This window comes from Capsicum annuum, chromosome 12 (genome assembly GCF_002878395.1).
Source record: "Capsicum annuum cultivar UCD-10X-F1 chromosome 12, UCD10Xv1.1, whole genome shotgun sequence".
In the NCBI taxonomy this organism is placed as follows: domain Eukaryota; kingdom Viridiplantae; phylum Streptophyta; class Magnoliopsida; order Solanales; family Solanaceae; genus Capsicum; species Capsicum annuum.
Window position 1 is genome coordinate 154,543,407 of NC_061122.1, and position 72,089 is coordinate 154,615,495.

Sequence of the window (72,089 nt, forward strand, 5' to 3'; positions counted from 1 at the left end):
GATGCCCTTAGTAGGTTGTCTATGGGTAGTTCTTCCCATGTAGAGGATGATAAAAAGAAGCTAATTTAGGAGGTTCATCAGCTTGCTAGATTAGGTGTTTGGTTAGTTGATTTTTGCCGAAGGTAGTATATGGGTTAAGGATGGTTTTGTAACACACCGCATTTTGGGTTAGAATAAAAACTGTCATTTATATGTGTAGATGATCCAAAAGCCATAAATCCTATGCAAATCTGGCATGTTAATCAGTTTTTTAGTGTGGGAATCTATTTGAGCATGAATTGAGATCATAGAGGCCCCAAAAATCAAGGACGAGTTGAAAGCTTTCCTATCGTTCTAGTTTGAGTGAGTGTCGAAACTTAGGTCAACTTCAATTGACCATAACTCTTTGATATAACGAATTAGAGGTCCTACTATATATCAAATGAAAGCTCTTAGAATTATCTTTCCAACGATACTAATTTTGCCAAACTGATACCCGAGCAAAACGTTTTGCCATTTCTGTGACTAGGGAAAATGTGGTATTTTTCACCCCCTATTCAACCATAACACGGGATTAAATCTCCCAAACACCAAAATAATATTATTTTCTCTCAAAATCACTAAGAACACTCCTTAGGGTTTCAACCCAAAAATCAACATATCTTAAGATTTAACCTTAGATTTTCCTTAACTCTTCAAGAATTTGAATCCCCATTATGAGGTCTATAAGAAGCACCCATCAATCGTACGTATAGCATCCCTAACGCGAGAGTTCATTCCAAAGCTTCTAATTTAAGGTACGTGGGGTTTATCCTAAAACTACATGGGCTTGTTGAAAATACTCAATCATGATTTAAAAATCATCAAGCATGAATTTGTTAAAGAGGTTTTGAAATTCATGATTTTATTATGCTTTATTCATGTTTAATGATATTGTTGTTTTGGCCTTTAGGCCTTATCCCCTTAAATTGAATTACACATATAAGTATATGTATGAAACTTGAAATTGAAAATTTATTTGAGAGCACAAATAATGAAAATCTCTCTCTTGTGATAACCTTATGTTTATAATCTTATGGCAATTGATTGAAATGCATGATTTATGACTTGAAAATAGTTTACTCAAATACCATAGTATTTTGAGCATAATTTAGAGATTTAAGAGAGGGAGTTTCTTGATGTAAACATATTTGTTAAAAGAGAAAGATTTGCGTGAAATTAAGAGTTTTGACATGGCCAGCTTGCATCATTAAAAGTTTGACAAAGAGAGTTGTATATATATGTTTACATGAGTTTTAAAGAAAGAGTTCTTTGAAATGATTTATTGAATGGTAGTCCCAAATGTTACATTTTTAAAGAAGAGATTATTATATGCTAATAATGGCTTAGAGATGTGACTTGCAAGTCAATGGTATGACGATACCATATGTATGTATGCCATAACAAAGTATGTTTTTAGAGAATGCTTGTTTTAAAGAGTTAAAATTGGGCTTAAATAAGGTTATGTGGTTACCCAAAGAAGGCTTGAGTTCAAGTAACTCTTAGCCTAAAATCGTGAGTTGTCGATCTGGGTATATTTTTTTTATGCTGGCGACGACCGTGTGGCATAGTAGAGTCAGAGACCCCAACCCTTACGGCACACTTGGCTTGGGGGTTTTCCTACTGAGTCAATGGAGGATTCCATATAGCCCATGGAATTTTAGAGTTGTAGCGTATACCACCTAACGCAGAAGTAAAACAAAGAGTGTCACAAAGTTCAGATGATTTTCAGAGTCTTTCAAAAATGTCCATGTGATTTCTTACTATATGATATGCTTATGAACTGTTTTATATTGCTTTCATATATGTTGAATATAAATTATTATTTTGGATTTGCTTTGCGTATAAGTATTTTTGTATTGACCCCTCTACCTCCTAGGGTCTAAAGCTCAGTTCAGAGGTTCTGTTAAACTGTAGAGTTTTTAGAAAATAATGAAGTATGCAGTTGGTGACCCTTGTTTGTTCCAAAAGTCCTATGTCTTTCAGATTATGTTATTTATTTTGGTTTAGGTCCACTGGGGGCCTTGTCCCAGTTTTAGACAGTTGTTGTTTTCAGATGAGGTAGAGATTTTATGGACTGAATCAGATGTGGTCTAGATATTGTTGGATCTCTTTCCTTATTGTTAAATTAAAATCAGAGTATGACCATGTTTTTGGAATGATTTATAATTCCGTATCTTCTTTTATTGTATGAATATTGTGCATGATTACCAGATGTTGAAGGGTGTTTGGGCCTTCATAGTTTGGGATGCTCATTATGGGTAGGGCCTTATTTTGGGTCGTGACAGGTTTAGAATCTTCATTAGTTTTTGAAGTAAAAGAAAAAAAAGATAGAGATCCTAATTTGGTTAAGTTGAAGAAGGCAGTTAGAGATAAGAAGGTAGAAGTTTTCTCCCAAGGGGGAGATGGTGTGCTTTATTGTCAAGGTAGATTATGTGTTCCGTATGTTGATGGTTTGAGACAATGAATACTTGCAGAAGCGCATGGTGCCCGATATTCTATTCCTCTGCCAGTAAGATATACCGTGATTTATGGGAAATCTATTGATGGAGTGGTATGAAGAAAGACATTGCAAACTTTGTGGCTAAGTGTTCGAACTTTCAGTAGGTTAAGTTCGAGTACCAGAGGCCCAGTGGTATGACTTAGGAGTTTATCATCCCCACTTGGAAATGTGAAGTGGTGAACATAGATTTCGTGATAGGGTTGCCTTGTATACATCATTAGCATGATTCGATATGGGTCATTGTTGATAGAATGGCCAAATCATCTCATTTCTTGCTAGTTCATACTTCGTACTCAGCTGAGGATTATGCCAAACTTAATCTTAGGAAGATGGTTAAGTTGCATTAGTTTCCATTGTCTATCATTTCAGATAGAGGTACTAGTTCACCTATCACTTTTGGAAGGATTTTTAGAAGGGTCTCGGTACCCAAGTTTATCTCAGTACAACTTTTAACCCTCAGACAGATGGTCAGGAAGAAAAGACCATTCAGAATTTAGAGGACATGTTGAGAGCTTGTGCTATTGATTTTAAAGGTAGTTGGGATGACCACTTACCTTTGATTGAGTTTGCCTATACCAATAGTTACCACTCTAGTATTCAAATGGCTCCGTTTGAGGCTTTTTATGAAAGAAGATATAGATCTCCTATTGGCTGGTTTGAGGTAGGTGAAGCTGCTTTGATAGGGTCAGATCCAGTGTTTGAGGCAATGGAGAAAGTTTAGTTGATATAGGATAGGCTGATGATTGACCAAAGCCATCTTATATAGATGTGAGGAGAAAGGATCTTGAGTTTGAGGTTGGTGATTTGGTCTATTTAAAATTTCTCCTATGAAGGGGGTAAAGATATTTGGAAAAAAAGGGAAACTCAGTCCCCATTATATCGGCCTATATAGAATTTTAAACAGTTTTGGGAAGGTAGCTTACAAGCTAGAATTGCTTGCATATTTGGCATCAGTACTTCCTGTATTTTATGTTTCCTTGTTAAAGAAATGTATTGGTGATTCAGCTGTAGTAGTTTCTTTAAAAGATATGGATTTGAAGGATACCCTTTCTTATAGAAAAGTCTTAGTTGAGATCCTTGATCGTCAGATTCGTAGGACAAGGAATAGAAAAGTTCTCTTGCTTAAAGTTCTTTGGTGGAATCAGTCTATTAAGAGAGCCACTTGGGAAGCAGAAATAGATATGTGAATGAAGTACCCTCATCTTTTCTCTGCAAACTCAGATTCAGCTTAAGGTAATGATTTCCTCAGATTAACTCTCTTTTGTTCTCAGTTTCAGTTATGTAATCAATCTTATGTCATTGCATGCATTCACAAAATCAGTTTTGTTCATGTATTATGTTTCATATTCAGTTATGTAATCATGTTTTCAATCATGCATGTTCAGTATGTAATCTTAGTTGCCTTAGTGTTTCCAGTCTAACTAGTCTTATTCAAGGACAAATGTTCCTAAGGGCAAGATAATGTAATACCCAGTAAGATCCCAAGCCTAATTCAGCTCATAGTTGCATGTTTAAGGGGTCCAAGACTTGGAATTTCCACTAAAGTTTTAAGGACTTAGCCTTTTTCAAGACCCATAAACTTTGATGGTTTTATTTTAAGCTCCCCAACCTCGGGACATTAATTTTTTGGGTTGATTCATAATCTGGGATGTTCAAAGTATGTCCCGGGTCATTTTGGATTTTTTGGATGAGCATAGGGGCGTGTTTGGAAACCAAAAAAGTTGCAGCAATGAGATAAGCGGGCGCTTCCCCCTTTAGTCCACTAGGGTAATATGGGCACCACCTGGTCCAGTCCACCGCTCTAAGGTGGGCGCCGCCTAGCCTAGTCCACCACTCCAAAGCCCGCACCGCCCCTTCCTTGTTTCATTCAGCTTTTGTTTATGGCATTTTAAAGGTATTTGGGTTATTTCCTTTCACCTAATTCATCCATATCATGAATTTGGGGCTTCCAAATAGCATTATTTGCCCTTTTATTCACAAATTACCCTCAAGAAACCCTCCCTTTCCCCAAGAACAAATCCAAACTCTTTTGCAAGAAATCAAGAAATTCAAGCTTCAAGTTTAAGAAATTCTCAAGGAATCTATAAGATTTCATGTAGTGAGGTATGTGGGATGTTCATCCATGGGTCCCTATCACCCATGGAGTTCAAAAATCCTCTTTTGTTTAAATGAAGTGTTTTTACATATTCAAGATGAACTAGCTCCATAAATCTCTTGTTTATTTAAGTACAAGATATGTTAACAAGTATTTTAAAGTGGAGTAAGCCATTTCAAATGTTGAGTGTTGATATTTCTAAGTTAAATCCCAGTTTAAGAAATTGTCCATGTCGCCATGTTGTTTCCCATATTTAGAGCATTCCCATGTTCAGTGTTCATGTTTCTCTCATAATTGTGAAAGTGCCCATGCCTTGAGTTTTGAAATATGATTTCCGTATTACAATTGCAAGCTTTGATATCGTATTATTAATGTTTCATTTAGTACTGGTAGGTTATGAACATCATATCTAAATATTGTACATGATTTAATCTTTCCAAATACTCAAAAAGTTAAGTCATGAATTTTATTAGTATACTTACAGATTTATGATCATTATGAGCACCATTTAAACTCAGATAAGTATAGTATCAATGTCAGTTCAGTTACGAGTAGGATTTAGCACTGAGCGAATGCTAGGATGAGGGCTCACCTGCCAGTAGAGGGTGTAACCTTTAGTTGTAGTCCATGCATTTTAGAACTATGTACCCAACATTGGTTTGAGATATTTACCTGCCAATTGAGGGATGACACATATCTCATGAGGGTACCTTCCAGTAGAAGGTGACTCCTTAGTCTACCAAGACACCAGTTTAGTGGATCCACACAACCAGTGTTAGTACCCATGGCATGATACTAAAACTCTTTAAACTGAGGTTACAGGTTGGACCCCAAGCTCAGATTGGGGCATGTTGATTAGATGATACCTCCTACAGTCTCAGTACTATATTTAATGTGTTTCAGCTCAGGTTTGCTTGACCAAGTGTATAGATTTTTAGTTATTCAGTTATACAACTTTTAGTCTTTCAGATTACATATTTATCTCAATAACATATTTATGCTTGGTCTTGCATTCTTAGATATTATATGTTTATACATTCATGCTCAGTTATCCCATGTATTCTAGTTGGTACCCACATCATATATTAGTACATTTAAAGTACTGATTGCATACTCTTTTTTGTGCTATATTGTCTTATAATATATGTTCAGATACTTAGTTTCCCAACCGTACATAGCTAGCTCAGCGTTACTCAGCAGTAGTAGTGGTGTGTCTTTATCCACCGAAGGAATATTATCTGTTATGCAATTACTTCGATATTTCATTTTTCTCAGTCAGTCAGAGTTAATTGGGGGCTTGTTCCATCAGCTCCTCAGTCAGTTAGAGGCTTTCAGATAATCAGATAGTCAGTTAGACAGTTAGTCAATTTTAATAGTCTTGTCAGTTGCTACAGATAGACAGTTTAGTTTTTAGTATTTTATCAGATGCATCAGATTTGGGATTTAATCGTGCTTATAGTATTTTGATTTTTATGGCCTTATCAGTTTATCTTCCACACATGTTCACTGTTATTATTTAACTCAGCGCTCACTACAGAACTAACTTATGGGTTATCTTGTAGTCACTTGTGACCGTGAGCACTATTGTCGTGACTAGGAGTAGCTTTGGGTTGTGATATTTATTCTCAGCTTAAGCTATATTTTCTTGAGTTTCTAGAGCTTTTGCCATTTTTGGTATAGTTTACAACCCTGGGAGGTTTTGAGCATGTTTGGATAGTTCATGCCCTCAAATGGATATGGAGCGGGTTATATGTATTGTTAGCTACTGGTTCATCCTTTTGTAAGATTGTATTTTGCAAATATATTTTGTTATCTCCAACTGATATAGGGTTAGTTACTTGTGTTTCAGTCAAAGGTTATCCCTATGGTGGTTTTCATTTTTCAGATATATCTCAATTGTGGCTTAGTATAATTTATCTCGGATATGTCAAATTTTGATACGTGAGTCAATTTTGAAATAGTTGACATTGATATAGCCATATTGGCTCAAGTTTTGGATTTGACTCCTTAGATTGGTAATTTGGAAGTATGATAGATTTAAAGTATTAATGCCTACCTATTTTTAGTTTTAGTTTGGATATTTGAGACTACGTGATCCAACTTTGGTACTGAGATTTCAGTAAGGTGTTGTAGAGCTTACGTACAACTTTTGTTTTAGACTTATCCTTGTTTACATTTCATTTATAGGATGGTTGAGCCTACTCTGTGGTTGCCTAGTCAGTCTTCTAGATTTTGTTGGAGCATAGTTGATGAGTGATCAGATGATAGCCCATGCGCCCCGTATTGGTTACTTCAGTTTTGAAATTGAGTTTCAATTTTCTTTGGGAATTTTGGATAATTTACTTAGTGGGAGTAATATTGTCGAGTTGGATTCAGTATGGCTTCATTCAGACTGGTTGCAATATTGGCATGGATTGAATTCCTTGATTATCTCCATTTGTATGCCTAGGTAGTGCCTTATGAGCTTATTCTCATGTTTGCTTATGGACTTTCATCGGGCCATCTTTAGTTTTTTGAGTTCTCCGTGATGAGACTGCATGGACGAGGCTTAAGTGATTTTTCTCCTGGATTGAAGTAGATAGCATGTGCAAAATGGTAAAGGAAGGTTATTTTTGGATTTGTAGTTGATTTTATGAATCATGTCTTGGTTTGTTTTTGGCTTGAATAAGCCCTCATTGATTCATATAGATATAGAGATAGTATCAACGTATTATGATTAAGATGTACATGCATCGACCTTATTGGTTCTGTTTGAGGCCAGTTAGTGGTTAAGTTGAGTTTTGGCTATTTCGTAAGTAGAATGAAAGTTCTGGTTTAAAAGGGATACTTGTGGCGAAATTTCTTAGAAGTGTTTTCTATCATTTGAGGTTACCTGGGAAGTTATGCTTGGAGCATGGGAGCCTAGTACCTTATCCTTTTGAGCTTTTGGGATTTTTTTTATCCGTTGACTTTTGGGGATGAAAGTCCTTTTAGTAGTTGATATTGTAATTACCCTTTAGGTCATTTTCTATATTTATTCTTACCTTTATCATTTGAGTTTCTTCTTAGCTCCCTAGGTCATTTATGACTTGTTTGGACCGACGGTTATGTTATTGGGTTAGAAGTCTTCGCTAGTTCCAAATGGCCAACGAGAAAAAAATAAGTGAAATGATCTCTAATGTAAATTCCAACTATGCCAGTGGATCCAAAATTGTGATTTTAGGCTAGGTAGAACTTTGGTTTAGATCCCAATGCACTCGAGCTCATTTCAACCTATCAATCAAAAAGTTAAAAATGTGAAAGTTTAGGTATGGGACCCTTATTTGGTCGAAATGACCTTGAATTGAAAATTTGAGTTCCCCAATGCGTTCAGAACGTTGAATATAGGGTGGTTACAAATTTTGTTTACGAAAATTAGATCCCGAATACATCCCGAGGAATTGATCGAAACTTGGAATCAAATTCCAAGCTTCAGCTATCATCTGGTGTAGTCAAGACTGTGATTGTAGAGGCCTTAGTACAACCGCGATTTCCACGAATGCAGCTTGCATGTGTGCGATCAAAAGGACCGAGGGCCTGGGCTGGGTCTTTAAATAGCCATTTTGGCTGAGAATTGTCCATTTTCTTCCTTCCCTGAGATCTTAAAACCCTAATATGGTGTACTAATCACAAATTGATCATGGTGGATGACTTGGGAGCTTAATTATCATCTTTTATTGGAATTGTCTTCAAATTTAAGGTAAGAACCCCTTCAATTCATACTTGAATTTCCTAGTTTGGACCTTAAATCCCAATTTAGCTTAACACTTTATTTTAGCCCAAAGAATGCTTAATTTTAACCTATTTTTAAGGGTTATGATTCCTTCTTAATGTGTGGACATTGGATTGGCCTCGAAAGCTCATTTCTTGTATTTGGACTCACTTGCAGTTTTGGTGTCATTTTTGGACCCGAAGCATAATAATGCAATATGAGTATTGTTAGATTCGTATTGATGAGTAGATTATGATTTGTATAGTCTTATGGCATTTTAGGGATTGTAAAGTGAAGACGAGCATGCAGTGTATGAAGTGAGGTTTTGCAGTTGAGGTAGGCTTCTGTCTATTTTTCTCTATAGATGATGTCTGATATATGTTGGCTATGGATATGGATGTTAGGATTGATTATTAATAGGATGACTTGGACTCGATTATTGATGTCTTGAGTTTAGATGAGGGCTTGGGACCCGTAAAATGGTATGTTTATACCCCTTTTGAATTCTATTGCTTTCTCTATCTAATTTGTATTAGTTATAGCATGGTTATAATGTAAACCTATGTTTAGGATGTGGTTGTAGCATTTGAAGCATGATTTAGATATTTGACCTTATTGGTCTAGTGTGGTAGTCTTGAAATTATAAGTTGGGTAGAGTTAACTTGAGTACCCTTATTTCTAGTCAACGTTGCAATCTTACGCTTGAATGTGGCTTATTTGACATCTAGAAGTTGGACTAGATACCTTATCTTAGTTTGGGGTATGATGTTCCTAATTATGGAAATTGAGGATTAAAAGTGGGATCATCCGACCTACTTAGGCCTAAATTTGTGTTAAGCCCTGTGGGCTTAGTTGCAGATGATAGCCATAGCTAAGGCTAGTAAATCTTAGAATAGGGTTACTTTATAACTTAGCAACTTGTATTGATGCTCCCGAACTTTAGCTTTTGAGTTATAACTATGATATTTCTTGTTGAAGTGATATTTGGCATTTAGAGATGATATTCCTCTTAGATACGTTATGTGGCCTATAAAGATGTTATTTTCTCTTAGAGTTGATGATTGGCCTATAGAGTTGCTATTTCCTCTTAGCCTAGATGATTAACCTATAGAGGTGCTATTTCCTCTTAGACTTGATGATTGTCCTATAGGGATGCTTTTTTCTCTTAGACTTGATAATTAGCCTATAAAGATGCTATTTACTCTGAGACTTGATGATTGGCCTATAGAGTTACCCTTTCATTTAGTTATGATTGTTGGACCTATAAATATGAGCTTCCTTTTAGATAAGGTAGTTGACCTAGAGAGGTAATATTCCTCATAGTCATGATGTTTGACCTTTTGATATAAGATATCTTATAGATGATTACATGTCTATCTATATTATGCCTCCTAGATGTCAGATACCTCTTGTGTAAGACGATCATTAAATTTTTATTGATATTATCCCTCCTATATATGAGATGCAACCTATGTGTGAGATGGTTAGAGATATGCTACAACTTATAAATATGATTATCTATTTATAAGTTGTAGCATATCTATAACTTGTGGAAGTGATATTTGGCATTTAGAGATGATATTCCTCTTAGATACATTATGTGGCCTATAAAGGTGTTATTTCCTCTTTGACTTGATGATTGGCCTATAGAGTTGCTATTTCCTCTTAGCCTAGATAATTAACCTATAGAGGTGCTATTTCCTCTTAGACTTGATGATTGTCCTATAGAGATGCTATTTTCTCTTAGACTTGATAATTAGCCTATAAAGATGCTATTTACTCTGATACTTGAAGATTGGTCTATAGAGTTACCCTTTCATTTAGTCATGATTGCTGGACCTATAAAGATGAGGTTCCTTTTAGATAAGGTAGTTGACCTAAAGAGGTGATATTCCTCATAGTCATGATGTTTGGCCTTTTGATATAAGATATCTTATAGATGATTACATGTCTATCTATATTATGCCTCTTAAATGTCAGATACCTCTTGTGTGAGAGAATGCTTAAATTTTTATTGATATTATCCCTCCTATATGTGAGATGCAACCTATATGGGAGATGGTTAGAGATATGCCACAACTTATAAATATGATTATCTATATGAGTTATATATATATATATATATATATATATATATATTGGCCTAAGGCCATGACTATGATATTGCGATTATTCTGAATATGTCCTTGGGCCAAAGGTTATGTCATGGCAATGATTGGATATCCGAGAAGTTCTTGTCGTTGTAAAGGATATGATTACAGTTTATGGATTTGTATATATGATTGTATACACGTCTCTCCAATATGGGATGGTGGAAGATAAAGTATATTGCTTACGACTTTATTGATTGGATACTGGTGATGGCATGCATAGATTTGGTAAATTCATGATTATTATATAAAAATTGATGTGATTGTAGTTGAAATACTATCTTATGACTATTCTGCCTAATTAACGGTTCAACTAAGTGGTAGCTAGTTGTCTATCAGGTGACTATGGTACTTGATGGCTAGGAATCTATTGTTTTAGTTAATGAATCTTACATAGTTAAAATACGGTAGTTAGAGATGGTTGATATATGGCTTATGATGATATCAGGTTTAGCATAGGCGAAGATTAGTGATATTGATGCCTAAGTTTATATCTTCGATTAGTCATTAAATGAGGAGTTGTGTATCAATAAGGCTAGATAATAAGTGATGTTGGTAATAAGAAGTGGCTAGCTAATAACAATGAATAGTTGCTAAATGGTTGACTAATGAATAGTTAAACGAGGATTAGTCGGTGAATGATGGTTTATTTATGAATAGTGTCAGTTATTAAAAGACGGTTAGCTGATAAATGGTTCTATGTTGTCTAATAATAATGATCGAATATAGAATGATTACTTGATAATAATGAATAGTAAATAATTAGCGATTTAGTATAGTGATGAACCATGACTAGATGTTAGATGTTGTCTATTAAACAAATAGTGGCTAGTTGCTATACCGTGGATAAGGATTATGTAAAGGATAATGTTTAGGCTAATAACTAGAGGTTACATGATGACTAGTGGACTAGTGGTCTTATTATAATAAGCGTTCATTAACAAATATTAAGTAGTTGGGAAGTGTTGACTAGATAGATTTTCTATGGTGATGTGACTATATTTATGAGTATTTTAGTGTACAATATTTGGTAATGTCTTTATTGTGATGATGTTAACACCTGGCAAAGCTAGAGGATATTATTTTGATGATGTTGATACCCGACAAGGCCGGGGGGTACTATTGTGATGATGTTGATACCCGACAAGGCCAAAGGATACTATTGTGATGATGTTGATACTCGACAGGGCTAGAGGATACTATCAAGATAATGTTAATACCTGATAAGGGAAGAGGATACTATTGTGATGATGTTGATACCCAGCAAGGCCGAGGGATACTACTGTGATAATGTTTATACTCGAAAAGGCCAGAGTATACTATTGTGATGATGTTGATACCCAGGAAGACCGAAGGATACTCTTGTGATGATGTTGATACCCGATAGAGCCAGAGGATATATTAAGGATATGTTGATCCTCGACAAGGCCGGAGGTTAATAACTATGATGATGGTCCTAATAAGGACAATTATGATGAGTTTTAATATTGATTGTGCACTTAGCATTTATTCCTGTATGCATATTGCCTATCACCAATATGCATCTATATTTATCAGTCGGTATAGGACAATTGTGTAGATATGGGTAAGGAATATGCCTTGTGTTATTGAATGCTGATTGAACCTTCTAATTCTAGGGCGGTGGGGGTACGCATAGTCTCGGCTATGTATTTGGTTTTTTGAAGTAGCTGGTTATTTATAATGTTATTGATATTGTCATGATTATTATTATGACTAGCCTATGACAGATTGATCATTGATCCCTTATTGGGATTAAGGTATGTCTTCAGTCTCTTCTATCTTATGATCGCATTACTCTGCACGATTATTCATGTCTAGCTGTGTGGACGAGAAACCCTGAGTATGATAGTATATAAATCCTGATAGTATTTTAATGGGGTCTTAGAATGAAGATATGATGATATAGGTTATGATTTAAGATGACCTTATGTTTATATGTATATGTATATATATAGCTATACGAAGCTATGAAACTATCGTGTATCCATCCCTTCATTAATCATATTGTATATTCATTCCTTGGCATTGTTTATTATTACATATTCTTTTTCTGCTCTTTATTCGTATATTGGCTAAGGCTATATGGTATAGTATTGAGATTCCTAAGTGTGGTTTAAATAAGATAGTTCACCTTGATACTTCCTAAGTCTTGTTATGTTAGACTTTTGGCCATGAATAGGATAGTTGTCCCTTATTTTTCTCAATGACTTGTTATATGATTTATGGACACTTGGCTGTGGATTTGATTCGGTTAATATGATGTGTATATCTGCTTTATCTTTGGAGCTCAGTTGGCAGATGCTACTAAGTACCATTAGTTTGGTACTCATACTATACTTTTGCAACCTGCAGATCATAGTATGAGTTATCGTTGTTGATGTGTGCATCGTGTAGATCCGCCTTAGTTTGGAGACTTAGAGTGAGCTCCTAATGTTTGGAGTATTACTTATCTCTCTCCTATGTATTAGACTAGTCTCTAAGTTGTATTTGGAGGTAAGTATTATCAGTGTATTTCTCCTTGGTATATCATTTTTGTACTCTCATTATGCTTAGAAGCTCATGTACCGATACCACAAGGTTTTGGGATTCTCCTATGTACTAATCTTTATTTCATATATTCCGCATTATTTTCCTTATATTATTGAGTAGTCAGTTACTAGCCGTTCTGGATTATGGGTTGGCTTGCCTACTTGTGGGTTATGGTAGGCGCCATCATGACCTGAGAAGTTGGGTCGTGACACCAAGCTCATCGTATAGGAGTGTCTCACATTCTAGAGCAATATAGCTAAAAATGCAATTGGGGTCTTTGATATTTTGGAGAAATACTTCAGGGAAACATCAATTGACAAATGATAAGGAAGTTATTTTGGTGTTATGTCATTCCTGGATAGTAAGGTTGGGACTACTTTTTGATGAAAGGGAGATCTATTTACTGAAGGTATTAACTTAAAATTAAGAGCAACACAAAATTAAGAGAAATATGGTACATAAATTGTAATTCATCTATAACAAGTTTATGTTATTAAGGTATTGTTTTTACACTTTTATTTGATGATTTTTTGGAAGTTAATATTATATATTGGGTATGAGATTGAATTATTGAGTTGGTTGATGATATTAGGATATGTATTTACCTTACAATTTATGATATGAGATGTAAAATATTGCGACTTAGTTATATGCTTGAAATTGGAAAAAATTGAAATTTGATCCATCTATTAGCATCACGATTAAAACTTGGTTGTATATTTGGACTTTACTACTTAGGGATGACTCTTTCTTGCAATCACTTTTGAATTTTGGAGCATTGACTCGAGGGGTAGATTTGAGTTGATTATTTTTTTTAAAAATATTAGAGGTCTTAAATTGAATAAACACATCTCTTTGTGAAAGAGAATTGTTCTTAAAAGTCATCTTTCAAGTTCTGTAAATACAAATACTGTCTTGAAGTAGAGGAACGAAATTTGTAGTATACTTGGTATTTATTGAAGTAGAGGAACTAAAGATGTGTATATCTACTTTATCTTTGGAGCTCAGTTGGCAGATGCTACTAAATACCATTAGTTTGGTACTCACACTACACTTTTGCATCCTGCAGATCATAGTATGAGTTATCGTTGTTGATGTGTACATCGTGTAGAGCCGCCCTGGTTCGGAGACTTAGAGTGAGCTCCTAATGTTTGGAGTATTACTTATCTCTCTCCTATGTATTGGACTAGTCTCTAAGTTGTATTTGGAGATAAGTATTATCAGTGTATTTCTCCTTGGTATATCATTTTTGTACTCTCATTATGTTTAGAAGATCTTGTACCGATACCCCTAGGTTTTGGGATTCTCTTATGTACTAATCTTTATTTCATATATTCCGCATTATTTTCCTTATATTATTGAGTAGTTAGTTACTAGCCATTCTAGATTATGGGTTGGCTTGCCTACTGGTGGATTATGGTAGGCGCCATCATGACTTGAAAAGTTGGGTAGTGACACCAAGCTCATCGTATAGGAGTGTCTCACATTCTAGAGCAATATAGCTAAAAATGAAATTGGTGTCTTTGATATTTTGGAGAAATACTTTAGGGAAACATCAATTGACAAATGATAAGGAAGTTATCTTGGTGTTATGTCATTCCTGGATAGTAAGGTTGGGACTGCTTTTTGATGAAAGGGAGATCTATTTACTGAAGGTATTAACATAAAATTAAGAGCAACACAAAATTAAGAGAAATATGGTACATAAATTGTAATTCATCTATAACAAGTTTATGTTATTAAGGTATTGTTTTTACATTTTTATTTGAGGATTTTTTTGGGAGTTAATATTATATATTGGGTATGAGATTGAATTATTGAGTTGGTTGATGATATTAGGATGTGTATTTACCTTACAATTTATGATATGAGATGTAAAATATTGAGACTTAGTTATATGCCTGAAATTGGTAAAAATTGAAATTTGATCCGTCTATTAGCATCACGATTAAAACTTGATTGTATATTTGGACTCGACTACTTAGGGATGACTCCTTCATGCAATCACTTTTGAATTTTTGACCATTGACTCGAGGAGTAGATTTGAGTTGATTATTTTTTAAAAAATTATTGGAGGTCTTAAATTTAATAAACACATCTCTTTTGTGAAAGAGAATTATTCTTAAAAATCATCTTTCAAGTTCTGTAAATACAAATACTCTCTTGAAGTAGAGGAACGAAATTTGTAGTATACTTGGTATTTATTGAAACATGAAGAAAACTGCTTAGTAGATTAATAAGTAGCCAATGCTTATAGCCGTGAGTTGATTTGAGTTGACTAAGATTCTGAAGTGTCCTAAAATTAAGGAATTAGTTTTCCTAGACTAATGCATGCCCATTATTTATATTTTTCTAAATAGATTTAGGTTATTGGATATTTTTTGAAGATATATTAGCAATTCAAAAGATGTTTGTGTATCGTTGATAAGGAAAGTGAGACTTAACTCTTATATTGCTTACTTTTCATAAAAGAATATATGGTTTGTATTGTAGGTATACATTTAAACCAGTTAGTTCATGTGGGTGAATATGAGGGTTCTTACATTATTCACCATTAAAAAAGATACTCATCCTCAAAGGTAAGAGTAAGGAAGATACCTAAATTATCAAAAAACTAAGGATATCTACTCTACTTGCCTGGTTGTGTCTCCAATATAGCCTCTTCAATCAGATGATGTTTCGACTGAACCTTCACTGGAGTTATATTCTTAGACCTCAACTTATGAGTCTACGTATCCAAAATGGCTATGTGCTCCTCAAATGCCTGATTCTGGTCTTGATTTGCTAAACCCATTGAATCATATGAGAACTATCAGAATGATGTTTCTTTAAAATTAAGACATGAAAAATGGATGCACAGTTGAAAGACTCAGAGGTAAAGCCAGCTTATAGGCCACCTCCCAATACATCGAAGAATCTCAAAAGATCCCATAATCCTCTGTCTAAGCTTTCCCTTCTTCCCAAACTTCATCACAACCTTTATGGGTGATTTTCAACAAAACCCACTCATCACTATGACTCTCTAATCTTTATAAAACTTTTATCTACTCTGGGATGTCAATACAATCTTATAATAGCTTCACTCTATCTATGGAATCTTTTAACAGGTCTGTGCCCCATAGCCTAACTTTAAAGGAATCAGACCACCTTTTACAAAATGAGCTTATTTGGTCAATTTATCTATAATCAGCAAAATGGAATTAAAATTTTCCAAAGTCTGAGAAAATCCAACCATAAAGTTCATAATGATATGCTCCCACTTTCATTTAAGTAGAGGCATCCTTTTAGTTATACTATTCAATCTCTAGTTCTCATACTCCACCTATTGATAGTTCAAAAATATAGCCACAAACTCCACAATGTCTATTTTTATCCACACCACTGATCGTGTTGATTTAGGTCATGATACATCTTAGTTGCATAAGGATGGATAGAATACCTCAAACTATGAGCTCCTCCATGATGAATCTAGTAAAGTCACCAACCCTAGGGACACAAATCTGACCCTTAATCCTCAAAATTTCCACCTAGTAAAGAATTACTTCCTTAACTTCACATCTCAATACTTTATATTGAGTGATTAACAACTTTACATCCTTAAACTATCTATCCTTAAATATTCTCCATCTATAGGGACTATGGATCAACACAAGCTAGAACTCTACTAGGCTCAGAAATATCAAGTCTCATGAAGTTATTATCCAAACCCTGAACATTAATATCTAAAGGTTTCCTCCACCACCAATAAAGCAAGACTATTTATACTCATTACCTTCCAAAACAAAGCACCCTCTACTACATGTGCCTTGCCTAGATGATAGAGGACAATTATGTCATAGTCCTTCAAAAACTCTAACAACCTACATTGTCTAAAATTCAAATATTTATGGTTGAATTATGTTGAAGGTTATGATGATTGGTGAATGCCTCATAATGAACTCCCTATAAGTAATATCACCATAATTTTAAAACAAATATTACCACTACTAACTCAAATCATAAGTGGGGTAGTACTTCACATGAGTCTACAACTTCCTCAAAACATAGGCTACGATATTTAACTTATGTATCAAAACATCACCAAAACCAACTCATGAAGCATCATAATATATGATAAAACATTAACCTTCCACATGTAAGGTCAAGATAGATGTTGAAGTATAATGACTTAAATTGGTGAATATTTTATTTTTATATGTTTTGACCATTTTTCCCTTCTCCATAGTTTCTACATGTTAATTTTGAGGTTTGAGAATAGTTGACATGATATCTGATACGATCATAATGAGTTGTGTGAGTATGTGGTTTTTAAAGACTTAAGAAGCCATATAGTTGACTTTGGTCAATATTTGTCATTTTGAGTGTTGGATGGCCAATGAACTTCACCAATAGATCTAAAATATTAAATTTGGATAAGTAGCAGGGTTGTTTCAATTTTGGGACTTTTATATCTCATTTTTATCCTTTAATTAGAAAATAATGAAATAGGACTTTGGGGTTAGTTTAGTGATAAAGAACATTTTTAAAAATGCTAACATCATCATTGAGTCTGAAATGTCAAAATTAGTTTAGAATAATATATGGTTTACTTCTATTGGGTCCCAGACGTATCCATAGAGTCCATTCGGAACATTCAAAATCTTGCAAAATCAGCTGTGCACACTGTTTTTTGTGCATGGATCCTTCTTCATTAATGCGTTCTCTAACTATAAATACAGAGGAGAAAATCACCTTTCATCATGATTTGTGAGGTGGTGGCCACGATTATGAAGTGCAATGGAGTCCTTCACCGCAAACACGTCGAGGTTATCGCAAAAGCAAAGACATTATTCATTAGAATTGGGCATAAATACGAAGTCTAATTTAATGACCTAGTCATTGTTGACCCTCGTTATGCAAAGGGTTGACCGCATTCGTGAGGTACTATTCACTGAACAAAAAAAATACTTTATTTCAATGATTTTACTCTATTTTTAGACCTCCAAGCTTTGGAAAAGGCAATTTTTGAGGGTTTAAATGTTGATTTTCATGTGGGTAACTTCTAAACACATAATTCAACTATTTCTCATTGATTTTATCTTTAAAAACACCTTTAAATTATAATTTCAAAGTGGAAAGTTGGGGGTTTTTATTGATAAAATTTAAATAGAGTTATTCCTTTTGAACCTCAATTTAACCTATTTTCAGATGGTTTTTCTCCTATAGACTCTTATAACCTTGGGGAATGTTTTTCAAAAATAAAATTCCACTTTTATGCCTTTTATTTTTGAACCTATTTTTTGAACTTGTTTTAGACTCTGGCTGAATATGGGTATCATTAGCTCTCTTTTTATATTTGAATTTTTAGTTGGATTTGAGGTTGTTCATGAAGGAAAGGCTCTATGCTAAAGCAAATTAGATCAAAATTTTGTCATTTTGAAGTAGGGAAATAATTATATTTTGTTTTGAGAATATGGGGTTTATGTTTTGAGATTATTTTACTGTTGTGTGCTCATATGAGCACTTATATTCTATTGTGGTTAATTTGTGATATGTGATATTGCGTGTTGCCTAAGTGGGGTCTTTATTTGACACCATTGGCCTTATCTATGCATTTAAATGCCTTTATTCTAGATATAATGCCCATGTGGGGGATTATTTTGCTAATTTAGGCCTTAATTGAGAAATTATTGCTTTTATCTTGATAAAATACCCGAGTTAGGAGTTGATATGATATTAATGATGTTTTCATATATTTATTTTGATGGTGCCGAATTAGAGTTGATAATAATAAATTATGGACATATTGAGTTACTTTTTATGATCACTTCTATATATTTATTCCATGTTGGATAGATTGGATATCATCATATGATTTAATTGTGAGCATTATATCCTCATTTCACACTTCTACATTCATGAGATACTATTTCCATTGAGAAATACTATTTTTGAAAGAAAATAAGACACTTTTATGAAAATCCTCACCGTGAATATAAACTAAAGAGGTGAGTTGAGATTGAGATTGGTATTGAGATATGACATAGAGTATACAAGTTTCAAAACCACCTGGGTCCTTTTGTAGTAGCTGCGATCTCGGTGGATGAATACAATAAGTCATGCGATAGATTTCACCATTCATTCCATCCCCATTGCATTTTATACATATCTTGCTTATGTTTCTTAGTTTTCTTGACTTATGTTTGCTTTGCGTTTCTTTTTTATATCTATGTTACCATTTTGTATATTTAAATATATATATATATATATATATATATATATATGTATGTATTCTAAAATAGTTAGTGGAGATGGTATGAGCTACTTTTTGGGACTTTTCTACTTGTAAGTAACATACTCATTGTATATGTTACTTATCTTATTTTTATCTTTGCTCAGTCAGCCTATAATACCTACTAAGTACAAGTGGACCATACTTATTTCTACTATGCCCCTTGGATACAAATCCTAGTATGAGCACTCCTTGTGGCAGTTGATTTATGCTTTTAGAGATTCAGATTGAGGTACTAGGTTACTCTGTGGATTAGAGTCACTATACCAAACCTTCTCTTACCTTATTATATCTTTACTTATTTGTAGAGATAGACCTTTAATTTATTTATATTTAGATAATGTATTAGATAATCTATACTTTAAGACCATTTCTTGGGGTTTTATGCTATGTTATTCAAATTTGCGTATCATTTATATCTTTTGTTGGTCTAACTTTATTCTAGAATTCTCTCATTTGTTATCTTTGTGTTTCTTGTACCACTTTGAGTGATCAACTTACTTGTCAAGGATGGACCACAATAAGTGTCATCGTAACCCATCTTTGGGTCATGACAAATTGGTATCACAGTCGCAAGGTTCACCACTCTCATTAGTGTAAGAGTAGGATGTCTAGTAGAGTCTTATAGATTTGTACATAGATATCTATATGTATCTTTAAGAGGCTATAACAAGTCTTTAGGAAAATTTTCTGTATTTTGAATCCTTATTGTGTGGTTAATCATAGCAATGTTCTAAGTTGTGTTCTACTATTTTATATATAGATGGTGAGGAATACATCTCAAGAGGTATGGTATGCTGAGCCAACACTTTAGGATGAAGCCTCAACTATACGGTGAGGTAGGGGTTATGGGCGGGCCATTAGTGGAGGATGGGCTTGGGGAGCTACCCCTGTCAGAGGTAGTACGAGGAGGAACTCCCATAAACCCGAGGTTGAGCATGTATAACATGCATGGCTATCTAAGGCCCTATAATATTTAGTTTTTATCCAGTTCTAAAGATTTCATTAATTAGTTATTGAATCATTTTGACAATGTTCCCTATAGGATTCAGTTGCTACCTAGTTCTAAAGAGTCTGTTGATTTAGTTATCGAATCATTTGGATAATGTTTCCTTTAGTACACCTGGTGTTCTTCTAGTTTTGAATATGTTTTCACTGTTAGTATCAGCATCTACTTATGGTATTTCTCAAACTTCGAATATGGTTCTTCTATTTGTACCAGTATCTAGTTATGATATCCCTAAGACTTTGAGTGGAATTACATCCTCTATATGAGTATTCGATTATGGTATTCCTAGTTTAGGGGTACAACTTTCATCTATGGTACTCCCCATATATGGATTCTCATCCTGCTAGACTTACTATTCCTTTAGTTGCTTAAGATTTTGTTATGTCTTCTAATGATTGGAAGGTTTGGGAGGTTTATTAACTTGAGTCCGCCCAAGTTCAATGGTGCTATTGGCGAGGATGCCTATGAGATTATGGTTGTTGGCAAGAGAAGTTACATAATATTAGATCCCTTAAGTCTTATAAAGTTGCTTATACTACCTACCAGTTGATAGATGTGGCTAGGGATTTATAGAGGTCGTTCTCTGGTTGTAAAACTTTGGGTTTTTCTACTATGCCCTGGATTTAGTTTTCTGGAGTTTTCTTGGAGATAATTGTGCCATATAGTTTAAGGAAACAAATGGATGATAGGTCTGATTATTTGGAGTAGGGCTCTATGACTATTGTTGAATATTAGCCTCATTTTCACACTTTATCTAGATATTCAGTTGGTACCATCTCCACAGAGACTAAGCAAATTCAAAAGTATGGGAAGGAATTAGATGGTACTTACCAGTTGGTTAGAACTCAGATTATAGTCTTAGGGGATTCATTTCATAGTATTATTGAGCATGCCAAAATGACCGAGTTGATTAACTAAGCCACTCAAGAAGAAACCAATAAGGTGCACCATCATGGCAAGTTTAGTAGACATGTCACTTGAGGTAGATACTTTTTTGTTAGAGGTTCCTATGGTTATCGTGGTCAGCCAGTTCAAGCCAATTTGTATAGATTAGGTAGAAGGTCTTCAGGTTCAGCAAGTTTTGGTAGTCAGACATCTAGTAAGGGTGGTCATTCTAGTTCATCCATACAATCTCAAAATGAGTCAAGCTGTAGAAGGTTTTTTGTATATGATGAGTTCGTCCATGTGCCAACAATTATCCTGGATATATTTTCTGACCTACTCATATATCACCCAGTGAGGTGGTTCACAAAGTGGTAGGGGTGCATTTAAGGGTGTTTGAAGTATAGAAAGAAGTGCTCATGTTGGTGGTTAAAGAATTACTTAGTTAGAGAACGTGGCCTGTGCTATGCTATTTATGCTAAGCCTGAGACAAAGGCCTCTAATGCTGTTATTATAGGAATCGTTATAATTTACTTCAAATCTCCTTCATTATTAATTAACCATGGTTGAATTTTTTGTATGTGTCTACATATTTTGCTTCTAGTTTTGATGTTGCCTATGAGCCTCTTCCTATGCCTCTTCATATTTCTATCCCTGTAGTATTTTATTTAGTGTGGTTACCTTTGCGGGCCATGAGACTTGGGTAGACTTAATTGTCTTAGATTGGATTTTGATGTTATCATAGGTATGATTGGTTAGCTCCTTCTCATGCTATTTTGGACTGTATGCCAAGACCGTGACTGTAGTTATGTCAGGTGTGTTAAGGTTAGCTTGGAAGGGTATGCTTAATTTGGGTTCGAAGGGTGTTATGTTTTTTTTGTGTGCTCATCGCATAATAGATAAAGGTGCCTATCTTATTTAGCTTATATTCATGATACTAGTTCTGTCTCACCACCTTTATGGATTCTATTCGAGTTATTCATGAGTTCATGGATGTGTTTCCTATGTATTTTCCTTGTACGAATTTGGACCATGATATCATTTTGTTGTTGATGTGGAGCCAAACACTAAGCCTATTTCTATTCCCCCTATAGGATGACCTTGTGGAGTTGAAGAAGTAAAATGAGTAGTTATAGGATCTTTTGGGTAAGGAATTTATTAAACCTAGTATATCTCCTTGTGGTGCGCCCATCTTGTTTATGAAAGAAAAAGAATGGTTTTATATGTATATGTATTGATTATAGGCAGTTGAACTAGGTGATGATTAAAAAGAAGTTTCCTGTTCCTCACATTGATGATCTATTTGACTAGCTTTAAGGTGCTTTGGTGTTATCCAAGATTGGTTTGAGGTTCGGATATTATCAATTGAAGATTAGAGCTTTGGATGTTCAAAAGACAACTTTTCAAACTTGATACGGTCATCATGAGTTCATGGTCTTGTCATTTGGTATAACTAATGACCTTGCAACATTTTTTGCGCTGATAAAGCATGTATTTTGATCATATCTTAACTCCTTTCAAATTGTATTTATAGATGACATATTGGATAATTCCAAGAGTGAGGTCGAAGATGTGAAACATTTGAGGATTGTTCTTCAGAGGTTGCGTTATGAGAAGTTATATGCTAAGTTTTCTAAGTGTGAATTTTTGTTGGATTCTATCTCTTTCTTAGGTCATATCATGACTAAGAATGGTATTATGGTTGAATGAACAAGCTGGTATTATGATTTATCTGCCAATATGTCATTGATTTGTGATTGGGCTAGACCTATTTTTCTTACCGAGATTCATAGTCTCATTGGTTTAGAGGGCTATTATCGGTGTTTTATATAGGTTTTATCATCTATTGTGGCTCTGTTGACCAAGTTAATTGAGAACAAGGTTGCTTTTAGTGGTCAGATATATATGAGAAGAGATTGAGTCCTCCGTCGTGATAGTGATGTGGTGGTTACGATCGCGAAAGGCCATAGAGTCCTTCATGACAAGCGCAATGAGGCTGTTGTGTATGCAAAGACTTGATTGATTAGCCTTTTAAAATATGAATACTTGGCCATGAACGCGAAAGCCAATAAATGGCCTAGTACGCATAGACCCTCACGAACACGAAGGGCTAATCGCGTTCGTGAGGTACTATTTACTAAATAGTATAAATACTCTATTTTCATGATTTTGCTCTATTTTTTGATTTTCATGATTTTGCTCTATTTTTGGACCTCAAAACTTTGAGAAAGACAATTTTTGTGGGTTTTCAAAGTTGATTTTTGTGTGGGTAACTTCTAACTCATAATCCCACTATTTTTCATTAATTTTATCTTTAAAAACACCTTTAATCATAATTTCAAAGTAGAAAATTGGGGTTTTTACCTGTATTATTTAAAAATGGTTTTTCTTCGTTTTAGACGTTGATTTTAAACTATTTTTCCATATGTTTTCTCTTGTAGACTCTTACAACCTTGGGGAATGCATTTTAAAAAATAAAATTCTAGTTTTACCGCTTTTATTTTCGAACTCATTTTGGACATGACTCGAATATATGAAATATGAGTGTCATTATCTTTTTTTTGACACATAGATGTTATGTATGTATATTGTAGTTGGTTTTGAGGCCATTTTTGAGTGGAATGATTTGTTCTGAAGCACTTTAGAATGGGATTTTATCGTTTTGAGATAAGTTATGGCTTAACTTCTTCTAGATTGAGCTGGATAGTTAATGAATAAGTAAAGCATGCTATGGGCTGGGGAAAATAATTGTGGGGTTTATGGTTTGAGATTATTTTACTATTGTGTGCTCGTGTGTGGGTGCCTATCCTATTATGGTTGATTTATGATATTTGATATTGCGTGTTTCCCGTGTGGGGGCTTTATTTGATATCATTAACCTTATCTGTGTATCTAAATGCCCTTATTCTAGATATGATACCTTTGCAGGGGCTTATTTTGCTAATTTTAGGCTTAATTGTCATTGGTTACTTTTTATCATGATAAATTACCCGAGTAGAGGTTGATATGATATTAGTGATGTCTTATATGCATAATTATTTTGATGGTGTCTAATTGGAGATGATAATCATGAATTACAGATATACTGGGTTGATTTCTTGGTTCACTTGTATGTATATTCCGTGTTGGATGGATTGGATATCATCTTTTAAGTAGATTGTGAGCATTACATCCACTTCCATACATATATATTCATGAGATACTGGTATCACTGGAAAACATCATTCTTGAAAGAAAATAATAAACCTTTATGAAGGCTCTTGTTATGAACACAAGCCGGAGAGAAAAGTTGAGATTGAGATTAAGACAGAGATATAAGATAGTATATGGGTTGCAAACCCCTGTGATCCCTCCTGGTATCTTCAAGATCAGTGGGTGTATACAAAAGTCATTCCATGCATTCCATCCCCATTGCATTGCATACGTATCTTGATTGTTTTTCTTAGTTTCCTTGACTTGTGTTTAGTTTCTGTGCATTTCTCTTGTATATCTGTGTTTTTACTGTTTCTATATACTTATATACAAAAATATTAACAACACAAATATAAAATAGAAATGCACAACAACCAAACACAAGTCAAGCAAACCAAGAAAAACAAACAAGATACGTATGCAATGCAATTGGGACTATTAGTGCATACTATGTGAGCTACTCTTTGGGACTTTCTTCTTATAGGTGACGTGCTCATAGTATATTTTACGTATCTTATTTTACGCTTTGCATAGTAGGAAAATTATGCCTACTAACTACAATTGGACCATACTCACTCCTACTATGCCTTTTAGTGCAATCCTATTAAGAGCACTCCCCGTGGTGGATGATTTGTGCTTTCGAAGATTGAGATTGAGGTGCTGGGCTACTCTATGGATCAAGTGACATATCGGATCTCCTTTTACCTTATTATGTATTTACTTATTTTCAAAAACAGATTCTGTATCTATGTATGCTTAGATGATGTATTAGATGCTCTACATTTTAACATCATTTCTTGGGGTTCTTATGTTTTGTTATTCAGATTTTCTTTCCATTTATATCTTGTCTTGGTCTGACTTTGTTCTAGAAGTATCACCTTTTTTATCTTTATATTTCCTTTATTAGTTTGAGTAATTGGCTTATCAAGGTTGGTCCACGATAACTTATACTCTAATAACTTAGCATACAACTTCTTATCTCTAAGTATCTAAAGAAAAATCGTCAAATATTGTATATGCTCAGCCTCACACTTATAATACACAAAGATATAATCAATGAACATAATAACAAATGAGTTAAGACAAATATCATCGGGGAATTTTTCAACCCAAATGACTTAGAAAGAACTCATAATGACTATATTAGGTCCTAAAATCAATTTTAGGGATATCTATAAAGCCCTAATCCTCAGTTGATGGTATCCCAATCTCAAGTCAATCTTAAAAAACACTCAAAAACCATAAAGCTGATCAAATAGATGATCAATGCACGAAGGAAGATACTTGTTCTTAATGGTCACCTTGTTCAATAGCTGATAGTCAATACACATATGCATAGACCCATCCTTCTTCTTCACAAACAATACTGGTGAATCTTAGGAGGAAACATGGGGTCTAATGAACCACCCCTTACTTAATAAATCCTATAACTGGTCCTTAGTCTTCATCTTAGTCGAAGCCGTACTATAAGGAGAAATAAAAATGGGCTTTTGTCCATCTCTAAATCAATTCCAAAATTGATGTCTCTATCAAAAGGAATGCCCAAATTATCCATAGAAAAAACTTTCAAAAACTCACTCACCAACTTCACTACTCTAGATGTGGTGTGTCGATGCTAGTATCCTAAGCATAAGCCAAACAAGAAAAATATGCCTTATCAACCATCCATTGAGCCCAAAGAAAAGAAATTATACTTTTAGGATATGAACCCTGGGCACCCATCCAGTTTAAAATCAACACATTGTTATAACTAAGGTAAGTGTGTTAGCATGACAATCTAAGATAACATAATATGGAGAGAGACAATCCATACCCAAAATCACATCAAAATCTACCATATATAGAATGATCAAGCCTACCCATATATCACACCATAAGAGTCATACTACAGGAATGGTACACTCGATCCAACACTAAAGAATTACCTAATAGGGTAGCAATCTGAATAGGCAAAGTAAAGGTCTCACACATCATATCAAGATTTAATATGAAATATACAAACACAAAAAAGAAATTAGAAACAATACCAGTTGATACTAAAGTAGGTTGATGTAAAACTAGGATAATACCTATAATAATGACGTCAAAGGCCTCTTCTTTGGGTATACACAAAAGGCACAATACTAGCCACGCATACCTTGGGACTGAGTAGCTTTATGACCACCATTATGAACTATTTGATCTCCACCCTTAGCAGCCTGGGAACTACCTATGCCACTCTATGAACCTCTTTTACCCCATGGTGTTGGTGCTCGATAAGTCTATATTTGAGAACCCTACTGTGAGCGACCATATCTACGATTGGGACATTCCCTAGTAGAATAAGAAAACTCTCCATAATCAAAAAATCCATCACCTGAAATAGGCTGATAAAATGGTATAGATGAACTAGAATGTCCATCATGACCTAAAAATATAGAATGAGAACCTTTAGACATCAGACTCAAAATCTAGCCACTCAGAATGTTAGCTAGAATAACTTCCCTTGGAATCCTGTTGTTTTCTATGAATTGGTTTGTTAGGATGATAATATTGACCCATCATAAGAATTCTCTACCCTAAGATAATAAACTACTTAACCCACCATATTTTTAAACCCTTTTATCATTTCCTTACAAAATATTGATGGATGTCCTCTACTTCTAGAACGGTCCACTATCTACTAGAAGATACCCTTAATTTTCACTAATCTTTTAATAGCCAAATAAGTGGAGTGTTCAAACCCTTCACAAACTTCTGAATCTACACCTTTCTAATATTATACTCATTAATACATTCCTAGTTAGAGTATAAAACATAGTCTCATACTTAGTGACTATCATGGTACCCGACATAAGATTATCAAACTAATCCCTTAAACTCTCCCTCATGCTGTAAGGCATATACTTTCTAAGAAATATATTAGATAACTATATCCATATCATATAGAGTGACCCACTAGTCTACAATTAACATAAGTTATTCATTATTACTATGTTGTCCCCACTATCCAGAAAGTAGTGTATTCCATTTCATTAAACTCAACGAAACCAAAATTATGCAACCTTTAGTGATAACTAATGCAAAAACTCATTGTAATACACAGATCATGGCTCTAGAAAATTCCTAAGTTTTTGAAATCACTACCCTAACTATGACTTACCTTATGAGTAATAAGGTCACCATACGGGTCATAGGAACTTAATTATAGGGTGACCAGTGAGGTTTACCAAGGTTTTTGTTCTAAGTACGACTAGAATCTATGAGTCATCAAGACACTAAACGAGTCATATAGTTCTTCTCATATCCAAACCAGTAAAGGTGACTGATGTTCCTGCCTTGAACATAACTAGGACCCTACGTGTCATAGTGATACCTCACGAGTCATAGTGTGTGACTTTAAGATCAATATTGAGGAGTACTTCAGCTACTACTTAAGCTAAGAGTAACGAAGATGACTTGTAGCCATAAGTCATGAGTCGTAAGGTGACTCGTGATGACTAGGAAACTTTTTCTGCACTTTTAAGCAGGGCATTCTTGCATTTACCTCCTTCTCCACTTAGGAACCACATCCATAAAACACCCAAAGGGTGTTATTTCTATCACTTTAACAATCAAATACATTCTCTTTTCTCTCTAAAATCCCTAAGTCAAGAACACCTAGGGTTTCAGGAGAGTGGAAATTAGAGTGTCCAAGGGTTGATTCCTCTATGTAAATTCATTATATCTCTAGCATTTTACTCTTCCCAAAGCTTATTTTATTGAAAATATGTGTATAAATTGTTACTCACGTGATTTAATTGTGGTTTATGAATGGTTTTGAGGATTTTGGAATAAATGCTACTTGAATTGAATTCCCATGATTTAATATGCATCATTTTATGGTTTATCAAAATTTTTAAAACTAATTGGGTTCATGGGTATGGGATTTGAAAATGAGGGTCGAGGCATTCCCCCAAATTGATGATATTGGATTCCAAATTTGTTATGGCAATTTTGTTCCCTCAACCCACTTGTGTAATTGGGTTTGAAAGTTATCTCTTCACAAGATTTGACTTACTTAGCTATACAATTGCATTGCATAAATTGTTAAAGTGATAAACATAGATTTTGAAGGCCTTTTTATCTATGCATTGATTTTAAAAATTGGAAGCTTGGGGATCAAAACATTCCCCCGAGTTGATTTGATCCCCAAATTTGATTTATTGAACAAAGAGGGTCACGGCATTCCCCCACATTGATCTAATAGATAAAGGGGATCAAGGAATTTACTCAAAGTAAATGAAATGAGATGGCATAATTATAAACTTTCATGCATAAGGGTATGATGATACCTATGGTATGCCTTAATGGATAATTCCTTGGTTGAATGGAAGGGTTATATGAAATTTTTTTTGGTAAGGGATTAAAGAAGGTTGTGTAGCTAAGCCATGAAGGAGCTAATATTGGAAACTTACATTGACGGTGCTCAGGTTGGTCTTAATAAATGTATGCATATGACACAATTTATACATAAAATTGTATCCTAGATAGACGTAGGGTCGGGGAACTCCATGGTCTTCTTTGATACCCCTGGTTTGTGTAGCTAACACATACTAGGGCCCTTTCAGTAGAGAGAGCTGGACCATATAGCCCGTAGGTGTTTTTATGATGGTTGAGCTACACAGTCTAGGCTAATATTTTACTTTTATGCTAAATCTTATTCCCTATCCCATCATCTTATATATATATATATTTATGTATGCATGTATGTGAACATGTACATTAAATTCGACTGGATTTTGAATCGGTATTATTTTATCCTTATCTTGAGTTACATACTAGTGCTCAATCCACTAATTGTCTCCGAAAACTGTATCTCCACATGATCCAAGAATCAAAGGAACTTCTATTTTTCTTGCACAGTGATAAGTGATCTTTTATTATTGGTTAGTTATCTTGAAGTGGTGAGCCTCATTTTTCTAGAAGGCTGTTACTTCTCGATTTATTTTACGTCATAGACTATTTCTCATATTTCCTTTTGGATATCATCGGAGGCATATCTAGACTAAGATTATTTTTGAATAGTAGAGGCTTTGTAGATTACTGTGAATTAGGATGTTGTTAAAATTCTAAAATTTCTTTTCTGAGTTGCCTATCTTATTATTTGTTTAGAACTCAGCTTATCATGTTATATGTTTGGAATTCATCCTCTTTAAGCTAAATTATGTTCTATTTGTATAGGTAAAGGGATTAGTGTCTAATCCTCGATATACTTGAGCTACTCATCAAGTCTAGGCCCTATTCGGGTTGTGACAAGTTAGAATCAGATCCCTAAGTTCATAATCTATTGGGCCTCCACAAAGCCATATTAATTAGAATTTTCTATGGGTGTGTAGCATGCCAGACTTATAAGGAAGAGGCTATGAGGGATTTAGGAATTCTTACCTTTCTTGTGTTCTACTTTTGGGCTGTAGAGTCTAGAATGTTGAAATCTCCTCTAATTCTATTTGTTTGTATTTCAGATTATGCCTCCCCAAAGATATGATGCTCTTGGAATCTTCTCTATCCCACTCGAGGATAGTGTAAATGGAACTCATCATACTTATAGGGTGCAGACCCAGTCTATAATCCTTACTTCTGGTTTCCCCCATTGAGTTCCTTTGGTCCTTACTAGTTCTTCTTGGGATGATGGTACTTCTACCCTAATTCCTTAGGGTGATGTGTCTAACACCGAGTTTTGATAATTGATTCATTTTCTTACTTAATTAGTGGCCTCTCACTTGCGCTAGTATGAGAGTTTTGCTCTTATAACTCCTTTTGTGCTTCTCACTTGTGCTAGTCCTCCGACTTTCATTAGTTTTAAGGTTGAAGAGGTTTCTTAAGGGTTCATACATTAGATGGAAAAGATTGTTTAAGTGATGCTTGCTTCTAACTCTAAGGGTGTAGAGCTCACCACATATCAATTTTAGGATTTAGCATATCAGTGGTATGAGAAGTGGGAACAGTTGAGAGGAGATAATGTGGAGCTAGTTAAGTAGGATGACTTCTTGATTGCCTTTCTTGATATCTTTATTCCTCATGAGTTGAGAGAAGCAAGGGCTGAGGTATTTGTGAATTTGAAGTAAGGTAGAATGATTTTGAAAGAGTATTCCTTGAAATTCCATAAGTTTTCTCGCTATGTCTTGGAGTTGGTGACTTCTATGAGGGCTAAGATAAAGAAGTTTGCTTCGAGCTTATCTTGGGACTTGGTGTTAGAGTGCAAGTCTACCTTGCTAAATAATGACATGGATATCTTTAGGATTGTGGTATATATGCAGTAGGTTGAGGACGATAAGAAGAAACAAGACAAAATAGAGTAAAGTCAAAGTAAGAAATATAGGTATTTTGAGCAGGGTGAAGGCCACCAAAATAGTGGTAAAAATGGCAGGCAGTGGTCTAAAAAAAGTGGGGAAAATTTATTCTTATTTTATGGCTAGTGCTCCAAATCCTAGGCTATTTGGTGATTATTATTTGTAGAGAAATAGTGATTTTAAGGCACAAGGTGTCCAATCTTAGGCCAGCAGGCCCCAGTCATTTCCACCTTGTGTTGTGGTATATCTACATTTTGCAACTGTTATAGGAGCTATTCAAGGTTACTTCTGGTCACAGCTTGTTTGGTATTGTTAACGGCAAGTGCGTCAATGACCCTAGATCAATGGCCTCGGACATCAATAGCAATTCACTATTGGAGCTTGAGATTGCAACAAACCAAGATATTATCGAAATTGCTTTGGCTAATCTCATGGTGAGTTTTATTCGGCCTAAAAGGTAGAGTCTGTTGGATGTTTTAAGCGTATCTTTATACATCTCATGGTGTTATTTACGAGTATTAGTGTCTCCATTGATAGATTTGGCAATACAATTGATAAATAAACAAAATTCTTTTTCCAAAACTAAACTAAATAAAGCGGAAGTTTGCCAAAATAGTGTACTTGTACTATTACTATAAAGAAAAGAAGAACGGGATGAATTGGATAATATACAGAACCCCTTCTATTATATATATAATCCTTTCTCGACATAATTGGAGGTTCCTATACTTAAAGGATTCACTGGAAGCGTGCGTCAAGAGCAAATCATGGTTTGATGCTGACTTCTCCACTTAGGTCTGTGGATAAGTCTGACAAGAAGTTTAACAAGTTCGATGCTTCACGTGTACCTTTGCTGTGGAAAGTTGTACCATGGTTTTTGCGATAAGGGGAGAAATAAGTGCTTCAGATGAAAGCCTAGCTATATTCAAAAAAACTATCCTATAGGCGATGTCGCTACTGGAGCTAATAAGGTTCTAGTTACTATATCTTCAGCTCTAGCACCAAAGGGTGCTACTTTTTGGGTCGACACTAGTCCGAATCATGTATATTCCCTTGCCACCTACTAGGAATTTAAGGCTTTTCATGATATTGTCACTAGTATATTACAACTCTTTTCTCATGACAAGTATTGCTTACTTGATTTGGGGTCAACTCTTTCTTATGTGATCCTATATGTAGTTGTTCATTTTGTTTTTGGTCCCGAATGTATTTCCAATCCCTTTTCTATGTCTACCCACTAGGTGACTCAAAAATGGCTATAAAGGTTTATAGAGGTTATGTGATATCTATCTATGGTAAGGATACGTTGGTAGATCTAATAGAATAGGCTATGTTAGATTTTGATATGATATTAGGGATAGATTGGCTCTATTCATTCTATGTGTCTCTTGATTGTAGAGAACCCAAAGGGTCACTTTCCAATTTCAAAAAGAACCGATAATTGAGTGGTAAGGAAGTTCCCTAGTGCCTAAGGAAAGGTTTATTTCTTATGTTAGATCTTGGAAATTGATTTACAAAGGGTGTTTATATCATCTAGTTTGGGTTAAGGATTCTAATTCTGAGGTCCCTTCTTAGCAATCCATCCCTATTGTCAATACATTTCCTAAAGTGTTTCCTGATAATCTTCCTAGTATTCCGTTCTATAGGGAAATAAACTTTGGGATTGACCTTCTTTTGGATACCCATCCTATCTCTATCCCTCTTTATATAAAGGCTCCAGCTGATTTGAATGAGTTAAAGGAGGAAATAAAAGATCTTCTTGATATGAATTTTATTCGCCCAAGTATTTCTCTATTGTGTGCTGCTGTTCTTTTCATACATAAGAAAAATGTTTCCCTTCGAATGTGTATAGACTATCAGTAGTTGAATAAGGTGACTGTGAAGAATAAGTATCCTCTTCCTAGAACTAATGACCTGTTGGACCAGCTTTAGGGTGATAAGTTCTTCACTAAGATTTATCTTCAGTCGGGTGATCATCAATTGAAGATTAACTAGTGGATATAACTAAGACTGCTTTACATACATGGTATGGTCACTACGAGTTCTTAGTCATGTCCTTGGGTTGACTAATTCCTTCATGGCATATTTGGATCTTATGAATTAGGTATTCAATCACTTTTTATATTTGTTCATCATTGCATTTATTGATTGCATCTTGGTATATTCTAAGAGTGAGGTAGATCATGCCAATCACCCTCGTATAGTATTACAGGCTCATAAGGATTAATATTTATATGCTAAGTTCTCATAGTGTGAGTTTTGGTTGAATGCTGTGACCTTTCTTGGTCACGTTGTTTCTAATGAGGGGATCATAGTGGATCCACATAAGGTTGAGGCAGTTAAGAAGTGGCCTAGACCTATGACTCCAATTGATATTCAGATCCTTTTGTGTTTGGCTAGGTATTATGTGAGGTTTGTGGAGAGTTTCTCTTTCATTGTTTCTCCATTAACTAGGTTGACTCAAACAAAGTGAAGTTTCTGCGATCTAATGCTTTTGAGGCTAGTTTTGAGAAATTGAAGGTTAAGTTGACTTTTGCTTTGGTTTTCACCCTACCAAAGGGTATTGTTGGGTTTGTTATTTATTATGATGCATCTCGTGGGAGATTGAGTTGGGTCTTAATGCAGCGTGGTAAGTTTGTGGCATATGCTTTTAGGCAACTAAAGGTGCATAAGAAGAATTATCCGACCCATGACTTGAAATTATTGGTTGTAGTTTTTCTTTGAAGATTTGGCATCATTACTTTTATGGAGTTCATGTTGACATATATTTATCCCATAAGAGCCTGCAGTATGTGTTCACCCATAAGGAGTTGAATCTCAGGCAAAGAAGATGGCTCGAGTTGCTCAAGGATTATGATATAAGTCTCCATTATCACCTAGGTAAAGATAATGTGGTTGCTGATGATCTTAGCATGTTGTCTATAAGAATCTTATTTTATGTTAATGAGGATAAGCGACGGTTGGTGAAGGATATTCATTATTTGGATAGTCTTGGAATTTTCTTTTAGACTCTAAGGATAGAGGTGTGATTATGAAAAAGGTGGTGAAGTCATCTCTTGGTACTGAGGTGAAGGAAAAGTAGGTTTTGGACCCTATCTTGATGCAGATAAAGAATAATGTGGGTCGACAGAAGGTGATGGATTTTGAGATTAGTAGAGATTGTATCCTACGGTACCAAGGTAGATTATGTGTTCTCAATGTTACTGGGCTGCGGGAAAGAATCTTGGCTGAGGCCCATGTGTCAAGGTGCACTATCCACCTTGGTTCGACGAAGATATACTATGTTTTGAAATATATTTATTAGTGGAGTAACATGAAGAAGGATGTGTCTAATTTTGTGGCCAAGTGTTTGGTTTGTCACAAAGTGAAGGTAGAGAACTTAAGGACAAGTGGTTTATCTCAAGAGATTAAGTTGTTCGTGTGGAAGTGGGAAGTAATTAACATGGGATTTCTCACTAGACTTCTGCTATATCAAAGTTAGTTTGTTTCTATTTTGGTCATCATGAATAGGATGACTAAGTACGCTCACTTTTTACCAGTGAGGACTAATTATTCCATGAAGGATTATGCGAAGCTTTTCATTCTGGAGATTGTTAAGTTGCATGGTGAAGCTATTTTATCTGATCGAGGCACGAAGTTCTCATCATACTTTTGGTGGTCTTTTTAGAACCTTAGCAGCTTTCCACCTTTAGATGGATGAACAAACAGAGAGGACCATTTAGACTTTGGAAGATATTTTAAGGGCTTGTGTGATTTACTTTGGTTGTAGTTGGATTGATCATTTGCCTCTCATCGAGTTTACGTAAAATAACAACTATCATTTTAGTATTCAGATGACCGTATTTAAGGCTTTACATGGTAGAATATGTCGTTCTTCTATCAGGTGGATTGAAGTTAGTGAGACTAGATTATTTGGTCCTGCCATAGTTCATCAGGCCTTAGAGAAAGTGAAGGTAATTAGGGATAGACTTAAACCAGCTCAGAGTCCCCAAAAGTCCTATGCAGATGTGAGGCTTAGGGAATTAATGTTTGATATTGGTGATTGGGTATTGTTAAAGGTATCTCCCGTGAAAGGGGTGATGAGGTTTGAAAATAAAGGAAAGCTTAGTCCTCAATATGTTGGCCAGTACTTGATTGTGAGAAAGTAGGCAATGTGGTTTATGAGTTGGAGTTGCCTTCAAATTTTGGTTCTATCAATCCGGTGTTCCATGTTTCGATGTTGAACAAGTGCGTGGGTGATCCTTCCTTGTTTGTTCCTTCGATGAATATTGGTGTTCTAGATTCCTTGTCTTATAAGGATATCCCGATTAAGATTTTGGATAGGCAAGTCTGCCACTTAAAGACTACCGATGTGGCTTCGGTGAATATTCTTAGAAGGAATCATCAGGTTAAAAAAGGTACTTGGGAAGATGAATAAGACATGAAATCCAAATATCCATTATTGTTCCTCGCTTTGGATAATTGGTCTTAAGGTATGTGGATTCCTTAATATCTTGGTTTTCTATCTTTGTTTAAGGTAATTATGTTTGGATTTTTGTTTTAAATCGTGCTATGGATTCCTTTACTTATCATTCAGGGATGAATGATTCGAGGGGGGAGAATGTAATACCCCAGATCTTGGCCCTAGAAATTTCCTGAGTTTTTGAACTCATTGCCTTGACTACGACTTACCATATGAGTCATAAGGTCACATATGTGTCATAGGACCCCAATCGTAGAGTGACCAGTGAGGTTGCACAAGGTATCTATTCTAAGTACGACTAGACTCAATGAGTCATCAAGACTGTAGATGAGTCGTATGGTGCTCCTCGTAGCCAAACCAGTAAAGGTTCTTGATGTTCCTGCCTTGAATACGACTATGATCCTACGTGTTGTAGTGACATGTCACGAGTCATAGTGTGTGACTTATAGGTTCAATAGTGAGGGGTCCTTGAGATACTTTTCAGACTATGAGTCATGGAGAGGACTGGTAGCCAGACATCACAAGTCATATGGTGACCCGTGACGACTAGGCTACATTTTCTGCATTTTTAAGTGGGGCACGCTTGTCATTTTCCTCATTCCCTACTTAGGACCCATATCCATAAAACAACCAAAGAGGCTTATTTCCATTAACTTAACTATCAAATATGTGCTATCTTCTCTCTCAAATCCCTAAGTCAAGAACACCTAGGGTTTTAAGAGATTGGCAATTAGATAATCGAAGGGTTGATTTATCTCCATAAATTCTTAATATATTAGGTATGTTACTCATCCCCAAAGCTTTTTTTTATATAGAAAACACGTGTTTAAATTGTTACTCATGTGATTTAATTGTGGTTTATGAATACGGGTTTGAGGGTTTTCACATAAGTGTTACTTAAATTGGATTCTCATGATTTAATATACATTGTTTTATGCTTTATTAATGGTTTTTAAACTAATTGGGTGCATGGGTATGGGAATTGAAAAAGGGGGTCAAGGCATTCCTTAAAATTGATTATTTTAGATTGAAAATTTGTTATATCAGTTGTGTTTCCTCAATCCACTTGTGTGATTGGTTTTGAAAGATGGCTTGTCATATGATTTGGCTTAGTTACCTATACTATTACATTGAAAATAAAGGGTTAATTTGATAAATATGGATTTTGAAGGCCTTGTTGGCAATGCGTTGATTTAAAAAATTCGAAGCTCGGGGGTCGAGGCATTCCCCAATTTTGTTTTAATGAACAAAGGGGGTCGTTTTATTCCACCACATTGATTTAATGAACAAAGACGGTCGAGGCATTCCCTTAAGCTAATGGAAATATAATGGCATAATTATAAGCTTCCAAGCGTAAGAGTATGACGATACCTATAGTATGACTTAATGGATAATTCCTTTTTTAAATGGAAGAATTATGTGAAACTTACTTTAATATGGGCTTAAAGGGGGTTCTGTAGCTAATTCATGAAGGTGGATGTCCTGGGGAGACTGATACTGGAGACTCACGTTTCCCAGTGTGAGGTTTGTTCTTGATGACTGTGTGTATATGAGACAGTTTATACATATAATTGTATCTTGTATTTACGTAGGGTCGGGGCATTCCCTGATATTCCTTGATACTTCTGATTCATGCGGCTAATATGCACTAGGGCCCTTTCAACATGGGGAGCGTGACCCCATATAGCCCGTGGGTGGTTTTATGAAGGTTGAGCTACACAGTTCAGGCTAATGTTTTACATTCATGCTCAACATTGTTCTCTATCCCAACATATTATATATATGTATATATGCATATATGTGAACATGTACATTGAGTTGGACTGGATTTTTAATCGACATTATTTTATCCTTATCTTGAGTTACATGCTAGCGTTGTACTCGCTAATCATCTCCGAATGTTGTATCCCCATGCAATGCAGAAACCAAAGACACTTCTATTTTTCCTACGTATTGATAGGTGATCTTGGATCATTCGTGAGTTAGCTTGAAGTAGTATGAATCCTTCTTCTGGAAGGCTGTTACTTCTCAATTTAGTTCGTTTCATAGACTATTTCTCATGTTTTTTTGTCTATTGTCGGGGGCATGTCCCAGCTTAGATTATTTTAGGATAGTAGAGGCTTTGTGGATTACGAACAATTGGGATGTTATTGGAATTTTGAAATTTCTTTTCTGTGTTTCCTATCTTGTTATATGTTTGAAATCAGCTTATCTTGTTATACCTTTGAAATTCATACGCTGCAAGTGGAATTGTGTTCTGTTTGGCTAGGTAAAAGGGGGTGGTCTCTAGTCTCGGCGAACATGAGATAACCATCCTGGCCAGGCCCTGGTTTGGGTCATGACATTTATAATCATCCTTTTTCTTAACAAATCTTTGATATATATCTTTTTTCTCCTCAACTGACATCACCAATAAATCCACAACCGGTGAAACAATTAGTCAAACTGGAAAAACACTAATGGGTGGATCCACAATAGTAACAGGTTATGTCCTGCGATTGAAAAAACCCTGAATCGATACTCGCTCTGGAGGATAACCTCTATATCTAATCTATGATCTATTAGGAGTTATTAGTAAAGCTTTTGTCTGAGCCATACCCTCTAAGAAACTCAAAATACAAACCATGGTATCCTATAATATTTAGGTGGCTATATAACCTTATGGAACCTAAATTGGATCTACCCTCTTGGGTTGACAAGATATATCCTAAAACTCAACCCTTGATCAAGTGATGCCACTCTGATAATACCCCAAACTGGTATTTAACCTCATTCTCTACCTTTGAAATTACTGTGACCCCTTCCTCTGTCCCTAGCTAGGGACCTAGTATCAGGTGCAAGAACACCATTCTCAGTAGCAGTTGATCTTGTACTCACCATTTATTGAGAGAATAAAACCAAAGTTTAAAATTGAATAAGTGAATGGATAACTATAATAAGGAACCAAAGAATAGAATTTTTCTACAAATGTCTCATAGACTTTTGAAAATAGATATGGATGTCATTGTACTAATCGATGAGGATTTACTAAAAATTTACTCTTGTACTCATGATACTAGTGAACCTAATACTCTAAAAGTAACTAATCATGATCCAATCTAATAAAGGTTGTGGTGAGACCCACCCCAACCCAACCATGGTAGATAAACCAAACTAAATAAAAATAGTCAATCTAAAATAAAGCCAAATAGTAAAACATTGATATGAATAACTAATAATAAATTCAAACACCCTTAAATAAAATTATACACGTAAAGATTAAAAATATTGTTACACTAAAATAGAGAGTAAAACCTCAACCTAACCTTTCCTTAGGCCAATTTTGTAAAATTTAGGCCTGGCTTAGTTTTAAGTGGAGTTTGAATCTAGATTGGTCTAGGAAAATATAGTAGTTATTAGTGTGGTTATTGGTGAATTTGAGTTGATTATGTATTAGATGATGAGTTTAGAAAGTTGTAGAAACATTTAGAGTGTAAAATGGGTTAATAGAGCTTCGACTGCAGCAATTACTACTAAAGGGTTAGTTTGTGATATCGAGATTTGAGAAGTGTGTAAAGAAATGAACTAAGTTTGAAATAGATCCAGAGCTATTATCTAAGAATTGTTGTAGTGACAGATTTATTGTTGTAATGATGTCATTGTAATGATAGAAGAGTCGCCACAAAAACTTGTCCATTTAGCCTGAGCATCACGACAATGATTGATGTTGCAATAATACTGCTGCAATGGTGAATACATCATTGTAGTGATGAAAATGTAGTAAGTTCCTGTTAAAATAGAAAAATTTTATTCCTTATTCAATTATTTAAATATTATTTAAGGATTGAAATAGGGAAATTTTCACCATACGTGTTTTTTCTTTAATTTTTGAGGTTAACGCTTTTTTATCATTCAAACTGATAATTACTTCTCTTGATTCTTAGACTTGTAAGGATCATAACTTGGATGAAAATTTACATTTATCCCTAAGTTTTTTAACAGGTAAGAAATGACTTAAATTTAATTAGTTTTGATTTTAGGTTGTTAGAAAATACTTCCCACTACCAATTATCCCTTACAATCATGAATATGGGAAGTTGAAGGTGATTAATATGTAGAAAAACCTTGGAATGATAAACTTAATAAATTTATAGGTTAAATTGATAGGTTTTGATTTATAGTGCCTAGAAGTAAGGAATGTTGTATTGATTTATTCTTGTTTATTATTTATAGACCAGAAATGAATGGAAATTTAAAAGAAAGGCAAGACCTTGTCCAAGTAGTGCTACCAGATGAGAATATAAGGGAGGTTATGGTTCAAATGTATTTCTATACTTGTTTTGACCCTATGCTTATATATGGGTTGGATTTTTGTAACTATCCATTAGGCATTACTTGTAATTGTTGATTGTCATCATTCATTAAGAATTATGTAGCAATTTTTTAGTAAGATGATGCTGGATTAGGTTTCATGCCTATACTATTATTTGGATTAGGTATCATGCTAATACTATCATTTGAATTGGGTGTTATGCCAGTACTGGTATATGGATTAAGCTCATCCCTGCAAGTCATAAATAAGCATCCCTACTGACCATAGTATGTGTATACATTTTGCATGAATGTAATCATTAATACATCGTACATATGGATGTCTTTAATTATTTCTAACTAAATCTAGTATCCATGTATAACTTGAACACAAATTAATATGTTGAAAATTGTGATGGTTTGTGTGTTAAAGTGTTTATGAATGAACATTTAATTTTTAATAGATTATGAGTTGTCTCTTGATCTCTTCTTACTTAAATTTAACTTATCTATTTGTGTAGTGTTTGGTTAAGTCGGTCAGTGATGCTTACCAATATGTAGTTCTTGTACTAATACTACTGTACTCTTGTTTTTGTTGAGTTCACAACATGTTCCAGCATTAGAGACATGGCCTCAATTCTAGTTCACAATTCCATCTTTGATTTAAGGGTAAGCACCATGTTCGGGAAATTGTTGAATATTTTTGTAGCTCGTGTCTTTTATTTTTGGATATTGACTTTGCTATTGGTTTAGTATTTTGGAATATGTTTTTAGATTATGTTTTGAACTTTAGAGTTCGTGTACAAGGACTTTTGGGTCCCAGGGGATGTAATAGATAGATACATTTCTGTAGTTTATTTCATTTTGATATTAGCGAATTATCTGATGACTTATTTGTTGGAACATTTTATATATAATAATGGTGGTTGACTTATAAAGAGGGTAAAGTTAAGTTCTATATAAGTTGGCTATGGATTGGGTTTAACAATTCTCCCACTGTAGTATTAGGGTAGGTGCTACTCATGACCATTTGGGTTGTGACAAAGAGGGAATCAAAGAACTAGGTTCATTGATCTCGTCATAGAAGAACGAATCTGGTAGGTCCTGCAGAACAGTTTAGAAAACATCTATACTTTTCTTTGAGAGACTACATGACATTAGGAAAAGCTTTCACTTCTTCCTTTCCTTCGTGCTAGTACTTGATCCAAATTAGTATTTGGTGATTTGAATTTTTATCTAACCTTATTCATTCTTTTTTTTATGGTAAACACTCATTCAACTAGAGTAGCAACAATAAAATTAACTACTAGGCATATTTTGATAGAGCTCGATTATAGGGTAGGGTAAAAGATAAAGGACGAGGTGGTGCACTCATTAGGGTTAGAGGTTAGGAAATTAAAAGACTATCTAGGTAGAGATCACAATCCCCTTTCCCACAACAAGCTACTACAAACTTAGTTTGAGATGAAGAGGTGGTAGTTGAGAAAGAAGAGGCTCTAGTTCTAGAGATTGTGGTTCAAGCGCAAGGTGGTGCAATTCAAGTGCCAATATTCGTAAAGATGGTGCAGTAGCTGCAATATGGTTATTGAATAGTTTATCTAGCACTGGTACTATATTGATAGTTTCCCCCTTTTAGTCCCTAGTATTACAATATGTTAGTTCTATAAAACCTAAGATAGATGAGGGTTCTGACATGGGAGTTTTCCCCTGGTAGGTATTGGGCCTAGTTATGGCCAATGATGGGCATATATTCTTTTATAAGTTTATAAAAATTAAACCATCAGTTTTTCAAGGAGATGAGTCATAGGTTGTATATTATTTTTTGATTAATTACCATGAGTGCCTACACAAAAAGGCATTGTGGAGAGATAGTATGGAGTTTATGACTTTTTTAGCTGTAGGGAGAGGCCAAGCAATGGTGGAGGTCCTTTATTGAGTGTATAGAAATCGTACCTTCACTTACTTGGTCTTAGTTTCAGAATGTGTTTCTTGAGAAGTATGTTTCTCGTACCTATCAGGATATAAACAAGGATAAGTTCTTAGGACTTGAGTTGGGTGATATGTTTGTGATGGCATATAAGGCCAAATTTTATGCTTATTCCACTGTGCATTGCAGTCGATCATTATAGAAGAAAAAAGAATTAGATATTTTATGAAGGGTTTAAACAAGAATCTTTAGGGGGCTGCGCTGGAAGTGGCTTAATCTAGAAAGGCTTTTTAGAAAATAGAAAAATTTGTGAAGAAAGTGGAAGGGGTGAAGAAACATGAAGAGGTTAAAGAAAAGAAAAAGAATGCTAAAAAATTGGGTCATTTCAGTGGTTCCTATTAGGGTTGTGGTTCATATAATTACTTTTCTCGATAATTCCATTCAGATATGCCTGTGTCTACCAGGGCCTATCAGGTGTCAGTTATTGGCTCTCCCAAACAGATAGTTATATTCCTTTAGCATCTTCATTCTAGTGACCTACTTTATACTAGATTTTATAAGTATATAGGAGTAGGTCATATTAAGAAGTTTTGTCTTGACTTCTTATCCGTAGATCAGTTGACTCAATAAATAACTTAAATTTCTTAATTCCAGTAAGTCATTGTGGGGGAGCATTTGATAGAGGTCATTTACATGGTGGGTATGGTGGTCACATTACGGATAGAGGCGACTACCAACTTAACTGTGGTGGAGAAAAAGTAGGTTGGGGTGGCACATTGATTGATAGAGTTGATGGTAAGGTTGGTGATAAGAATCATATATATACTATTTGGGTAATATTAAAGCTGAAGCTTTTGATGATATGATCACAAGTACTATTCTTTCCTGTGATCATATGAATTTTATATTATTTTCTTCGAAATCTACTTTCCCTTATATATGTGTGAAGTTTGTTTAGGCTGGGACTTAGAATGTGAATTGATTTATGCACCCATGTATGTGTCTACACTAGTTGGGGTTTCCATGTGTGTTGATCAGGTTTATAGTGCATGTCCTATAGTATTTATGGGGTATAAGACTTTGGAACACCTAGTTATTTTAGATATGGAAGAGTTTGATATTATTTTTGGAATGAGCTAGTTGTCTCCCTCTCATGCAATTTTTGATTGTAATGCTAATAATGTCACTATAGCTATGCTCGAGATGTAGAGGTAAAAGTGTAAAGGTACTTATAAGACTGCCTCTTGGAGAATCATCGCTACTTTTCATGTCTAAAACCTAATTGAAAAAGGGTGTCAAGAGTTCTTAGCTCATCTTTGGGATGATATTTTAACCGACCCTCCTATTGCTTTGGTTTTAGTAGTGTGTGGAATATCTTCTTAGTATGCCACTTGATCATGATTTTGACTTTTTTATAGACTTAGAGCCGGTAATCACCATATATCACTCCCTTCTTATAGGATGGCACCAGTAAAGTTAAGAGAATTAAAATCTTAGTTGCAAGAGTTTTTAGGAAAGGGTTTTATTTATCGTAGAACTTTTACTTGGGGTGCTCTTGTAATTTTTGTAAGAAAAGAAGGATGGTAGTATGCAGATGTACATAGACTACCATAGTTGAATAAGGCGACCATTCATAATAAGTATCCATTTCCTAGGATAGATAACTTTTTGACCGATTTCAGATAGCCACAATGTTCTCAAAGATTGATTTAAGGTTGGGTTATCATCATCTTAAGATTCGGGTAGAGGTCATCTCAAAGACTGCCTTCCAAACTAGTTATGGCTATTACTAGTTCTTGGTTATGTGCTTTGGCTTGACCATTTACCAGACGCTTTTATGAGTTTGATGAATAAAGTATATAAACCATATTTGGATTCATTTGTTATTGTTTTTCTTTATTACATATTGGTTGAGTCTATGAGTAAAGAGGAGCATGAATCTCACTTACATATAATGTTGGGGATGCTTAAGGAGAAACAACTCTATGCTAACTGTGAGAGGTGTGAGTTCTGGTTGTCTTTCATATCCTTCTTGTGGTATATGGTGTCTAAAGAAGAGGTTATGGTAGACCTATAAAAGATGAATCTATTAAGAATTTGGCTAGATCCACCCATTTGATAAAGGCTCATAGTTTCATGAGGTTGACCAGCTATTATCGCTAGCTTGTAAAAGGGTTTGCATCCATGGATTCACATATGACCTACCTGACTTAGAAGAAGGTAATTTTTGTATGGAATGATGAATATGAGGAGATATTTCAAAAGCTTAATGACTTGCTAACTTTATCTCTAATCTTACCTTGTCTATAGAATGTAAGGATTTCATTATGTATTGTGATGCTTCACGGTCTAGTTTGGGTGTTTTTTGATGTAGGACAAGAATGTAATGGTTTTTGCTTTGAGGAAACTGAAGTTGTTTGAGAAAAACTATCCCACCCATAATCTGGAGTGGCAACAGTGGTGTTTTACCTCAAGATGTGGATACATTACCTCTATGGGGAGAAATGTAAGGTGCTCTGACCACTGCAACCTGCAATATGTCTTTACCCAATGGAACTTAAATTTGTGGCAGTGAAGTTGGATGGAGTTCATAAAAGATAATTATATTTTGATTCTTTATCATCTAGGCAAGGTCTATATGGTAGCGATGCATTAAGTTGATTATCTATGAGCATTAGGAGTTTGACAGGGTTGAAGGTGTTGAAATGTCCATTTTCTAGAGAGGTACAAACTTTGACTAATAGTTTTTTGAGGTTGCAGATGAACAACAAGGGAGGAGTTTTAGCAAATATTGAGGCTAAGTCCATCTTCCTTAGCAGATTCAAGAAAGGCAATTTGAGGATGAGAAACTGAATAAAATTGAGGAGAAGTTATTGTAAGGTGATGTTGTTATAAATACGAAGGGAATGTTTAGGATATGGGGATGTTTATGTATGTCTCAAGTAAGCAACATTTTCTACTACATTTAGAGAGGTTCACAGTTCTAATTTCTCTATAAATCTATGTACAACCAAAAGATATAGAGACTTAAGGAAACACCATTGGTGGCGTAGGATGAAGTAAGACATTGTCAATTTTGTTACTGTGTCAAAATTGGTAATAGGTTAATGAGCATCAAAAACCCGACGATACTTCTCAAGGGATGCCTAGTCCAGAATAGAATGGGAAAGAATAACTATGGCCTTTGTTGTTGGTCTTCCTAAGACATTAAGAAATGTGACTCCATTTGGGTTATTATTTATTGATTGACCAAGTCTTCATATTTTATTCTGGTGTAAGTGGACTATAATGCAACCAAGTTGTCTAAAATTTATGCAATAGGAGTTGTTAGACTTCTTATTGTGTCTGTTCCTATAGTGTTGGATAGAGGTAAGCTGTTTACCTCCAATTTTTAGGTGAAGTTTTACGAAGAGTTGGGAACTAGGTTGGACCTAAGCACAATTTTCATCCACGTACTGATGGGAAATCAAAATAGATAATCCATATACTAAAGGATATACTCTAAGAATGTGTGATGGATTTTGGTTGTCAGTGGGAGCAATTCTTTACCTTGTGTGAATTTGTATACAATAACAACTACCACTCAACTATTGACATAGCTCCTTTTGAAGCCTTGTATGAGAGAAGTTATAGATCACTAATTGGATGGTTTGATGCCTTTGGGCTGAGACCTTGGGGAAATCATATGTTAAGGAGTCAATGGAGAAAGTGAGGTTCATCCAAAAGAAGTTGGTAGCATCTCAGATGTTACGACTCAAGACTACACCCTATTCATAACACAGTTCTTTGAGAAGTGACTCCAAGTTGACCCATGTCCCAAAAGACACTAAGAATATAGAAAACAACTAATAAAAAAACACTTATACAGAAGCTGAACTAAATAATATAATGAATATGCAGAGGAATCAAATCATCAATAACCAAGTCTGGGATCACATACTGAATATTAACTATAAGTCTGGAAAGTCTTTACAAAGATGAGTTGTTGGGGCAAGCCCCCAACTAACTCTAATTGTCTAAAAACTAGGAATGACAAACAAAAAAAAGAAATAAAATACTGGCGCTGGTCCTTGCATAATGAGGTCTCACCAAAATAGTTGTTGTTTATACGGTAATAGATCGTGCTAGACACAATCTAGATACAGAGCGTCAATACCTGTATTAGAATACAATATATCATAAAGAAAGTATGCAATCAATACTTTGAATGTACCAAGTATGTGAAATAGGGAAATAATTTATATGAGTTGAACATGGTACATATAATATGATAACTAGTGCAATACCATGTAATGAACATGTACTATAAAATGTACTTAATAACTAAATACAAGGTCATGCAAGAATTTAAATTTTGAACTATAATCTGTGGATTGTGGGAGTTTCTAATAATTGACATAATCCAATATGATCTAATTGAGGTCCAACCTATAAACCCAATAGAAAGGGTAATTAGTGCCTTACCAAGGGTATGAACACTAACTGATGTGGATCCACTAAAATGATGTCCAAAAGGACTAATGTGTCAAACCTGATCTGAGGGGTGACCCTTTAGAACCTATGATATTTCCATAGTTTTGAGACTTAGGGACTTCTACTAAAGGTCTCAGCCTAACTGGCAGATGAGACTTCATCCCTTAGTCAACTCAATGCTAAGTACTACTCCCAGATGAAGAGCACTAATAACCGTAATGCTTAAGATGAGAATGGTCTGATGACTAAAATAAATGTACTATCTGAAAGCATTCAAAAATATGTAAACTGGAAAATATAGATTTTGAAAGTATATGCATGAAATCCTAGGTAATCTGGAGTTCATAGCCCACCATCTTTGAAGATTTCAACTACTATGTCAATTTCGTAAACTGGGCAAAATTACAGTATTCAATACCTCAGGTCCAACAATCATAGGTTTCACAATGTAACTAGGGTTAGAATAATGGTGAAATAATAACACAGGAATGTATACTAAAACTAGGACTATGACTCAATAACACCAAAAGACTGAGATATCAATAAATTTACAAAAATTCATAAACCCTAAATTATGAAAGGGAACTGAACTAGAGAGTTGAGTTTACTTTGGGACTCAGTGGCTGAAAGGATACCCATTGATGAAACCCTACAAACCTAGAGATGAGAACCCTGAAGAATCTTTTAGAGTTGGATGCCTAAAGAAGATAAACCCTAGCTCTTTCTTGGGAAAAAAGAATCTCTTCTTTTTTATTTTGAACCTAAGTATCAAATAATATTCTATAATGAGATATTAGGGTCATATAAACCTAACTAATGACCATTTCTATTCCCAAAATTATGTATTTTTGATAGAGTGGGAAAGACTGATATATGCCTTACAATTTTGCAACTGGTAACTACGAGGAGGGACATACGAGATATTCCTATTATTAGGGGACCAACCTATGATTGTGGGTTGTACTTATGGTTGGGATATGGATGAGAGATATCGAAACATGATAAAAAAAAATTAGTATGATTGTGGGTTCTACCTATGATCGTACCTTGGTTCGTATGCTAGATGGTTACATCAAAGGCATTTGTGGAACTCAAGATCGTACCAGAGAATTGAGGTTTCAAAGATAATTATGGTTTACTCTCATGGCATGAGGGTACACTTTATAAACTTTAAAATGTTGGGGTTTTATCGACCAGACGAGACCATTATATAGTCGTCCAATGTAACCACTATCATTGTTTGTCTTGTGGTATCTCACTGCAGAGCAATGCTTTATTAAAAAGGGCTTAACTTTTTACTTCGATATCATATTAAGGGGAAAATTGATGTGTTGGAAAGATAATTCATCCGTATATCATTTGTGGGTCTAAAACTAAAAAATACATCTGAATCTTGAAGTTATTCTCCTCTAAAGCTGATTAATTCTATAGGAATCAATCAGTAAGGGGTTTTTTGGCTTGGTTAAGGGCTAGGGGGTTCATGTGGCCTTAGTACATAAAAAAATACCCTCTCATACTATTAAAAATTGATGATTTACCCTACATGTACTTGAATCATGGTTCTATCCTAGACTTGGATTTTAGGCTGTTACACCACTATATACAAAAAGAGTATACAAACAACAAGGTAAGGGATGCTCACTTTGAGAAAGTTTTTCATAAAGTTTCACCTACAAAGGTTGTAATGTGATTCATAAAGAAAGGTAAGTTGAGTCAGAGGTACATTAGACCATTTGAGATAATAAATAGAGTAAGTCCAGTGGTTTATAGGTTTTCTATACATCTTAGTTTGTCAGGATCCCATCTAGTATTCCATGTTTTAATTCTAAAAAAGTATAATAAATATGAAGATTATATCATCCATTAGAATTTAGAGTTGTTTGATAAGGAGATCTCTTATAAAAAGAATTTAATTTCTAGATTAAATATTGTGAGGAGATTGAGAACTAAGGTGATTTCATATTTGAAAGTATAGTGAAGGAACCATCCTATTGAGGAGGCCATATGGGAGATTGAGGAAGACAGGCGCAAGCGCAATCCTTACTTATTCATCAAGTCGGTAACTTCTTACTTTTTGTTCATATTTTCTTACTAGTTGTCATTTGAGTATAAATGAGTGGTATATTAATATATAATCTAACAATCTAAACACTAAAATAGAAGATTATAACCTCAACATAACCTTTTCCTATGATAATTTTTTGAAATTTAGGGCTAGCATCATTTTAGACAGATTTTAAATATGAGTGGTGTAGGAAAATTTAGTAGTTATTAGTATGTTTATTGGTGGATTTGAGTTGATAATGTGATAGATGATGATTTTAGAAAATGATAGAATCTTTTGGTGTGCAAAACAAGTTAGTAGAACTCTTGTTATAACAATTATTGTAAAAGAGTTAGTTCATGATGTAGAAATTCAAGAAGTCTGTTGTGAAATGGACAGATTCAGGAATGGATCCTGACCTACAATCTAAACATTACTGTAGCGATTGATTCATCACTACAGTAATATCGACATAGTTATAAAAGAATCACCACATCGATGGGTCCATTTAACTTGAGATTATCAAAGTGGCAGATTCATCACTATAGTAGTGAATCTATTGTTGTAGTGATGAAAATGTAGTAAGTTCCATTTATAATAGAACATTTTTATTTTGGATTCCGATTAATTTAATTTTAATGTAAGAGTTCGGAGAGGGATATTTTCACTATACTTGGGAGTTTTACCTTTGAGGTAAGGTTTCTTTATCATTCAAACTTGTAATGACTTCTCTTGATTCTTAGAATTGTAAGGATCATACAATGTTGAAAATTCTGATTTATCCCTAGGCTTATAAATTAATGGGGCATGTCTTTAATTCAATTATTTTTGATCCTAGGTTGTTAGAAAATACTTCATAGTGTAGAATTCTTCTTTTCAATCATAAATATGGAGAATTCAAGGAGATTAAAGGTTAGAAAACCCTAAAATGATAAACATGGTTATGTTCATAGGTTGAATTGATGATTTTGGGTCTGTAATGCCTATAAGTTGAGATGTTAGATTTGTTTGTGTTTATTTGTTATTTACAGACTAATGATGATTGAAAATTGAAAAAAAGAGCAAGGCCTTGTCTAAGTAGTTATTTTGGAAGAGGATTCGAGTTGGGTTATGGTATAAATGTAGTTATAGGCTTGATTTGATTCTATGCTTTTACTTAGGATGGATGTTCATGACTAGCCTTGGGGCATTACTTGTGATTGGTGATTGTTATCATTCATTGAGAATTTTGTTATTATCATTTTAATGATATGATGTTGGATCGGGTATCACACCAACACTATTATTTAGATTGGGTGTCATGCTAATACTACTATTTGGATCGGGTGTCATGCCGACATTGTCATTTGGATTGGGTGTCATATCAAAACTGGTACATGGACTAAACTAGTCCTATAAAGGTCATAGCTAAGAGTCCCTACTGACAGTAGCATGTATTTACACTTTGCATGGATGCAATTATTGTTACATTTTCACATATGGATGTCTTTGATTATTGTTGACTGAATCTACCTAAGTATAAATGATGTATCAGTATAACTTGACCACATATTGTTATGTAGAAAATTTTGATGGTATCTGAGTTGAAGTGTTCATGAATTTACATTTAATTTTCAATTAATTATGAGTTGTGTATTGATCATTTCTTACTTGTATTTTACTTATCAATTTGTATAGTGTTGGGTTAAGTCGGTTATGATGCTTACCAATACGTAGTTGTTGTATTAATACTACATGTACTCATTTTTTTGTTGAGTGCAGAGCATGCTTTAACATTTGAGATAAGACCTCGACTCTAGTTCTTTCAGCTTTGATCAAGATTAAGCACTATGTTTGGACAACCATTGAATCTTATTCTAGATCATGTCCTTTATTTTTGGACAATGACTTTCCTATTAGTTTAGTATTTTGGATTATGTTTTTAGATCTTGTTCTAAATTTTAGAGTTCTTGTTTATTGACTTTCGGGTCCCGGGGGATGTAATAAATAGAGGATTTTATACCCTTTTATTTTATTTCTATATTAAGGATAATTAGATGACTTATTTTCTGCGCACATTTTAAGTATAGTAAATCGTGGTTGACTTAGAAAGAAGGTAAGTTTTATATTGGTTGGCTATGGGTTAAATTGAATGTTCACTGCAATATTAGGGTGGGTGCCACTCATGACCATTTCAGTCATGAAAAACATAATAGATCAAGAATCCTAAAACTCAATGTCACAAGTACAAGAGATAAATATCAAAAACTAAAATACAATATTGTGTGAGAGGTAAATAATAAAGAAATAAAAGATAGAAGAAACCAGGGCAGTTACCATAATAAAGAAATAAAGATAGAACAAACCAGGACAGTTACCAAACATAAGAACTCACCACAACTCTAACCCATCAAATTTTACATAAAATAAGGGTTGCGCTGCCAACTAACACTAGAATTTGCATCAGAAGGTTACAGAAAAGTAAGGGTGAGTATAACCACTAGTACTTGGTAGTCATTATAGGTCAACTGAGCTCAAGTAGATACTATATCAAATAAAGAATAGACTATGCATGCAGAAATGTTCCATTAGTCCAATATCAATAAATTAGTAATGATCACCTCAAAGCACAAAAATAATAAAAGAATGATGCAATGCAATGATATGTAGTAAAATGTAATGGCCAATGCCTACCAATATACACCTATGCATAGTGATATGTTGCAAGTTTGGACCATAGGGTATTCACAAGGTTTATAAGTCAAGATCGAACTCAAACTAGGACTTTCACATATCATACCCGAAATTGAATCAGGACTTCAACATATTCTGTTGAGACTCAAACTTGGACTAAATCAGTATAATTACCCTGACTCGAATTGAGATTTCAACAAGTCTTGCCAAGACTTAAACTAAAATCAACCATTTCCAAAATACATGATATAAATGTTTTCATGATCACAATGTTAAAATGAAACTAGATACAAGAAACATCAATAAAATCTCAAGACAATACAAAACTTACAAACACAAGCTACAAGCTTCAATATCAAGTTAAAATGTAAACCTCGTATTGCTTTGATGGTATAAGCCCTAATTTGGGCATCGCTATAACAACTAATCTTCTTTACTATAGCAGTTCAACTATTTTCTGATCCTGTAACATGATTTACATGATAAGTCTCTAACACCACCCGAACCAGGGCCTGGCTGTGATGGGTATCAAAAGTCTAACAAGGACTGGAGACCACCCCCTGTACCTAGACTAACAGAGTATAATACCCCCAACAGCGGATGAATTTCGAACATATAACAAGATAGCATAAAATAATCTCAACAAATCTAAGACATATCTATAACTGATAATCAGTAATCGACCAAAAATAGCCAAACAACATCACCCAAGTCCACAATAATCCATAAAGTCTTCTGACAATTTCAAAATTAATAAAGTGTTGGGATATGCCCCCTACTCGGACAATGACAACGTTAATATGAACTCTTAAATTCTAGTCTATGAAAGGAAACTGATGAAACAACAAGTCTTTCAGAGAATGAAAGCTCACCACTTCACCACCAACGACTGACGAACTGAGTCCATCCATCTAAAATTGCACAAGTAGCAGTATCCTTGGTGTATGTATCATGTAGGGATACAACGTCTAGAGATGGTTAGTGTGTTGACCACTTGTATGTAACTCTGGGGTAGGGGATAAAATAATCCCATGAACCATATTTACTAAATTATTCAAGTCAATGCACATAATAATATATTTATATATATGTATATATATAAACATGTCATACCATGAAAGGGAACAATGCTTAGCATAAAGTAAAACTTTATTCTAGACTATGTAGCTCGACCATCATAAACAGGCACCCACGGGCTATTTAGTATCAGCTCTCCCTACTGCAGGGGCTCCAGTGTGTGTTAGCCGCACGAACAGGAGGTATCAAGGAAGACCTGGGAATGCTCCGACCCCATGTTAGTCCAAGATACAAATATATCAATAGTGTGAACATGCACACAGGTCATCAAGACCAAATCTTATGTCGGCAAACATGAGTGTCTAGTATAAGTCATCCAAGATCCATACCTCCACGGCTTTGCTACATAACCCCATTAAGCCTAATTTTAAGCAAGTTTCACATAACCAATTTATTAACCAATGAACCAACCATTAAGGAAAACCATGAGAATCGTCATACTCTTACACTTGCAAGCTTATCTCTATGCCATAACAAACACATTAACTTGGGGGAATACCTTATCTCTCTTTTAGTATGTAAGTCAAATCATTGCCAACAAGGCTTTCAAAGTCCATGTTCATTGTTTAATCATAAATGAAATGCAATATCATAGTTGAGTAAGTAAAAAAAAGTGACAATTTCACAATCCAAAACCATTTACACAAGTTGGTTGAGGGGACACAATTATTCAAAACTAATTCCAATTTCAATTGATGAACTTCTTGGAAACCCTATGTATCATGCTTCAGAGAATTTAGAGAATTTGAGATTGTTTTTTTATTTTGATAGGAATGAGAAATAACCCCTTAAAGTGATTTATGGTCATGTGTTCTAAGTAAGGAAAAAGGGGCATTGATTAGAATGCCCTTAGTAAAAAGACTGAAAAATCATCGCCAGTCGTTATGGGTGCCCTTACAACTCGTAGGGTCACCCTGTGACTATTATCGTCTAGTCGTAGACTGGATAGTATCTAAGATCCCCAACACTAACTTGGCTATGAGTCGTACCATACGACTCATACTCAGCCATTACTACTCGCTTATCCAAGTCATTGTCAAGGCAGAAATAATTTGGGCATCACACTGGTTTGGTTACGAAAGACACCATATGATGCATTATGAAACCCCAAGACTCAAAGGGTCTAAGTTGTACTTAGGATAAAAACTCTGGGCGAACATACTGGCCAAGCTACGATTGGATCCTTAAGACCCGTCAAGACATAACTCGTAAGAAGAGTTGTAGACTAGGAATTGAGGATAAATTTTAGAAATTTTCAAAGGCCAAAAATTTGGGTTATTACATTCTCCCCATCTTAGGATCATTCCTCCTCGAATGATGATACAAGGTATCCCTTAACACAATTTAACACAGAAACATACCTACTCTTACCTTTAACAAATATAAAAAACAAAGATACCAAGGAATTCACAATTTCCTTTAACAAAGACAAAAAAGAAAAATGCTAAGGAATACACATACCTCAAGCACGATTATCCAAAGCAGGAAATAAGAATGGTTATTTGGACTTCACATCCTCTTCATCTTCCCAAGTATCTTCTTCATGCTTTTGGTTTCTCAATAAAACCTTTACTAAAGACACATCCTAAGTCCATAACCAATGGACTTGCCGATCCAAGATTTCCATCGGGATTTCCTCATATGGAAAGGAACCTAAAATGCCAACCTTCTCCAAAGGGACTACTAAAACAGGATCACCCATGCACTTCTTCAACATTGAAACATGAAATACCATTATCTAAGAGCATCAAAAACCACATTAGCTTTACCTAGATAGTAGTAAAGATTCATATCATAGTCCTTAAGCAACTCAAGCGATATCCTTTGCTTGAGATTCAACTCTTTTTAGGTGAACACATATTGCAAACTCTTATGGTCTGAGAAGATGTTAACATGAACCCCTAAAAATAGTGGCGCCAAATTTTTAAAGCAAATACCATAACTCTAGTCATGAGTAGGATAGTTCTTTCCATGTACCTTCAACTTCCTAAAAGCATAAGCAACCACCTTACCATATTGCATCAGCATAAAACCCATTCCCATCGAGATATATCCCAATAAAGAACAAAACCATCGGTACCCTTGGGCAGGGTCGAAATCAGAGCCAAAGTAAATTAATCGTTCAGCTTCTCAAAACTACGTTCACAAGCATTAAAACATGAAAACTTTACCTTCTTCTACATCAACTTAGTAAATGGGGCATTAGTAGAAGAGAAACTTTCCACAAACCTCCTATAGTAACTAGCTAAACCTAAGAAGATTTGAATGTCGGTTGGAATCATGGTCCTAGGCAACTTTTTAACCACTGTAACTTTCTGTCGATCCACCATGATCTCTTTACTAGAAACAACAAAACCCAGGTAGGTCACAACATTTAAAAAGAACTCAGATTTAGAGAACTTTGCATACAATCACTGATCCTTTAAGGTTTAAAACACAAGGCAGAGGTGATCAGCATGATCTGTTTCACTGTTAGAATACACCAAAATATCATCAATAAACACAATGACAAGTAAATCTAAGAACTGACAGAATATCCAGTTCATAAGATCTATGAATGCCATCGAAGCATTAGTCAAACCAAAAAACATCCTCAAAAATACAAAATGACCTTATCGGGCTCAAAAAGTAGTCTTGAGGATATCCACTTCCCTAATCCTCAACTGATGGTAGCCCGACCAAAGATCAATCTTAGAAAAGTAATTTTCTCTCTGAAGTTATTCAAATAAATCATCAATCCTAGCAAGCAAATATTTAGTTTTCATAATCGCCTAATTCAACTGGCGGTAGTCTATACACATCTAAAGAGATCCATCTTTCTTACACAAGAAAAGAATCAGAGCACCCCACAGAGAAATACTAGGAAAGATAAGACCCTTATATAGAAGATCTTTAAACTTCTTCTTAAGTTTATTCAACTCAGCCGAAGCCATTCTATAAGGAGGGATAGAGATAGGATGAATATTCTAAAGAAGATTAATCCTGAAATTAGTTTCCCTATTGGGAGAAGCATCAGGAAAATCATCAGGAAACACATTTAGAAAATCACAGACTACATGGACTGATTATAAAGAAAGACCTTAGAAATTAGAATCCTTAACCCAAACCAAATTATAAATACACCACTTGGAAACCAATTATTGGACTCTAAGATATGAAATAAACCTTCCCTTGGGCACCAGAAAACTTTCTTCCTACTTAATCACTGTCCTTTTCGGGAATAAAAACCTGACCCTTTAGGTCTGGTAGTCAAGAGACACCTAGTACAAGTGCAACCAATCCAACACCAAAATCACATCAAAGTGTAACATGTCTAATTAAATTAGGTCCACAAATGTCTCCCTACCATGAATGGGTACCACATAACCCCTGTAGACTCTTCTAGCCATAATAGAGTTATCCACCGGGGTAGATACAGAAAAGGGATCAGGAATACACTGAGGATAAAAAATGAATAGCCACATAAGATAGAGTAGACCTAGGATAAATTAGACAATATACATCACTAGAGAAGAGTTTTAGGATACTAGTAACAACATCAGGAGATGCCTCAAAATCCTAAAGAGTGAAGAGAGCATATAGATGGTTCTAACCACTACTAGAGCTAGAAGTAGCACCATTGGGTGCCGAATCTGAAGAAACAACAATAGGGACCTTATTAGACCCCATAGAAGCATCGCCTAAAGGAAAGTTCCTCAAAATATGGCTAGGCTGACAATAGCTAAAACACTAATTCCTCCCTTTATCACAAAAGCCATGATACACCTGACCACAGAAATAGCAAGAGAGAAAAGATGGATCTGACTGAGCCCCACTAGCTTAAGATTGGTCACCCTATACCTTAAATCTAATGATAATATAAAAACAACAATCTTTAGATGGCTTATGATGTTGAGCTCTAGCCATTGAATAGGAACCAGAATTCTTCCACTTCTTCTTAGACCATTTCCCACTATCTCAACCTCCCTGCTACTATCCTTCACCCTGATTTATATATTGAAACTTCTTACTCTGCCTTCCACTCACCTCTACATGCTTTTTCTTCTTATTCTAAACTTATTACATATACAATACAAACCTATAAATAACTATGCCACTATTCAATAAGGCAAACTTATACTCCATCACCAAGCCACGAGACAAACTCAAAGCAAATTTCCTCATCTTAGCACTCATATTAAATACTAGCTCAGGAGCATAATAGAATAGGTGATGAAACTTTAAGTCATACTCTTTCACAATAATCTAGACTTACTTTAAATTTATGAACTCCTCAGTCTTTGCCTCTATCAAATCCTGAGAAAAGAAGTGATCAGAAAAACACCAAAGAAATCCTCCAATAAATCCAACTCTGTATCATCCACCCTACACTGATCCCACTCCTTAAACCACTAATACACCACATTCTTCAGCTGGTATGTAGTGAATTCCACATCCTCAGAGTTAGAAGGATGCATCACACGGAGAATTAGTAAAGGTTCGAGGATTCAGCCTCATAAACTGGCCAACCCTAGTGGCCCCAAAAAAGCTAACAGAACTACCAATAGGATCCAACTGACATGATTGAGATGTCACCAACTGGATCAATTGATGAATGGAATGGCGAAACTTAAGATTGGTAATATCTCTTGGAGATGACCTGAAACACCCTGGGTTTTTGAACCTTAGAAAATTTCCTAGATTTTAGACATCATACGACTTGTGGGTACCAATTGTATGATGGGGTATGGTTGGTATGCTCTTGGTAGTATGCTAACCTATATTGGTTGGTTGGTTGGAATGGTTACGACTTGGTGGGTACGAGTTGTATGGTTGGTTACGTGTTATATGGTTTGTGTTTTTCCTTTACTTAATTTAAGACTTAGTAAATTAAATTGGATCTGAGTATGATTTTCCCACCATAAGCCGTAAGATAGGGTACGAGTCATACTATTAACTCATCTGGTAGACAGTGATCAAACGTTTTTTAATTTTATTCTATAAGGGATACAATTTAGGGGTATTGATCATATGGTTTAGGTATGACTTGGTTTGGAAAAGTCATATGGTGGACAAAGTTGGGTCTAAGGGGTAGGCTTATGGTACTAGTAGTGGATACCACTCATATGAAAGGGTATGACTAGTATGGGGGAGTTGTACCATCTGACAAGAATTTTAAGCAGTTAAGTTGGGTGTAATCTGGACTTTTCCTCACTTAACCACTTAAGGTCCCATGACTTATATCACTATTGGGAGATTATTTACCCTATTATTCTAATCTTAAAGACTTAGAAAATCTATTTAATTCTCCCTAAGTCTCTTGGGTAAAGGGAGGCTAACGTTTTATCTAGAGGATTAATTAGGGGCTTGTACAAGTGATTTCTCTCCATAATATTTATAATCTAAGGCATGTTTTCCTCTATCATTGTTAGTTGCAACTAAAGGCATGTTTTATACAATATTTTCATGGAATGATTATTGAATGGTTTTGGGTTTTTCAAATAAATGTTGCGGTTTTGGTGTTAAATGCGTAGTCATGGTTTTCCCATGTTTTAATTATGTAATTACATGGTTTACTGGTGGTTTGGAAAATTGGTTGCATGGGAATGGTAAATTGGTAATTAGATTTGCTTTTGGAAACAGTATGCCCCCAACATGTTTGATAAAATGCCTACAATAATGCTTTTACTATATTATTGGACTTTTAATGAAACTATTGCATGGTATAGTTTTGTAATGGGACACTAAATGGTATAAATGGTTAAATGATAAGGTTTTTTGGTCATGGTTAGGGTTAATTAAACTTCCTTGTAGGATACAAGGGAATCTCCCAAGTAAATATGTTAATGACCAACTTGTGGGGTATATGGGATTCCCCCAAGCAAACTTAATAATGAAAAATATATGGGGTACGCAAGATTCCCCAAGTTAACTTGATAATGTAATCTATAGGTACGTGGAAATCCATTTACATTAAAAGGTTGGCTAAGGACATTGCTTTAAACCTATAGTCAGTATGACGATACTACTACTTATTGCCTTGATTTATAATAATGGCATAATGGTTTGGTTGGTTAGAAATGGTTTTAATAGAAAAATCAAGGCAGGGTGTGATAGCTAACCGTAAAGGTGGGAGTCCGATGGATGAACACTGGAAATTCATGTATGCCGATGTGAGGGCTAGGTCATGGTGACCTTATATGATATTAGGAAATATACGGGAATCCTCTAAGTACACTGCACATATGTATCATATAGGATGAAGGGTACTTGGGAATCCCTTTCTATTATGGTATCTACTATTTGTACGACTACATGTATCGAGGCCCATTCAGGGGGTTACACTGGACCCATATAGCCTGTGGGTGGTTAAGGACAGTAAAGCTACACATACCCAGGTTATTGGTTTTAAATGCATGCTAAACTCGATTTCTTTTCCCAGCATGGTTATATATATATGTATGGTTTGTATGCATATGGATAGTTTACTTATTTTTTTAAATAGCATTATTTTATCCTTATATTGAGTTCATGCTAGCTTTCACCCTTTAAACCACCTTCAGGTAACTGTATCCCCACATGATGCCGGAACCGATGATTCTACTCTTTTTACTTAGTGATCAAATTTGGGATCAACTATTGGATTGAAGTGCTGAGCTTCCATATTTCAAAGGCTATATTTCATATGAAGGATGTCTTTACATACTTTGTTTATTTTATGGATATTGGTTTTGGCTATGGTTGGGGCATGTCCTAACCGAATATTATTTTTCTTTTGGTTAGAGGCTTTGTGGAACTACTATGGGTTGGAATAGGTGGTGTCGGTATTAGTTTCAACCTTAGTATTGGCATTGGTATTGGAGCTGATACCCTTGGACTGAATTTATGATTGTTCCATCCTTCTATGTTATGTTATGAAAAGGAACATGGTTTTTGTATTGGTTTGGTTATTGTTGTTGGTTGGTATTGGATGGTTGGACTTGCTCGGGTTGGTCATGGTCTAGACCTATCCTAGAGTCTAGTATTATAATAAATGTTATTTTGTTATATGTTCAAAATTCATTCGACTCAGGTTAATATGCATCTGGAGGTTGGGTTGGGTAATGGGGGTGGTCCCTGGTCATGGTTAGACTTGGGATTGCTATTATGACAAGGCCCTAGTTTAGGTCCTATCATGACCGAGCAGGAGTGTTACAAGCTCAAGAAGGATCAGTGGGAACTAATGGATCTCCACTTGGGATATCATAAGCAGTAACCCTAGACCGAATATAAACTCTTTTAGTAGGATAAGCCCCATCTACATTGTCCTCAAGCAAGATAGAAGAGTTTCCACGAACATCAGATCTTCTTGGAGGAATGATCTAAAAAGAGAACAAATGAGAATTAGAGGGGATTTCTAGATGTTAGACTCTACAACCCGATAGTAGATCTTAAGAAAGGGAAACGTTCCTAAATGTCTCGTAGCCTCTCCCTTACAAGTGTGGCACGCTACATACCCATAAAAGAGATTCTACTTGACACAACTTTATGGACACCCAATGACACAAAACCTAGGCTCTGGTGCCAACTTTGTCACGACCCAAACCAAGGCCTGGCCGTGACAGGTCAAGCCAAATATAGTACAAATACTCCAATAGAAGATAAATTTAAAACATATAACAATATAGCATAAGCTAATCTCAATGAATTTAAGACATGTCTATAACCAATAACCGGTAACCGACCAAAAACAACCAATCAATATCTCCTAAGTCTACAGTAATCCACAATGCCCTCAAACAAAACCAAAATAAATAAAATATCGGTACATGCCCCCAAATATGACAATGATCATGTTAATATGAAATCTTTAATTCTAGACTATGAAAGGAAACTGATGAAACAACCAAGCCTTTCAGAGAATGGATGCTCACCATTTCACCACCAATGATAGATAAACTGAGATAATCTACCTAACACTGCACAGGAAAAGTAGAAGTATCTTTGAAGCATGTATCACATGGGGATACAATGCCAGAGATAGTTAGTGGGTTGAGCACTAGCATATAATTCAGGGATAGGGGATAAGATAATTCCATGAACCATATTTTCAATATCATTCAAGCCAATGCACATAATCATATATATACATATCAACATGTCATGTCGGGAAAGGGAAAAAGGCTTGGAATGAATTTAATTTATCCCAAAATATGTAGCTTGATCATCATAAAAAGGCACCCATGGGCTATATGGGTTCAGCTCCCCCTGCTAAAAGGGCCATAGTGCATATTAGCTGCACAAGCCAAAGGTATCAAGGAAGACTAGGGAATACCTTGGTCCCATGTCAGTCCAAGATACAAATATATCAATAATGAGAGCTATGCACACAGTTCATCAAGACCAAACCTCAAGTCGGCAAACATAAGTTTCCAGTATAAGTCATCCAAGACTCACACCTTCACGGCTTTACTACATAACCCTTATTAAGCCCAATTTAAAGAAAGTTTCACATAACCCATTTACTAACCAATGAACCAACCATTAAAGAACACTTAGATTTGGGAGAAAATCATGACCCCTTAGTTTATTCACCATCCCCATGCAACCTATAATTTCAAAACCACCAAGAAAGCATAAACAATGCAAAATAAATCATGGGAAAATAATTTAAGAATCAACCATATCAAAACCCTCAACCACATCAAAACCCACATTCAAAATTATCCAATTAAACTATTTAAATACATGTTTTTCATAAAGTAATAATTGGGAAAGAGTAACATCCCCGAAATATCAAGAGTTATGGAGAGAATTTTCTATTGAGAGCTCTAATTAATGAACTTCTTGCAAACTCAAAGTATATTGCTTGAGAGAATTTATAGAATTTGAGATTATTTTTTATTGTGTTATGAATAAGAAATAATCCCTTAAAGGGGTATTATGGTTGTGAGGTCTAAGTAAGGGAAAGGGGGAATTGACCAGAATTCCCTTAATGAAAAGACTGAAAAATCACCGCCGGTTATTATGGGTGCCCTTACGAGTCCTAGGGTCACCCTACAAATCTTATCATCCAATCGTAGGCTGGACAGTGTGTAGGAACCCCAACAATGACTTGGCTATGTGTCGTACCATACAACTCATACTTAGTCATTACGACTCACTTGGCCCTACCATAGTCAAAGAAGAAACAATTTTGGAGTAATACTGGTTTGGTTATGGAAGACACCATACGACTTGTTATGAGACCCCATAACTCATAGGGTCTAAGTCAAAGCTAGGACAAAAACTCCAGATTAACATATAGACCAGGATATGATTGAGTCCTTAAGAGCTATAAAGACTCCTTACAACATGCAAGGAGAGTCATAGCCTGGGCAGTGAGGATAAAATTTTAGAAATTTTCAAGGACTAAAAATCTAGGTTGTTACTGTCCCCACCCAAGTAAATTCTAAAGAAAGTTATGCCATAACCTACCTCGACACCAAATTGGTTTTCTCTAATAGATTCACACTATCTTTCCCCTTTTAAATAGCTTTATATTGCTTTCAGTCTATCAAGAATAAGTTTTACACATGAATACATGTCCATCAACATCCATATTACTATATTTCTATTTTGGGTCCAAACGGACAACTTTAAGCTCCAAAGGGAAAACTAGAAATTTTATTTGAAAATTAAGTTACCAAAACTTAAAGAGTTCAAATCTAGAACTTTATCAAAAACAAAGTTAAAATTGACCTTGAAATCATAAAAAATACCATTCTTTATTTTTTTTTAATAAAACCTATATTTTCTAGTTGAAAAACCAAAATTTCAAGATGATATTATGAAATAATCATTGGAGAATGTGTAAAAGAAGTGTATGAATCATACCCACGAAAGAAATCTTGAAAATCACCTTTTGAATCTCCCAAATTGAGTTCCCAATCTTTAAAAATTAACGTATGGGATTTTGATTTGAAAATGAGATATTTAAATTAGATCCAACAATTGCTCTTTGTAATTGTGGAGCTCCTATTACAATCGGGACGTGACCCAGGATGAACTCTTTGTGATTGTAAGGTTATGATTGCAAACAAAATATCCATTTCCTACTTGATTTGGACCAGATCCAGTTCCTTTTAGGATTGCTTCCCACCAACTGCGATCATGATACCCTATGAAGTCCTTCTTAATGATTGTATTAGCTCCTCTGTAAATGCAAAAAAGAAAAGACACCTACACCTCTAACTTGTAAACCAACAAATTCTACAAGTCCAAACTCCCAAATGAACTCTCTGAAATCATTTTGAACTTTGTGAATATAAATTGACTATGATGCCAGACTAGAATTTAAATTGTAGGCTCAATGAAATCGTCTGATTTTCAAACAGAAGTTATTACAAATAGATACCGAATGCATTCAACTCTAGGCCATTAACTTCCAATTTTTCAACCAATTACTCTAAATCCATATTTATACCTTGGGACTGAAGAAATGGTCCTACTAAAAGGACATCAAAGCTAATGGAAATGACATAATTCCTGTATGACCTCTAAATATCCAAAAATTGACAAAATCAAACTATACCATCTCTGAAACCTTCTAAAAATAAAAAAATCTCTCACAATACTCGACCAACCACATAAAAAATTATGACACCCACTCCTTAAACCATAAATATTATAATACACCTACTTGGAGGGGTAAGACAATCAAAATATATCAAATTTCAAAATCTTATGTCACAACCAAAAAACTCATGGGTTAATATGGCACATACACTAATCTAACTGTGGTAGGTAATCCTGACTTAACAACTCAAAATATCAAATAATAGAACTAACAAGCTATTGCATACATAATGCTGATAATGATAGTAAATAGTGTTTCACAATACATCTTTTAGGAAATAATTGTACAAGATAAAACTAAAATAAATCCCAAGGATCAGAATTCATAAGTAAAAGAGCAATACTATGAGATCTCAAGTCAAAATACAAGATTGTCTGACCTATAAAAATAAAATAGAATATATATAAGATAGATCAAGTAGTATTCCTCAAATGTGGGAAATCTCGATAGAACTTTGAATTTATCATGAACACAATATCATGGCCCATGGGTCCACTCATACAAAAATTTGTATTGAAAGGATTCAAAATGCAGGAATGAGTACGGTTTACTTATACTCAGTAGGCATCATAGGACGACTAAGCTCAAGCAGAAAAACTCTATTGAGTAATGAAAAATAAAACAACCTTGTATTTTTATATTGAGTAATGAATACTAAAATAACCTTTGACACAAAAGAGTTCTAGAAGTTCAATAACAATAAATATCATAGTTTATGTAATACCCCATATATTTCTAAGCTAGAAAATGAACTATTGTTCCTACATATGAAACCTCTTATCCTATGATTCATATTTTAGTACATTAATTAGGATGAGTATATTAGTGATAATATAGCTTATGATATGTTAAGAATGTTCATAAGAGTCACATAGAGTAAGCCAAGCTAAGAACTTTTGAATCCACTAAGTTTTTCGTGTGTGATTTTACATAGGTCATCTTTGAACGATAATAAATTTGTTTATAGGTGTTATTTTTGCATATTTATTCCCTCCAAATTTTAGAGAATTGAATTAGCTTTCCATCGATACCAAATTCACCTAAATTGGACACCCGGTGAAGAAGTTATGGCGATTTAAAGTTTTAGTAGCATCATTTCAGTCAGTGGTGCATTGCGCCAGAAGAAAAAATGACGTTTATCAATTTTTAGTGTCTATTTGTGATTCCAGTGCATCGCAGTGAGTTTCTAGGTCATAAACGGGTGGCAATGCGATGTCACCATGTCGCGCCGGGGGCCTAAATCGGGTAATTTTCACAGAAATTAAATGACATATCTAGAGGGGTATTTCGGTCATCTTCCCACCCCTATGTATTCCATAAACACGAAATATATCCCAATTCAACAACATTATACTCTCTTTTCTAAAAATTCTCTCAAGAACCTCATAGGGTATTCGTAGGAGTTTCAAGATTCAAGGGATTTCACCGTTAATTTTCACGGATCTTCTATCTAAGGTATGCGTAGTGTTCATCCATGGATTCCTTTCATCCGTGGAGTTCAAGAATCAATCTTTAAATACTAAATCATGAATTTTTTGTGGTGATATGATTGTATTCATGTTGGTGGTTGTGGTTATGCTATAGAGTAGTGATTTGATGAATTTTCATGAAGGTTTTAATCATGTAGTTGGAACCCATAAATTTGGATCATTTAATTTGATGTAAATTTATGAACACACCTATTCTTTAAAGAGTGCATGTAAGGTATTTGATAAAATACTTAGAAATCTAGGAATTTCATGTTTACATAGTCCTATATTGTCTACATGACAAGTCCATGTTAAGTATATAATACAATATGAGTTCTATGCCATTGTTTTGTTGCTATTGCTATGGTATAAAGCATTTATGATAATTGAGTAATATAATATGTACATGATATATGTATTCCATGCACTCCCTACTATGCACAAGATGTTGAAAACTACATGTGGTATATTATCCCCTACTTATGATATTATGAATTGTGGACTCCAATCTTGTGATCACGTCATGTCATGTGTGTCAGTTTTATTATATCGAGTCTTGGGGGTATTCGTACCAAAAAAATATAGCTATGTTCCTAGAGCCATGTCATGTTGTCACGATAATCTCAGTCAAGCCATGATCTATAGAACTCAGTTAGTCATGTGACTAAGGAAACCTCAGAAATCTCATGATCTCAGTAAATTCTCAGATAGTAGTACTATTCTATCAGTCAATGGAAGTCAGTTACTCAGTCCATGCATATTCAATAAATTATGATCAGTCTCTTCAGATAGGAGTAGGAGTTTGCATCGAGTGAACCCAAGGATGGGAACTCACCTGTTATATAAGGGTGTGATTATTAGCAGTCATCCTTGCGTTCTTGAACTATGTAGCCAGCATAGGTTGAGACATCGTAGCCTGCTATATGAGGGTGGATGAGGTGGTTTAATCTATTATATGAGGGTTCCCACCATTCTCACTAGAGTTAACTTTTATATGAGGGTTGCTCACACATTGTCCTTACTAGTGGAACGGTATTGACACGCTTTCAGTCAGGGCAGAGATTGGACCCCAGCTTAGCCATAATGGCACATATGGGGCATGTTGGTTAAAAAAATACCTCCCACAATTTTAGACCCAGTCTCAGTAAAAGAACTCAGTTCTTCGGATATCAGTATACTAGGACTGTCAGATACAGTCAAATTCAGTTATAGTATGGTACTCAGATAGTTCCACCAGATTCAAGACTATCATGCACAATCACCCATGTTATTAGAACTACAGTTTTAGTCATGTTAGTTATCAGTAAACCATGTATTAGTGTACAAATCAAGATGTGAAGTACTCATAATCTCAGTTACTATGTATGTATGTTTGTACTCTTACGTTCATGTCAGTAAGTCAGTTAGCATTGTTTATACATGTAAACCATGTGCATTTAGCCTACCTCACTCATATACTCAGTACTCCAATTGTACTGACGTATTTGTGCTATGGTGCTTTTTATGTTACACCATAGGTTCAGAGACACAAGTTCCAGACCAACAGTAGCAGTCACAATCCAGTATATAGAGTTACAGTGAGTCCTCTTTATTCAAGGACTATATAATCTAATTCATTTATTATTTTAGTTAGTTTTTTTGTTTATGGAGTTAGTTGGAGACATGTTCCTTCAAATCCTTATTTAGACACTACTTAGAGGCTTTTAGATTTAGTTCAGATTTATTTTAGACTTTAGTTGTTTTGGGCATTTTTTAACCACACGGATGTTATGTTTTGATAGATCCTTTATTCAATTGAACCTTATGGCCTACATGTTTATGTTTTCCGTATTATTACAAGTATATTATGCAGTGTACAGGTACAGATATCAGTCATGGGTTAGTTTGTGGCCCTTTGGGATCATAAGCATCGTGTAGCATTCTGGTTCAAAAATTGGGGTGTTACAAACTTGGTATCAGAGCCTAAGATTCAATAGAGTCGTAGGAAGTTTGAAAGCCACTTCTAGTAGAGTCTTGTACATGGGTGTGTTGCGCGCCACATTTATGTGCAGGAGGCTATGAGATGTTTTAGGAATAGTTTCCCTTCTTTCAGTATCCATGTCGTGCTAGTGATCATAATCTCAAGTTAAACTCTCATTCTAATCGGTTCTTCTCTTATTTTAGAACATGCCTCCAAAGAGAAGAAACCAGCCAACTCCTCAACCCGAAGATCCTTTGGGCAAACATGTTTCTCATGTGGAATTTAGAGCCACATTCACCACACTTGCTCAGTCTGTGGTTGCCCAAAATGAACGGCCAGTAGTTATTTTGGCCAATCCAGTGGTCAACTCAGCCATAGCTAGGATTTGGGACTTCACCCAAATGAACCCTCCATTTTTTTTGGGTCTAAGTCTGATAAAGACCTACAGGAATTCATTGACCAAGTCTAGAAGGTTATTGATATCATGGGAGTTACTTCTGTTGAGAGTGCTGAGTTATCCATTTATTAGTTGCAAGATGTGGCTCACACTTGGTACAAATAGTGAAAGTCTGAGAGGGTAGACAATGCAGGTCCTATTGAGTGGGAGGAGTTTGTCATGGCTTTCTTAGACAGATTCTTTCCCCAAGAGCTGAGGGAGGCCAAAGTTCTTGAGTTCATTAACCTCAGGCAGGGAAATATGATGGTTAGGAAGTATTCTCTCAGATTTACTCAGTTAACCATGTATGTCCCTCATGTGGTTGAAGAAACCAGGGCCAAGATGAGCAAGTTCTTATTAGGGGTGAATGATAGATTGGTAAATGAGTGTAGATCTACGATGCTGTAAAGTGATATGACTTTAGCCAGGCTCATGACCTATGCTCAGCAGATAGAGGAGCAGAAGGTTAGGACTAGGAAGAGGCAGAATAAGAGAACAAGATCAGGCAGTTTCAGTTTTGCTCAATCTAAATTAGAAGGAGGAACCGTTCACAGTTTTGTCCTAAGCCAGCAGTTTCAGCTCCTTCCTCCGCCAGTGCCCCAGTTCTGAAATTCAGAGATGGAAACAGAGATCGAGCACCAGGCTTCTCGAGTAGTGTTAGCAATACCCATACTTATCCTCAGTGTCATAGTTGTGGAAAGCACCATCAGGGTATGTGTAGAGCGGGTCATAGCATTTGTTTTGGTTGTGGCAAGCCAGGCCACAGAGTTAGAGACTATCCTCAGCCAGGTCCTCAGGGTCAGCATAATTATTCCACAGCTCAGTCCAGTCACCCAAACCAGAAAGGTGCCACTTCTAGTGCTACTAGTGGGCAACGGCCAAACAGACTTTATGCTATGCAGACTCAACAAGATCAGGAAAATTCTCCTGATGTCATTACTAGTACGTTATAGATTTTCCATGTTCATGTTTATTCTTTGCTAGATCCAGGTGCATCTTTTTCTTTTCTTACTCCGTACATAGCAGGCAATTTTTGAATCAGTCCTAAAATTTTAGCAGAGCCCTTTTCAGTCTCTACCCCATTGGGTAAAACCATCATAGCCCGATGGGTATACAGGAACTGCCCGGTTATGATATTTTCGAAATACACGCCAGTAGATTTAGTCGAATTGGAGATGACTAATTTTGATGTCATTCTCGGCATGGATTGGTTTTATTCCTGCTATGCCACAGTCAACTGCAGAAATAGTATAGTTTAGTTTCAGTTCTCAAATGAACCCATCCTTAAGTGGAAGGGTAGTACTTCGGCGTTCATGGTTCAGCTTGTTTCCTACCTTCGGGCAAAGAAAATGATTTCTAAGGGGTTTGTGTACCATCTCTGTATATTAAAGATTCTAGTTCTAAATCTCCCAGTCTTGAATTAGTTCCAGTGGTTAATGAATATTCAGATATCTTTCCCAAAGATCTTCCAGGCATTCCTCTCAAAAGAGAAATAGACTTTAGCCTGGACCTTCTCCCAGATACTCAACCTATCTCTATTCTTCCATATAGAATAGCACCTACGAAACTCAAGAAACTTAAAGATCAATTGAACGATCTCTTAGATAAGGGATTCATCAGGCCCAGTGCGTCCCTATGGGGTGCACCAGTCTTATTCGTGTGCAAGAAACATGATTCTCTTAGGATGTTTATTGATTACCGTCAGCTCAATAAAGTCACGGTCAAGAACAGGTATCCACTTCCTAGAATAGATGACTTGTTTGACCAATTTTAGGGTGCCAGTTATTTCTCCAAGACTGACCTCAGATAAGGCTATCATCAGGCCAGAGTTAGAGAATATGACATCCCAAAGATAGCTTTCCGTACTTGGTATGGTCAATTTGAATTTCTAGTTATGTCCTTTGGTCTTACTAATTCCCCTACAACTTTTTTGGACTTGATGAATCGTGTGTTCAAGCAATACTTAGACCTGTTTCTCATAGTCTTTATAGATGATATTCTTGTCTATTGTCGCACCAAGAGTGACCATTCTGACCATCCCATATTATTTCTGATGATGGCATTAGAGTATATCCTCAGAAGACCGAAGCGGTAAGAAATTGGACTTGCCTCTATCTCTATTAGATATTAGGAGTTTCTTAGGTTTTGCTGGCTATTACAGATGGTTTGTTAAGGGATTTTATTCTATTGCATCTCTTATGTCCAAATTGACTCAGAAGAAGGTCAAGTTTGAGTGGTCAGATTCATACGAGAAGAGTTTTCAGGAATTGAAGACTCAACTCACTTCAGCTCCAGTTCTAACTCTTCTAAATGGTTCAGATGGCTTCATAGTATATTATGATGCATCTAGTATGGTTTTAGGTTGTGTTGTCATAGAGCATGGTAAGGTCATAGCCTACACCTCTAGATAGTTAAAACCCCATAAGAAGAATTTGGAGGAATTATTTATATGGAGTTTATGTAGATGTCTTCGCAGATCATAAAGTTCTCCAGTATGTCTTTTTTCAAAAAGATCTTAATCTTCGTCAGAGAAGATGGTTAGAGCTCTTGAAGGATTATGACATGAGTGTCCTTTATCACCCGGGCAAGGCCAAAGTTGTGGCCGATGCTCTCAGAAGACTCTCCATGGGTAGTGTTTCTTATGTTGAGGATAGCAAAAAAAACATAGTCCAGGAAATCCATCAGCTTACCAGACTAGGCGTTTGCTTAGTCGACTCTTTAGAGAGTGGTGTATATATTTAGAGTAGTTCAGAGTCATCTCTAATTTCTGAGGTGAAAGAGAAGCAAGACAGGGATCCTAGCCTTGTCAATCTAAAAGAGTCAATTCAGGATCAGAAAGTAGAGATTTTCTCCTAAGGAAAAGATGGTGTTCTTCATTGTTAGGGTCGTCTGTGTGTTTCAGGTGTAGATGACTTGAGGCAGCGAATTCTTGTAGAAGAGCATGGTGCGTGATACTCTATTAATCCAGGGGCCACTAAGATGTACCATGACTTTTAGGAGATTTATTGGTGGAGTGGGATGAAGAGAGATGTTGTAGAGTTTGTGGCTAAGTGCTCTATAAGTCAACAGGTTAAGATAGAGTATAAAAAACCTAGTGGTTCCATGCAGGAGTTCACTATTCCTACTTGGAAGTGGGAAGAAGTGAACATGGACTTCGTGATGGGTTTTCCTAGAACTCATCATCAACATAATTTAGTTTGGGTCATTGTAGATAGAATGACCAAATAAGCCTATTTCCATCCAGTTCGTACTTCTTATTTAGCCGAGGACTACGCCAAACTCTATATCAAGGAGTTGGTCAGATTACATGGTGTTCCATTATCTATCATCTCAGACAGAGGTACCCAGTTCATCTCTCACTTATGGAAAGAATTCCAAAAAGGTCTTGGTACCCAAGTCCATCTCAGTACAGAATTTCATCCTCAGATAGATGGTCAAACAATGAGGACCATTCAGAATCTTAAAGATATGCTAAGGGCATATGTAATTGATTTCAAGGGATGTTCGAAAGACCACTTTCCCTTGATTGAGTTTTCATACAACAATAACTTTCATTCCAGTATTCAGATAGCTCTATTTGAAGCTCTCTATGGTAGGAGGTGTAGATCTCTAATTGGTTGGTTTAAAGTTAGTGAGGGATCAGTCATAGGTCCTGACTTAGTGTTCGACTCCTTAGATAAAGTTCAGTTCATCAGAGAAAGACTCTGGGCTGATCAGAGCCAACATAAGTCATATGTGGATGTTCGTAAGAAGGATCTCAAGTTTGAGGTCAATGACTATGTCTATCTTAAGATCTCTCCTTTGAAGGGAGTGAAGAGGTTTGGTAAGAAAGGGAAACTCAGTCCCCGCTATGTCGATCCCTTTAGGATGCTCAGTCACTTCGGCAAGGTAGCTTATGAGCTCAAATTGCCTCCAGATCTAGCCTCCATTCATCCAGTATTCCATGCCTCTTTTCTCAAGAAGTGCATAGGTGACCCAGCAATTGTAGTCCCTATTCCGAGAATTGACATTCAGAACAACCTCTGTTACGAAGAGATTCCAGTCAAAATCTTAGACTACCAGACTTGTAGATTGAGGAACAAAGAAGTCCCTCTATTTAAAATTCTTTGGAGAAATTTGTCAAATGAGGGAGATACTTGGGAAGCAGAATCAGATATATGTACCAAGTATCCTCACCTCTTCTCCACCAATTCAGATCAAGCTCAAGGTAACAGTCCTCCTAAAGCTTATGAAGTTCATGTTTAGTATTCAGTTTTATGATCATGTTCCTAGTATAAACTTGGTACCTATTAACTACCATTTCATACTCAATCATGCATTCATGTATTAGTCTAGTATTTAATCATGCATCAGATATGCATTCTCATTGCGAGAACCTCAGTCATGCATTCATGAATCAGTTACTCATGCATCAGATATGCATGTCTAGCATGATATGTTTAGCTTATCAGTCATGTATATCATGAGATCATGTTCCAATAGTGTATGTATTGTATGTATTCCAGTTTATTGTCTCTCCCCATTTCAGTCAGTGTTATTTAAGGACGAATGTTTCCAAGGGGGAGATATTGTAATACCCTGTATATTTCTAAGCAAGAAAATAAATCGTTGTTTCTACACATGAAACCTTCTATCCAATAATTCATATTTTATTACATGAATTAGAATGAGTATCCTAGTGATAATAGAGCTTATGATGTGTTAATCATGTCCATAAAAGTCACTTAGAGTAAGCCAAGCTAAGAACTTTTGAATTCACCAAATTTTTCGTGTGTGATTTCACATAGGTCATCTTTGAATGAAAATAAATTTGATTATAGGTGTTATTTTGGCATATTTATACCCTCCAAATTGTAGATAATTGAATAATCTTTCCTTTGATACCAAATTCTCCTAAATTGGACACCCGATGAAGAAGTTATGGCGATTTAAAGTTTCAGCAGTGTCATTTCAGTCAGTGGCGCATCGCGCCGTAAGCCAAAATAAAGTTTGTCAATTTATAGTGTCTCTCCATGATTCAATAGCATCACAATGAGTTTCTAGGTAACAAACGGTTGGCAACGCAATGTCTCCATGTCGTGCTGGGGGCCCAAATCGGGTAATTTTCACAGAAATGAAATGATGCATCTAGTGTGGTATTTGGGTCATCTTTCCACCCCTATATATTCCATAAACACGAAATTTATCTCAATACAACCACATTATACTCTCTTTTCTCAAAATTCTCTCAAGAACCCCATAGGGTTTTCATAGGAGCTTCACGATTCAAAGGATTTCACTGTTAATTTTCAAGGATCTTCTAAGGTATGCGTAGTGTTCATCCATGGATTTATTTCATCCGTTAAGCTCAAGAATCAATCGTTAAATACTAAATCATGAATTTTTTGTGGTGATATGATTGTATTCATGTTGGTGGTTGTAGTTATGCAATAGAGTAGAGATATTATGATTTTTCATGAAGGCTTTGATCATGTAGTTGGAACCCATGAATTTGGGTGGTTTAATGTGATGTAAATTTATGAACACACCTATGCTTTAAAGAGTTCATGCAAGGTGTTTGATAAAATACTTAGAATTCTAGGAATTTCATTACATGGTCCCATATTATCTACATGACAAGTCCATGTTAACTATACAATTCAATATGAGTTCCATGCCATTGTTTTGTTTCTATTGTTGTGGTATAAAGCATTTATGATAATTGAGTGATATAATATGTACATGATATATATATTCCATGCACTCCCTACTATGCACAAGATGTTGAAAACTACATATGGTATATTATCCCCTACTTATGATATTATGAATTGTGGACCCCAATCTTGTGATCAAGTCATGTTATGTATGCCAGTTTTCTTTTATCGGGTCCTGGGGGTATTCGTACCTGAAAAATATAGTTGTGTGCCTAGAGCCATGTTATGTTGTCATGATAATCTCAGTCAAGCCATTATCTATAGAACTCAGTCAGTCATGTGACTCAGGAAACCT